We start from the raw sequence: 72,089 nt of genomic DNA on the forward strand, positions 1-72,089 counted from the left end.
TCTTCAAGAGTACAAGTGAGCTGTGTCTGTCCCTGCTGTCTAGTGACATGTTATACAATGTTGGCTTGAAGAGTAGAAGTGAGCACTGTCTGCCCCTGATGTCTAGTGACATGTTATACAATGTTGCCTTGGAGTGTACAAGTGAGCTGTGTCTGCCCCTGCTGTCTAGTGACATGTTATACAATCCTGTCTTGTCGAGTAGAAGTGAGATGTGTCTGCCCCTGCTATCTAGTGACATGTTATACAATGTTGGCTTGAAGAGTAGAAGTGAGCACTGTCTGCCCCTGATGTCCAGTGACATGTTATACAATGTTGTCTTCAAGAGTACAAGTGAGCTGTGTCTGTCCCTGCTGTCTAGTGACATGTTATACAATGTTGTCTTCAAGAGAACAAGTGAGCTGTGTCTGCCCCTGCTGTCTAGTAACATGTTATAAAATGTTGTCTTCAAGAGTACAAGTGAGCTGTGTCTGTCCCTGCTGTCTAGTGACATGTTATACAATGTTGTCTTCAAGAGTGCAAGTGAGCTGTGTCTGCCCCTGCTGTCTAGTGACATGTTATACAATGTTGTCTTCAAGAGTACAAGTGACCTGTGTCTGTCCCTGCTGTCTAGGGACATGTTATACAATGTTGTCTTGTAGAGTACAAGTGAGCTGTGTCTGCCCCTGCTGTCTAGGGACATGTTATACAATGTTATCTTGTAGAGTACAAGTGCGCTGTGTCTGCCCCTGCTGTCTAGGGACATGTTATACAACGTTTCTTGAAGAGTAGAAGTGAGCTGCTGTCTAGTGACATGTTATACAACGTTTCTTGAAGAGTAGAAGTGAGCCGCTATCTAGTGACATGTTAAACAATGTTGTCTTGTAGAGTAGAAGTGAGCTGTATCTAGCCCTGCTGCGTAGTAAAGTCATTTTGTCCTCAGTCATATCACACAGAGTGTTCATGTAATTGCAGCTTTGAGTTGCGGTAAACCCTTCCCCGTTGACAACGCCGACATGATCTACACAAATACCAACTTAGGGGCGATTGTCACATACATCTGCAACGATGGCTACCTCGGCTGCAGTGACTCCGACGGCAACGTCACAAGTCTCTGTCTAGAAACAGGGACGTGGTCGAAGGTCAATGGACATTGTGGTTTAAAGGTTTCCTTCTTGAAAAATGTGGTGAGCGATATACTGAGATATAACAACAAGCAGGACACGAGTTTGTTTAGGAAAACAATGGATTCTGATTACATGGTTTACATAATACCTGTATATTAAAAGTGTACTATTTTTTATTTGATCGTATGTTACAGTACTCTAAATGTGCTATAATGTTAAGTCACCGTACACGTATTCTGAGTCGGTTTTGTTGGTTTGTAGTGACAAGTCGTTTAATCATTTCATTTCAAGACAGTATAACGTCGATTGAAGGGGGAAAAGTGCTCCTTGATCTGCTGGATTGCAATTATATCATTCGTGAACGGAGACATTGTAATTTATACTATCTGTGAAGCACAGACACATGATAACATGTGCACTGACAGTTTAACAAAGTCTTCTTTGCTGGGACTGACAATACCTCGATCCTTGTCTCCCTTTAAGGCGGTAAATTATCAAACCTCGGTATCTAGAACCAATTGACTTGTTTGTCGTGTAAGACTATGTACATTCACGATCTTGCCCAAACCCTCGCACCATCGACTGATCTCGGCATTCTGGTTGTCTCGAACAATATGGACAACTCGAATGGCTTTCCCCACGGCTTCGAGATACTGACGTTTCACTGTATGTTTCATGCCCGGGCAGTATTGTGTCGCCTGATATCGGCTTTCTGCTTTTCTTCGACTTCAAAACATCTCGACATCAGGGTCTCCTGAACGAGGTTTCACTAAACTTACAATAACGACATAAAGTAAATGTCTTACTAAATTTACAATAACGACATAAAGTACATGTCTCACTAAATTTACAATAACGACATAAAGTACATGTCTCACTAAATTTACAATAACGACATAAAGTAAATGTCTCACTAAGTTAACCATAACAACATAAAGTAAATGTCTCACTAAATTTACAATAACGACATTAAGTAAATGTCTCACTAAATTTACAATAACGACATAAAGTAAATGTCTCACTAAATTTACAATAACGACATAAAGTAACTGTCTCACTAAACTTACAATAACGACATTAAGTAAATGTCTCACTAAAGGGGTACGGGTGGCCCAGTCGTCTAAGGCGCCGCGATTCGCTGTGCAGAGTTGCGTCCCTTTGGCACGCCAGAAACCTATGACTGTGGGTTCGAATTCCGGTTCGCCCCGATTATGTTTCTAGGTTTGTCAGCACCATACCCGTGCTCGTGGGTTTCACCGAAGTGGTAACCCAACTCACTCACTCACCTTATATCTATGACAGGGAAGACGTGCAACGTTCCAGTGTTCAAACAAAGAAAAGTGGAAGGTGAAGATGGCAGCAATTCCCACTGACAATACGTTGTGAGTTCAATTCCAAATAAATAAACATTTGCTACAGGAAGACATGCTTAAACTTTGGCGATCATCTGATGTCATGTAATTTGCCTCACTAATTTTTATTTTACACCCAGTGGAATCTATTTCGCAGATGCTCGAGACTAACTATACTCTGCTTCTGCATCTCCAGCGAGTGTTACGCCCGCCTTGTAGAAATAACTTTCTGAACTCATCTTAATTATCTGTGCTCACACATGTGCTTCTTATGATGTGCAATTACAAAGCGTTTGTCATATTCCGCATCTCCACCCACCTCCCATACACATCCACCAACCTCCCATGCACGTCCACCCACTTCCCATACACGTCCACCCACCTCCCTTACACGTCCTTCCACCTCCTAAACACATCCACCCACCTGCCTTACACGTCCTTCCACGTCCCATACACGTCCTTCCACCTCCCATACACGTCCACCCACCTTCCATACACGTCCACCCGCCTCCCATACACCTGCAGCCACCTCCCTTACACCTGCAGCCACCTCCCTTACACGTCCTTCCGCCTCCCAAACACATCCACCCACCTCCCTTACACGTCCTTCCACCTCCCATACACGTCCTTCCACCTCCCATACACGTCCACCCGCCTCCCATACACGTCCACCCGCCTCCCATACACCTGCACCCGCCTCCCATACACCTGCAGCCACCTCCCTTACACGTCCTTCCGCCTCCCATATACGTCCATCCATCTCCCAAACACATCCACCCACCTCCCTTACACGTCCTTCCACCTCCCATACACGTCCTTCCACCTCCCATACACATCCATACACCTCCCATACACGTCCTTCCACCTCCCATACACGACCATCCATCTCCCATACACGTCCATCTATCTCCCAAATACGTCCACCCACCTCCCTATACGACCATCCACCTCCCATCCACCTCCCATCCACCTCCATCCACCTCCCATCCACCTCCCATCCACCTCCATCCACCTCCCATACACGTCCACCCACCTCCCTATACGACCATCCACCTCCCATCCACCTCCATCCATCTCCCATACACGTCCATCTATCTCCCATACACGTCCACCCACCTCCCTATACGACCATCCACCTCCCATCCACCTCCATCCACCTCCCATACACGTTCATCCACCTCCCATTCACGTCCTTCCATCTCCCATACACGTCCATCCACCTCCCACACACGTTCATCCACCTCCCATACACGTCCATCTACCTCCTATACACGTTCATTCACCTCCCATACACGTCAATCCACCTCCCATACACGTCCACCCATCTCCCATCAACGTCCACTCACCTCCCATAAACGTCCATCCACCTCCATCCATCTCCAATAAAGTCCACTCACCTCCCATACACGTCCATCTACCTCCCATACACGTTCATTCACCTCCCATACACGTCAATCCACCTCCCATACACGTCCACCCATCTCCCATCAACGTCCACTCACCTCCCATACACGTCCATCCACCTCCATCCATCTCCCATAAACGTCCTTCCACCTCCCATACATGTCCATCCACTTCCCATACACGTCCATCCACCTCCTTATACTTCCATCCACCTCCCATACACGTCCATCCACCTCCATCCATCTCCCATATACGTCCTTCCACCTCCCATACACGACCATCCATCTCCCATACACGTCCATCTACCTCCCATATACGTCCACCCACCTCCCTATACGACCATCCACTTCCCATCCACCTCCATACCCCCCATACACGTTCATCCACCTCCCATACACGTCCTTCTATCTCCCATACACGTCCATCCACCTCCCATACACGTTCATCCACCTCCCATACACGTCCTTCCATCTCCCATACAAGTCCATCTACCTCCCATACACGTTCATTCACCTCCCACACACGTCAATCCACCTCCCATACACGTCCATCCACCTCCATCCATCTCCCATATACGTCCATCCACCTCCCCATACGACCATCCACCGACCATCCACCTCCATCCACCTCCCATACACGTCCATCCACCTCACACACACGTCCATCCATCTCTCATACACGTCCATCCACCTCCCACACACGTCCATCCACCTCACACACACGTCCATCCATCTCTCATACACGTCCATCCACCTCCCGCACACGTCAATCCATCTCCAATACACGTCCATCCACTTCCCATACAGGTCCACCCACCTCCCTATACGACCATCCACCTCCCATCCACCTCCATCCACCTCCCATACACGTTCATCCACCTCCCATACACGTCCATCTACCTCCCATACACGTTCATTCACCTCCCACACACGTCAATCCACCTCCCATACACGTCCATCCACCTCCATCCATCTCCCATATACGTCCACCCACCTCCCTATACGACCATCCACTGACCATCACCCTCCATCCATCTCCCATACACGTCCATCCACCTCCCACACACGTCCATCCATCTCCAATACACGTCCACCCACCTCCCTATACGACCATCCACTTCCCATCCACCTCCATCCACCTCCCATCCACCTCCATCCACCTCCCATACACGTCCACCCGCCTCCCATACACCTGCACCCGCCTCCCATACACCTGCACCCACCTCCCTTACACGTCCTTCCGCCTCCCATACACGTCCATCCACCTCCCATCCACCTCCATCCACCTCCCATACACGTCCACCCGCCTCCCATACACGTCCATCCATCTCCCAAACACATCCACCCACCTCCCTTACACGTCCTTCCACCTCCCATACACGTCCTTCCACCTCCCATACACATCCATACACCTCCCATACACGTCCTTCCACCTCCCATACACGACCATCCATCTCCCATACACGTCCATCTACCTCCCAAATACGTCCACCCACCTCCCTATACGACCATCCACCTCCCATCCACCTCCGATCCACCTCCATCCACCTCCCATACACGTTCATCCACCTCCCATACACGTCCTTCCATCTCCCATACACGTCCATCCACCTCCCATACACGTTCATTCACCTCCCATACACGTCAATCCACCTCCCATACACGTCCACCCGTCTCCCATAAACGTCCACTCACCTCCCATACATGTCCATCCACTTCCCATACACGTCCATCCACCTCCCTATACTTCCATCCACCTCCCATACACATCCATCCACCTCCTATACACTTCCACTCACCTCCCATACACGTCCATCCACCTCCCATACACGTCCTTCCACCTCAATCCATCTCCCATATACGTCCTTCCACCTCCCATACACGACCATCCATCTCCCATACACGTCCATCTACCTCCCATATACGTCCACCCACCTCCCTATACGACCATCCACCTCCCATCCACCCCCATCCACCTCCCATACACATTCATCCACCTCCCATACACGTCCTTCCATCTCCCATACACGTCCATCCACCTCTCATACACGTTCATCCACCTCCCATACACGTCCTTCCATCTCCCATACACGTCCATCTACCTCCCATACACGTTCATTCACCTCCCATACACGTCAATCCACCTCCCATACACGTCCACCCATCTCCCATAAACGTCCACTCACCTCCCATAAACGTCCATCCACCTCCCATACACGTCCATCCACCTCCATCCATCTCCCATAAACGTCCACTCACCTCCCATACATGTCCATCCACTTCCCATACACGTCCATCCACCTCCCTATACTTCCATCCACCTCCCATACACATCCATCCACCTCCTATACACTTCCACTCACCTCCCATACACGTCCATCCACCTCCCATACACGTCCTTCCACCTCAATCCATCTCCCATATACGTCCTTCCACCTCCCATACACGACCATCCATCTCCCATACACGTCCATCTACCTCCCATATACGTCCACCCACCTCCCTATACGACCATCCACCTCCCATCCACCTCCATCCACCTCCCATACACGTCAATCCACCTCCCATACACATCCATCCACCTCCTATACACTTCCACTCACCTCCCATACACGCCAATCCATCTCCCATACACGTTCATCCACCTCCCATACACGTCCATTCACCTCCCTATACTTCCATCCACCTCCCATACACATCCATCCACCTCCCACACACGTTCATCCACCTCCCATACACGTCCTTCCATCTCCCATACACGTCCATCTACCTCCCATACACGTTCATTCACCTCCCATACACGTCAATCCACCTCCCATACACGTCCACCCATCTCCCATAAACGTCCACTCACCTCCCATAAACGTCCATCCACCTCCCATACACGTCCATCCACCTCCATCCATCTCCCATAAACGTCCACTCACCTCCCATACACGCCAATCCACCTCCCATACACGTTCATCCATCTCCCATACACGTCCATTCACCTCCCTATACTTCCATCCACCTCCCATACACATCCATCCACCTCCTATACACTTCCACTCACCTCCCATACACGTCAACCCAACTCCCATCCACCTCCATCCACCTCCCACACACGTCAATTCACCTCCCATACACGTCCATCCACCTCCCATCCACCTCCATCCTGCTCCCACACACGTCCATCCACCTCCAATACACGTCCATTCACTTCCCATACACGTCCACCCACCTCCCTATACGACCATCCACCTCCCATCCACCTCCATCCACCTCCCATACACGTTCATCCACCTCCAATACACGTCCATTCACCTCCCTATACTTCCATCCACCTCCCATACACATCCATCCACCTCCTATACACTTCCACTCACCTCCCATACACGTCAATCCACCTCCCATACACGTCCATCCACCTCCCATACACGTCCATCCACTTCCCATACACGTCCACCCATCTCCCATACACGTCCATCCACCTCCCTATACTTCCATCCACCTCCCATACACATCCATCCACCTCCTATACACTTCCACTCACCTCCCATACACGTCAATCCACCTCCCATACACATCCATCCACCTCCCATACATGTTCATCCACTTCCCATACACGTCCAACCCACCTGCCTATGCGACCATCCACCTCCCATCCATCTCCATCCACCTCCCATACACGTTCATCCACCTCCCACACACGTCAATTCACCTCCCATACACGTTCATCCACCTCCCACACACCTCCATCCACCTCCCATACACGTCCATCCACCTCCTACACACGTCCATGAACCTCCCTATACGTCCATGCACCTCCCATACGTCCATCCACCTCCCATACACGTTCATCCACCTCCCTATACGTCCATCCATCTCCCAAACACGTCCATCCACCTCCCGCACACGTCAATCCACCCCCAATACACGTCCATCCACTTCCCATACACGTCCACCCACCTCCCTATACGACCATCCACCTCCCATCCACCTCCATCCACCTCCCATACACGTTCATCCACCTCCCATACACGTCCATCCACCTCCCATACACGTCCATCCACCTCCAATACACGTCCATCCACCTCCCATTCACGTCCATCCACCTCCCATGCACGACCATCCATCTCCCATCCACCTCCATCCACCTCCCATACACGTTCATCCACATCCCATACACGTCCATCCACCTCCCACACACGTCCATCCATTTCCCGAGACACGTTCAAATACAAGTTATATTAGCCTGTAAGATGGTGCCCTCACGATTTTACTTGTTTTTCACAGCTTCACCGTGAGCGTTATGCAAAGTCGTCCATTCGAACTCCTCGTGCGACTAGCCGTATATATTGACCACGACAGTTGCAAACAAACAATCGCCTTCGGGATCCGAAGGGGATGTGGATTTCCTTCAGATGTTTCCTTTTCGGCGGACAAGCGAATAGATCTTATTCTGCAGTTTGATCGCTCTGTGTATCAGGTAAGGGAGTAGTTTTAAAGTTCGATGTCGGCTCAACGTCTTACTTCCAGTTTAAGTTTAAGTTTAAGGCTTAAGTTTTCAAAACCAACGGACAATCCCGAAATGGAAATTAGAAAATAAATAAAAAGAACCGGTACATTACTACAATAATTTATAGCTGTTTGGATGAAGCCATTATCCTAAAAAAATGCTTTTAGAATATGTCCCCCGCAACCCATTGCTAGTCTAAAGAGCCGGCTAAATTGGGATTAGAAGGGGTCACAAGCAACTTATGCTGGTCGTAACATTGGTTTAATGAGTTGGTTGGTTAGACGCCGTGGAATAGCAATCATTGGATTGATTGATCTAGAGTCGATTATGTACAGGCCGCTTTCATATAGCTTGAATACTGTTTGTTAAACAACAAACCCTCCACACCACACCACACCACACCACACCACACCACACCACACAGCGTACGCACGCACACATACACACACACACGCCACCGCACACACTATAAAACAATGTCGCTCGGTCTGCATGCACGCACGTACGCACACACACACATTATACAACAGTGTCGCTGCAGCTGCATGCACGTACGCACTTCCGCGAAAACACGCGCAACTCACGCGCGCACACGAACACACACACAAAACATACACACACACACCAGCACACACACACACACACACACACACACACCAGCACACACACACACACAAGCACACACACCAGCACACACACACACACACCAGCACACACACACACACACACACACACACACACACACACACACACACACACACACACACACACACACACACACACACACACACACACACACACACCAGCACACCAGCACACACACACACACGCACATACACACACCAGCACACACACACACACCAGCACACACACACACCAGCACACGCACACACACACCAGCGCACGCACGCACACGCACACGCACACGCACGCACACACACACACACACACACACACACACACACACACACACACACACACACACACACCAGCACACACACACCAGCACACACCAGCACACACACACACCAGCACACACAAACATAGACAAAAACAGAGTAGCTCGAGTTCCTTGTACACATACACCTGAGCTTGGTTTAAGTGTTAAAGAATCTTCTCGAATATTTTATGTGCCTTCAATTACTTTTGTCATCCGTCTCATTAATAACTGGTTTTTTATTCTACTTTGATATCTTCAATGCGAAGTAGGATGAGGGTCACTGAAAATGTGAAATTTTATAATGGCAGACAACTCTGAAATAGCAGTATCATCATTTTCTCACATGTTTACATGGCTGACAATTAGTCATTTGGCTTCCTACACCTTTGGACTGACACGTACACAATCACGGCTAAAATTTGTTAAAATGACGGATTTTAAATGTTATTTTTCTTCTAACAATGTTTATGTACTGAATTTATTTACATCATATAACAAAATCAGAGAGGGTCAAAGACTAGCTCATGAATACAGTGTAACCTTGTGCATGAGTTTCGTTTAATATAAGTCCCAAACATGCAGTTGTTGAAATGAAGAAAGTCTTATTCTTCATATGAGTGAGTTAGTGAGTATGGGTTCACCCCGCTTTTAGCAATATTCCCGCAATATCACAGCGGTGGACATCAGAAATGGGCTTCACACATACCTACCTATACAAACATACCCATATGAGAAATCGATCCTGGGCTTTCGGCATGACGAGCCAACGCATTAACTAGGCTACCCCACCGCCCCTTCTTTATATGAACACATGTGATAACATTCATAATAATGTGTAAATCTTTTCCCCATTTGTTATTGCACTGGGATTTTGTCATACGTTTTCCATCATTCATTGCGTATACAATGTTTACAGCTGATGATCCAGGGGAGAGTACTCGCTACGTACAACGCGACGAATGGGATAAACGCAAGTCGCATCGTGCCCTTCGGAGACGTCAACGTAACGGAAATAACGATGGAATACTAGAGCAATGGAATCGTCGAGGAAGAATAGTTGTTTCAACTGCGGATACGTAGAGCGGAGTTGGAGTTATCTGAATAACATGCTCCCTTCAGGATATAAGGCAACGCGATTCACCGGGAACAAGAAGATTTTGGTCAATAATCGGGTGTCTAGATCTTCATTAGTGTTTAGACCCGTGAAGATTCCGTGATAGAATAGGTCTTCAGCAACCCATGCTTGCCGTAAAAGGCGACTATGCTTGTCGCGAAAGGCGACTAACGGGATCGGGTGGTCAGGCTCGCATGTCATCGATCCCAATTGCTTGGATCGATGCTCATGATATTAATCATTGGATTGTCTGGTCCAGACTCGATTATTTACAGACCGCCGTCATATAACTGTAATATTGCTGAGTGCGGCGTAAAAAAACAAACCAAACCAAACCATTAGTGTTTAAAGTGTTAATCGTGGTAACTGCTAAATTTAAAAATCATCAGTACGATGAAAGCAAATGTCCTAGCATTGCCACTTGCCCATTGGTAAAGCAATTTTAGCAATTTTACAGCAGTATCACGAGGAGTCCAGGAAAGGGCTTTACATAATGTACCTATGAGGGGAATCGAACAAGGTCTTTCGGCGTGACCTGCGAACGCTTTTAACTTCCAGGCCACCCTACCGCCCATTGATTTGTTTGTTTGTTTGTTTGTTGTTCAACGCCGCACTCAACAGTATTTCAGCTATATGAGGGCAGTCTGTAAATAATTGAGTCTGGATGATCCAGTGATTGACATCATGAGCAACAATCCACGTACATGTAATTGGGATACGATGACATGCATCAACAAGTCAGCGATTCCGTTAGTCGCCTCTTACGACAAGCATAGTCGCCATTTACGACAAGCATGGGTTGCTGCAGACCTTTTCTACTCCGGATCTTCACGGGTCCTGCCCATTGATTAAAAGTAATGTTTGCGTATACAGTTGAATGCTTGTCGTTAAGGCGACAAACTGGATGGGGTTGCTTTTGTGCGCACATCAACGTGGATAATCGCTCATAGTATCAACCACTGGTTTGTCTTGTCTCGATCGATATGTTTGAAGTGTTTCTATCTGCGACAAATAATAAGAAGGGCCTATCTTTTTTAGTCAAAAGGTTTTTTCGCTTCCAAAAGAATAGTATTTACAATTATTTACAGCAGTGAAGGCTAAATACGAGTAGGATATTGTTGTAACTGCGTTAGGGTGTCAAGTGGGGCCCTGCTACAGTTATCTAAATGTATTGTCGTTCCTTGTCTTCATGACTTCAGCATCGGGTCATCAAAGTCAAGGAGAAATTGGTCTATCGACGCATTCATACTCGCATAATAAAGTAACGCAACAACAGCTTTATACTCACATTAGTTTTACTAACTCTCAGTCCATCTATCAATACACGACATGGTCAGCCGGCCTGGCTCGTCACTGATTGGGAAACTTGGAACGATCGGGATTCGAACCGATCGACTTCATAAACCGTGCACTCTTCTCCCAATGTTGACGGTATCATTTTAATGTGTTCGGGTCTGGCCTGTCTTTGTCACATGTCCTCATGGATGAAAACAGTTTAGAACTATAAAGGGCAATGAACTCGTGTTCCGATTCTACTAACCGATGTCTGTTGATTACTTGGCGACAACACCGAAATATAACTATCTTCGCCCTAATGATTTCCCGCTTCTTTATCTCCCTCGTTTTAAAGCTATAACCGCTAATTTAAAAGTTGACTTCGTATTAATTGCGTATGCATTTTTTAAACTTATAACAATACAAACATGTCTGAGACGTTGTGTTATATTATAACAAGTTTGGGCAAACAATAATTGCATGTTTTCAATAGTTATTAAATGACAAAACCGAACCAGGTATGATTAATTAACATAAGTGGTGTCTGCATAATTAGCAGTTTCCACAAGGCTCAAACGTGTGTCGTCATTACCTTGACCATTCAATGAAATATTGACTTCATCCTTTATTGTGTTTTTTTCACATCTTAGGTATATGTGCTAATCAATATAATGCCTGGCCGAATTTAAACCTTGAAACAAGGCATTAGGCGTGGAGGGGGAGGGGGGAGGGGGGAGGGAATGGGCGTGGTGTGTTGTGCCGTGTGTGTGGTGCGTAGTGTGGTGCTTGTGGTGAATAGTGTGGTGCGTATTGGGCTTAGCATGGTGCGTAGTGTGGTGCCTGCCCATGGTGCATAGTGCGGTGCGTGTTGGACGAAGTGCGGTGCGTGGTGCGTAGTTTGGTGCTTGTGGTGAATAGTGTGGTGCGTCTGGGGCTTAGCGTGGTGCGTAGTGTGGTGCCCATGGTGCATAGTGCGGTGCGTGCTGGACGTAGTGCGGTGCGTGGTGCGTAGTTTGGTGCGTCTGGGGCTTAGCGTGGTGCGTAGTGTGGTGCCCATGGTGCATAGTGCGGTGCGTGCTGGACGTAGTGCGGTGCGTGGTGCGTAGTTTGGTGCGTCTGGTGCTAAGGGTGGTACGTAGTGTGGTGCGCGTGGTGCCCGTGGTGCGATGCGTTGGGTGCGTAGTATGGCGCGCGTGGTTTGCGTGGTGCGTAGTTTGGTGGGCGTGGAGCGTCCAGTGGTGCGCGTGATGCGTGTGATGCGTAGTGTGGTATGTGTCTGTGTGTGTGTGGACGGGGATGGTGGTGAGGGACTGTAGTGTGTTTTGGTGGTGTGTGTGGTTTGTAGGTGTGTGGTGGGGGGTCTGTGGGGGTCGGGGGGATGGGGGGGGGGGGGGGGGGGGTCAATGAGGATGGGAGTGTGTGGTTCGTTGTGCGGTACGTAGTGTGGTGCACGTGGTTCGTAGTTTGTCCTTGACGTCGATATGTGGTCAATTGTGCTTCTCCCTCATCTGAAATCAATTTGCTCCTAAATAATTATACTATTTAGCTTTGTCCTTGACGTCGATATGTGGTCAATTGTGCTCCTCCCTCATCTGAAATCAATTTGCTCCTAAGTGTTTATACTATTTAGTTTTGTCCTTGACGTTATATTTAACACATTGCAATATAGCCTGTATATGTTACAGTCAGTGTGTAAAATGACAGACATTTTCATTTTGGCAATTATTTTTTTGATAATCAATGTACATTTTAAATATTTTAGCTTCTAATGCCAGCATGATTAGTTTATTGTAATGATTTTTAGACCTTTTGGACTTCTCAATATCTTTCAGTCAATCTGACCAAAAAATAAGTGTAAAATTATTCAAATAATTTGGCGTTTTGCAAATTGTCGAAGTGAACATTTTAATCATTTTACACATTGGCTGCAACATATACCTACTACTCAAAAGGAGTTTAAAAACACCCGATTTTTTCCATATGACGATAAATAGTCTTCAGCAAATCCATGCTTGTCAAATGGGATCGGGTGGTCGGGCAAGCTGACTTAGCTGATGCATGCCATCATATCTCAATTGTGTAGATCGATGGTCATGATGTCAATCACTGGATTGTCTGATTCATACGCTATCATTTACCGGGCGTAGCTGGAATATTACAGAGTGTGGCGTTAAACAAACAAATATGAATATTCTTGACCACCGGCATTTAGGCGAGAACTAGGAATCCCAGTAGTCTCAGACTGTGCTCCCTTTCTTGCTCATCTGTTTCTTTGTGCATATGAATCGGAATATTCTCCTCGGACTGGCAAACTCAGAACGAGATGATTTGGCCAAAAGTAATGCCACGGTACGAGAGAGGCGCTATTTGTCCTGTCAAAATCGTCTTTTGAAAATAACACCCTTATTGTTACACTTGAAGAGCTTGAGAAGAAACAAACCCATAGAACTGTTTCTAAAATATTTATAGATAAATCACTACCGCCTGTAGAGTTACCATATTTAGCACTGTGGATTTCGCTGATCAATTGGACTACAGTAAAAGGTTTATGTAGGTTACATTCTTGCTGGTGGCTATGTTTGTTTTCAATTGGAGAAACAGTCTTGGATGCAGACAAGCTACGAGGAGATTGATTATTCAGTGGAGTTGTATGGTTTGTTTAAATTATCCATTTATCTTGGACGTCCGGTAGGGAGTTATTTCTATCGCAACAAATCTACGCCATTCATTACCTACGCCCAATTTCTCAGTGGCCTTCCGCGGTGAGTGAGTGAGTGAGTGAGTGAGTGAGTGAGTGAGTGAGTGAGTGAGTGAGTGAGTGAGTGAGTGAGTGAGTGAGTGAGTGAGTGAGTGAGTGAGTGAGTGAGTGAGTGAGTGAGTGAGTGGTTTGTTGGTTTGTGGTTAGTTGGTTGGTTGGTTGAGCGGAGGGGTTGGTTGAGTGGAGCGGTTGGTTGAGTGGAGTGGTTGAGTGGAGTGGAGCGGTTGAGTAGAGTGGTTGGTTGAGTGGAGTTGTTGAGTGGAGTGGTGGGGTGGAGTGGTTGGTTGAGTGGAGTGGTTGAGTGGAGTGGTTGGTTGAGTGGAGTGGTTGGTTGAGCGGAGTGGTTGGTTGAGTGGAGTGGTTGGTTGAGTGGAGTGGTTGGTTGAGTGGAGTGGTTGGTTGAGTGGAGTGGTTGGTTGAGTGGTTTAGTGGAGTGGTTGGTTGAGTGGAGTTGAGTGGAGTTGAGTGGAGTGGTTGGTTGAGTGGAGTGGTTGGTTGAGTGGAGTGGTTGAGTGGAGTGGTTGGTTGAGTGGAGTGGTTGGTTGAGTGGTTAAATGGAGTGGTTAGTTGAGTGGAGTGGTTGGTTGAGTGGAGTGGTTGAGTGGAGTGGTTGGTTGAGTAGAGTGGTTGGTTGAGTGGAGTGGTTGAGTGGAGTGGTTGAGTGGAGCGGTTGGTTGAGTAGTTGGTTGAGTGGAGTTGTTGAGTGGAGTAGTTGAGTGGAGTGGTTAGTTGAGTGGAGTGGTTGAGTGGAGTGGTTGGTTGAGTGGAGTGGTTGGTTGAGTAGAGTGGTTGGTTGAGTGGAGTGGTTGGTTGAGTGGTTGAGTGGAGTGGTTGGTTGAGTGGAGTTGTTGAGTGGAGTGGTTGAGTGGAGTGGTTGGTTGGGTGGAGTGGTTGGTTGAGTGCAGTGGTTGGTTGAGTAGAGTGGTTGGTTGAGTGGAGTGGTTGAGTGGAGTGGTTGAGTGGAGTGGTTGAGTGGAGCGGTTGGTTGAGTGGAGTTGAGTGGAGTGGTTGAGTGGAGTGGTTGGTTGAGTGGAGTGGTTGAGTGGAGTGGTTGGTTGAGTGGAGTGGTTGGTTGAGTGGAGTGGTTGAGTGGAGTGGTTGAGTGGAGTGGTTGGTTGAGTGGTTGAGTGGAGTGGTTGGTTGAGTGGAGTTGAGTGGAGTTGAGTGGAGTTGAGTGGAGTTGAGTGGAGTTGAGTGGAGTGGTTGGTTGAGTGGAGTGGTTGGTTGAGTGGAGTGGTTGAGTGGAGTGGTTGGTTGAGTGGTTGAGTGGATTGGTTAGTTGAGTGGAGTGGTTGAGTGGAGTGGTTGGTTGAGTGGAGTGGTTGGTTGAGTAGAGTGGTTGGTTGAGTGGAGTGGTTGGGTGGAGTGGTTGAGTGGAGCGGTTGGTTGAGTAGTTGGTTGAGTGGAGTTGTTGAGTGGAGTGGTTGGTTGAGTGGAGTGGTTAAGTGGAGTGGTTGAGTGGAGCGGTTGGTTGAGAAGTTGGTTGAGTGGAGTTGTTGAGTGGAGTGGTTGAGTGGAGTGGTTGGTTGAGTGGAGTGGTTGAGTGGAGTGGTTGGTTGGGTGGAGTGGTTGAGTGGAGTGGTTGGTTGAGTGGAGTGGTTGGTTGAGTAGAGTGGTTTGTTGAGTGGAGTGGTTGAGTGGAGTGGTTGAGTGGAGCAGTTGGTTGAGTAGTTGGTTGAGTGGAGTTGTTGAGTGGAGTGGTTAAGTGGAGTGGTTGGTTGAGTGGAGTGGTTGAGTGGAGTGGTTGGTTGAGTGGAGTGGTTGAGTGGAGTGGTTGGTTGAGTGGAGTGGTTTGTTGAGTGGTTGAGTGGAGTGGTTGGTTGAGTGGAGTTGTTGAGTGGAGTGGTTGAGTGGAGTGGTTGGTTGGGTGGAGTGGTTGAGTGGAGTGGTTGGTTGAGTGGAGTGGTTGGTTGAGCGGAGTGGTTGGTTGAGTGGAGTGGTTGAGTGGAATGGTTGGTTGAGTGGAGTGGTTAAGTGGAGTGGTTGGTTGAGTGAAATGGTTGGTTGAGTGGTTGAGTGGAGTGGTTTGTTGAGTGGAGTTGAGTGGAGTTGAGTGGAGTTGAGTGGAGTGGTTGGTTGAGTGGAGTGGTTGGTTGAGTGGAGTGGTTGAGTGGAGCGGTTGGTTGAGTAGCGCGGTTGGTTGAGTGGAGTGGTTGGTTGAGTGGAGTGGTTGGTTGAGTGGTTGAGTGGAGTGGTTTGTTGAGTGGAGTTGAGTGGAGTTGAGTGGTTGGTTGAGTGGAGTGGTTGGTTGAGTGGAGTGGTTGAGTGGAGTGGTTGGTTTAGTAGCGTGGTTGGTTGAGTGGAGTTGTTGGTTGAGTGGTTGAGTGGAGTGGTTAGTTGAGTGGAGTGGTTGGTTGAGTGGAGTGGTTGAGTGGAGTGGTTGGTTGAGTAGAGTGGTTGGTTGAGTGGAGTGGTTGAGTGGAGTGGTTGATTGGAGCGGTTGGTTGAGTGGAGTGGTTGGTTGAGTAGAGTGGTTGAGTGGAGCGGTTGACTGGAGTGGTTGGTTGAGTGGAGTGGTTGGTTGATTGGAGTGGTTGAGTGGAGTGGTTGAGTGGAGTGGTTGAGTAGAGTGGTTGAGTTTAACGCCGCTTCGACCAGAAATAATGAATGAGCGGCTTCACACATTTTCCTACTACGCTGGACACCTACTTCTCTGGTACGGGCGCTGTGCCGAGTTGCGTCCCTTGGGCTCGTCAGAAACCTGTGATTTAGGGTTCGAATCCCAGTTCGCCCTGATTATTATTCTAGGTTTTCAGGACCATACCCGTGCTCGTTGGTTTCACCAAAGTGGTAAACGTCTGAACGGGCTTTTCTCCCACTGTAAGCTGACACTACATTTTGGGGTTAGTGGCAAACTACTTTTGGGGGTAGTAGCAAATATAATTTAGGTGCATGCTAGTTCACTGGCCCTCCCCAATGACACGGTCCCCATGTTATCAAACAAACATTAACTCCTTGATCCCTTGATCCAGGAGGAGTCGGCCTCTCAGTGTGCTCCCATTTTTACACCCAAATTTTCCCTAACCTTTTAACCACCCGTTTCGTTTAACTAGTTATACAACATACAATGGGAAGAAAAATCGAACTAAAACATGAGAAAATGTGTTTATTAACAGCTGACTTGATGAACATGAGGTGATTGTACAAACTGTTCACTTTCCCACACACGACAGTTTAATATAATAATTATTGAACTAATTGCGTAGTTAATCATTTAGTATGACCACAGAACAGTAATACTACTTGTGTATGTTTGTCTGAACTCATGGGACAGACAGTTGACATGGATTTCATCTTCTGCGGGGAGGGAAGGACACGCTTAACCTTTCCGTGAACAATGATTTTTAGTCACCTGGGGACACGGGTGGCCAAGCCGTCTGAGGCGCCGCGATTCGCTGTGCAGAGTTGCGTCCCTTTGACACGCCAGAAATCTGTAATTGTGGGTTCGAATCCCGGTTAGCCCCAATTATCTTTCTAGGTTTGTCATCACCATACCCGTGCTCGTGGGTTTCATCGAAGTGGTAAACGTCTGAGACTTGCTTTCCTCCCACATTAAGCTGACACGCCGTGATAAAACTGGAATACTGTTAAAAGCGGCTTTAAACCCAACTCACTCAATTTAATCACCTATTCATATAATTCTCAACGCTGTTTTTCTTTTTGAGCACAATGGAATCTATTTCCATAGATACTCAAGTCGTGGCGTAGACATTTTATATTTATTCTTTAAAAGGGTGCAATTGCTAGAACCTACATCAAATCTTCATTCTTACTTCAACTTCTAAAATAAAGATATTACCCTATCCTTTCTTCGTTTTACCCTGGAACCACTTTCATTTCGTATGAGAACAATCTCGGACCACATTAAATCAAATCGAGGCACATACATCTTTCGATTAAAATTGAGGAAGCTATTAGTACATACCCCATGAATCTTTCGGGCTCCGGGTTCATTACATGATATACAGTAAACTACGGTTATAACGAACTCAAATGGACCACTAATTTTAGTTCGTTATAACCGTAGTTCGTTATAATCATATATACAACAACTATATAGCAAATGGCCGGGGCCAAAAATAAAGTTCGTTATATCCGTCTGTTCGTTATAAGCGTGTTCGTTATAAACGTATTTTACTGTATACTGGATATATTAGAGATCTGTTCTCGATTACACCATCGGGATCAGTTTACAGAAAAGTGGAAGTGATTAAGGGTTCTAGTAGAGAGAACAGTTTATGTTTCATATGCTCGTCTTTTCCCAAAGCACGAATAATGTTTGGGATTTGCAGTTTGAGCTAACACATGCCAACATATTGCCTCACGGATGATAGATGCAGGAAGCGAAATTGTGGATCAACATGCTCCAGCCGGACCTCGACATGGAGGCAAATACTGACTTTCTAGTTGTTCCCGTCTAAAATATACGTGCGAAAATACAACACTAGTCAACACTAAGATCTACGCTGACAACGACTCAAGAGACTCAGCCGGATGAGAAAAACTAAATTTCTTTTCACATTGGATCCCTGGATTCCAAATACTAAAATAATTAAGAAATAGGCTAATAAAGCGCTTGTATTAGAGGGGTAAACACCGCATGTATTCAGTTGTATCAGGGCGTATCAGATCCGTGTCGGGTGAAATCTTTAAGAACAAGTGTTTACTTCTTTGGGGAACCGCGGGACACCATTACTGACAGAACAAGGAACATTCTCGGGTTAATCTGGATTTTGATCCAATGTTCCACACAAAGATATGCCGAAGGCGCCTAAAATACGATAACTCTGGAACAGTGCGCACTCATATTGCAATCTTAACCAAATGGGGATCTTATAACCTGACCTTCCGGTGTGTCTTCTCATTACCATCCTATTCTACCGAGAACCTATTCACCACTGCGAGTACAGGGTCAACAATTCGAACAGAGCCTCTAGCCTAAGTTTTACCACCTGTTATTCGATGGCCAAAATAACCTGGCGGTATCACCAGTCATGTTGTCATGGCCGTCATTCCTTGTTTGAAGCTTGGTTAGAATAGGTCCACAACATGAAGAGGAGACTAAGCTGGATCGAGTTATCTGGCTGGCTGACTGTGCGCTAGCATTCCCCGATGGACCGTTGTTCATGTTTTCAGTCATTGGTTTGTTTTATCCAGAGTCGATGGAGAGTCGTTGTATGGCTGGAATATTGCTTAATGTGTCGTTAAATACGTTAACAGTATCAATCACGCCTTAGCAGGGAAACCTACTTGTGATCGTGAACAATACATTTCACCACTCCAGTCTGTCTCTCATTTCTAGTACAAGATTAAGAAACATTTGTGCCTTCATCAAATTTAGTCCAAACCCATAATGAGTGCCATCAGGAGTTGCTACTCCTTTCGTCATGTTAAAAGTATCGAACACAGTCACGCCATATCGTTCCATCCTGTCTCTCATCAACTGGTTAAAAATCCTTGTCTTGTACAGTTCTTCTTCGATGTCGACTTTGCTGACAATCACAGATCTTGAATGGACTGTAGACCAAATTACCTTTGGCCACACGCTTCCATTGTCTATTTGGTTTTGTAGGAATGGCCATAAGAATTTATGGAATACTTTTGTAAAATCGTAGTCCTCATGTAAACCAATACCTGCCACTAATAAGGATTTGTTTTCATTGTAAAGGCTTGTGCCTAAGTCAAGGAAGGTTTTGGAGAAGGGTGATCTAAAATATTCAAAAAACTTAAGCCTGACAGAATTGTTACAAACAGTTACATTCCGTTTAATCCAGAAAAGGCAAACCTTCTCGGTGAGTATCTTCCATCCTGCACATCGATTCTGGATATCTGTAGAAAGAAATGATTAAAAGGCGTTATTTCATAAACAGTACAGCGACATGAGTTTTGAGCGGAAAAAGTAACCGAACGTCACATAATAGGCGTATTTACCATGGTAAATCATTGGCATGGGTATGATGCTGACAAACAAGGAATAATACTTGTAAAGAATCTGGGATTCAAGCCCACGATAAAAGTGTCTTGGCGCAGCTATTGAGGGTATTTTTGTTTTTGTTGTTGTTTTCCGCAACAATCAGCATTATCTCAACTATATGATAGCCGCTTGTAAATTATGACTTCTGGGCTAGAGGTGAGGTGAAATGGGGTTAAACGGCGCGTCCAAAATTATTGCACTTATATTGCGACGTGCATGCATGTGTGTATGGCTGCTTGTACTAGTCTAGACTTATGCCGATTTTGTAGTGCTACCCCACTGAGATACCATGCAGCAGTTTAACATGAAGACTCAGACACAGTATACTGACTCCGAGTCGACCAGTCCTTGTCTTAGCCCCTTAATGCCGAGCGCCAGACAGAGTAACAAGTACCACTCTCCGATCAGACGCTCTACCAGCCGTCCAGGCTATTAACGTCCAACACAGGCATGGTACGAGGTTACGCACTGAAGCATGTGACATTAAGACGCCTCTTACGACCAACAACGGAATATAGGGAATCTATTGTTATCCGGGTTTAAATGGGTTAAGGCCAGAGTAGAATCAACATTGTTAAAAGGGCGTCCTCCAATCGTTACAATTTGTGACGCACAATCCTGATGCACGCCATTGTGATACTGTAGTAATATTGATGTGTTTGAACATCCTCGCTCTATCTTTGTAGTGTGGAAACAATGAGAGATGAAATACTTGCCCTAAATCATGACATATTGGTTTTCGTGGTTTTCAACTACAAATATCCTACTTCATTATTCATTTGTACACTTAACAGATATACCTTTCGGAGCGTTGCTGTCAATAGCTCCATCGTGGCCATTGTTTGTGAGCACAGTGAGTAGAACAGTGTAGAGATGGCGCATCAGAGAGTCTCCGACAAAAGCAACTGTCGCACCCTGTAGAAGGTCACATGCTTCCTTGGCTGTGAAGTTCTTCACCATACATCGGGAATCTTCAGGCTGCCAGGTTGAGTACTCGGCATGAATCAGATTCCGAAGATCTTGACAGCCCGGGCACTTGCAGTCTTTAAAGGTTTTGTTGACACAAATATTATCATTGCAACATGGCGTCGGCCCATCCGGATCACACAGCGCGCGAAACCATCCATTCCCGCCATCAGACGACACGCTGAAACACTTCCCATCACTCCTCTGGAGCGTCTCTGCCACACCATGTTCCCTTCTAGCTGAAAATATATAATCATCTACTTTTTGTTTTTCCAAGGACGTTAAGGGTCGAGTCCGCCATCTTCCCCGCATCATGCATTCTCCCACATCCGGGCATTTCCCAACTCCTGCGAGCCCCAAATGGGCAAAATTATTTGTATTGCAGACATCTGGCTCCACTGTTTGTATTATTTGGTATTCTTCCTGAGTCATCATATATAATACTGTAAAGATCCCAAATAGGAATGTAATGACTTTCATTGATCTGATTTTGACACATCTGCGCGATAACATATTGAAGATGGGTTTCATCTTTTTTCCAAGTTAATGCCACTCTGAAATTTAAACAAGAGATAAAATATTTGTTGTATTAATATTATGTATACATAAAACCAAAGGTTAATAGTGGGAATTTAAAATTCATAAATTAGATTACGATATATTTGAGAGAGTTGAGTTGAGTTTATAGTCACTTTTAACAGTGTCTCTGTTATATCATGACGGATCATCAGCTTAGTGTTAGAGAACGAGATGAAGGTACGGAGATGCGAGTCTCAGATATAATACGGATAGATGATATACCAATAACAATTTAAGTGTATATATGATATACAATATATTCAAAAGGAGTAACACCCGATTATTTTCATACGTCTTCAGCAAACCCATGCTTGTCTAATGGGATCGGGTGGTCAGGCAAGCTGACTTAGCTGATGCATGCCATCATATTAATCATCTTTATTTCGTAGATCGATGGTCATGATGTCAATCACTGGAATGCCTGGTTCATACGCTATCATTTACAGGGCGTAGCTGGAATATCACTGAGTGTGACGTGAAGCAAACAAATATAAGTATTCTTGAGCACCGACATTTAGGCGAGAACTAGGCATCCCAAAAGTCACAAACTGTTCTCCCTTTCTTGCCCATCTGTTTCTTTGTGCATATGAATCGGAATATTCTCCTCGGGTTGGCAAACTCAGAACGAGATAATTTGGCCAAGAAAATCAACTTAAGCTTCAGGTCTGTCGATGATCTGATATCGTTCAATAACCATCAAACTGCCAATTCCTTTCACACACCTAAACTAAAAATAAACGCCCAGCGAGGTCGCCTCGTGTGTCTCATATTTAGATCTGTGCATGAAGATTCAGAGTGACAAAACACTTTCCACAAGACAGTATGACAAGAGGGGTGACTGCAACTTTCCAACAGTCAACTTTCCCTTTATGTCGAGCAGTATTCTCGGCAGCTACAGCCTTGGTGTCCACATTTCACAACATTTGACGTACAATCGAGCATAATCTTTCAAACACAATTTCAAAGAGCGGCATACGACTCTTCCTTAAATGCTGTTTACAGACCTTTGTGTGTTTTCCAGTAACCCACGCATGAACCGTTCACTTGAATAAAAGGACCTCGTAACACATAGATATAATCACCAAGTCTGCTATTTCATGTATTACTAAAGCTTGAAAACTAGTAGGGGACAATCAGTGCATACCACTGACCCGAAGGAAGACACACATCAACGTTGCCATGGCACCTGATCAAGCAGTCCATTCCGAAGCGATGCTCTTAATCGTTGTAGGATTATCGAGTTTTGAATGATAACGTCGACTGGTCGTCTATAGAAATTAAATGGCGCAATGACCCGTGAAGATCCGCCTTGGAATTGATGTTCATTCAGTAACCCATGCTTGTCGTAAAAGGCGACTATGCTTTTGTCGTAAGGGGCGACTAACGGGATCGGGTTATCAGGCTCGCTGACTTTATTGTTGCATGTCATCGTATCCCAATTGTGTGGATCGATGCGCATGATGCCAAACACTGGATTGTCTGGTCCAGACCCGATTATTTTACAGACCGCCGTCATATAGCTGTAACATTGCTGAGTGCGGCGTTAAACAACAATTAAACAAACAAAAGGCGCAATGTCAAAACTTTAAAATATATTTGAAAAGTATATGTACTACTCAAAAGAAGTTAAAGAACATCCGATTCTCTCATATTTCTTATATTGGCATGTGAGATTAAATATAGTAATAAGGAATCTGGTGTTCTTTTACTTCACATATTTTGGCCTGGACATTAGCCTTATACAATGTTCAGCAGTAACACTATAATTATGTACCAGTAATTGTATATTGTATCCATCTGTATAAGTTTCTATTTAAAATGTAACGCGTGACGAATGAATAGTTTAAAACGTTAAATGATATCCAGCTATCGCGTTCAGTTCAAAATGAAACAAGTATCGATTAAAACCTCTACATTGAAAATGCATTCATGTTTATCTAATAATTATTTCTATTGATGTTTGCTTAGCCGCGTGTAAGGTTGATATGTTGATAGTATAAGATAATCAATAACTTTGCTGTCAGGTATTGCCACATAGTCAGCTATCTCAAGAGACCTGGACATTTGGCCCCCTGTGCTATACTCATAGACAAAAGTAAGTCTCTCTTGTGTATCATATTGTGACCCCATTCACATTGGAAGATTGAAGAGTACCGCTGTTAACTTGGTGCAAAGTTGCCCAATAGCCCACTATCTACTGATTTTTAAAATCACTAATTAAAAGTCGGTAGGTTAAAAAGGCATTGTACAGGATTGTTGTAATCAACTTAAAATTTGATTTCGATCGGTAGGTGGTAAAATATATATTGACCTGGTTTGGGTCCTTAAATATATTATGAATCATTTTTATTATCAAAGAGATCGATCTGTACCGTCTGCGGTATTTCTAATTTTAATTTTGTTTTCTGAATGTTGAATTCGACAGATCCGTAAGCCAATAAAACAATGTAAGACTAAAGTTTGAAGTTAGCTGCTGTTACCGTAACTGTGCTCTCTCTATAAACGAGACCCGTGAAGATCCGAAGAAGAATAGGTCTTCAGCAACCCATGCTTACCGTAAAAGGCGACTATGCTTGTCGAAAGAGGCGACTAACGGGATCGGGTGGTCAGGCTCGCTGACTTGGTTGATGCATGTCATCGATCCCATTTGCGTGGATCGATGCTCATGATATCAATCACTGGATTGTCTGTTCCAGACTTGATTATTGACAGACCGCCGTCATACAGGTGGAATATTGTTGTTAAACAACAAACCAACCAACCAACTCTATAAACGATTTTGATATTGCCTTGTCACTACACAGAGCTACAGACTGTCCAATAGTGTTTTAACAACAGTTTTTTCAGTTACATAAAACAAACTCGGTATACTTTCTTTTGCCACGCAGTTTATTAGGAAATTTGATTATGCTCATTTAACCATCACTCATTCCTCCAACAGTTTGTAAAAGTAATCTGTGTTGGGTAATCTCGTGTAAAAATAAACTGGTTCGATCAAGACTGGGAAGGAAATGAATTTGCATCCACATGACCCCCTGCCAAGTTTGAAATGTAAATATTTACCGAAAAGAGCGAATTTTCAAAGATAAGATGCCTTAGATACCGATCGGCAGTTGTGTATTATGTGAAATTATTTGTTTTATTGTTTTAAATCAAATTATATTTTTTTAAATTAAAAACATTTAGAAGTATTCTTTGAGTGCTGACTAAGCACCAGTACAGTTAAAGTTTTGAATATAATATGGCTAACTTAACGTATATTCAATTGAAAATCAAGCATATATTGAATCATCTGAGATTTATAATTTCTTTTCCCCTCAGTTTATTTCTAGATCCAATTCTGCTGCGCACTTTATAAGCTTCCGCAAAGTGTTTCCGTTGTAATCGAACGATAATCCCTTCATAAGACACTTGCCTTTAAATACGAGTTTAGATCAATCAACAGTATATTGACTTTTATTGACCCATCCCGAAACACCAAACACACACACACACACACAACAGTCGGACCCTGATCGGTTGTCGCTGTAGTCTTCTATACATATAACTTGCTTTGTATCCTGAACGATTCCTACACATTGTATAGCTTAGTCTGCAATTAGCCTCGTAGTCCGGGGTTACATGAGGGTCTGACACGAAACACTTTGCGTTTGTCGTTATCGCCAATGGAGACCCAGCCGTTTACTGGGCTATGTAATTGTAAGAGATGACCTCTTTTTCTACACTCAGATAGAGCTGTTTGGTTTAATACTAGAAGAAGGCGTTAATTCAAAGTGTACTTTTACCACGTTTTTTATTAATACTTCACATGTATACAAAATGTACACAAAGAAGGCATAATCATAAAACACATGTTTGCATCTAACTTGCATCCTTTTTTAGCATATTTAACCTGTAAACGTCAAAATGGCATAGAGTTTATATCACTTTATGATGTTTGTTTGTTTGTTTGTTGTTTAACGCCGCACTCAGCAATATTCCAGCCATATGACGGCTGTAAATAATCGAGTCTGGACCAGGCAATCCAGTAATTGACATCAGAAGCAATAATCAACGCAATTGGGATACGATGACATGTATTAATCAGCCTGACCACCCGATCCCGTTAGTCGCCTCTAACGGCAAGCATGGGTTACTGATGCATGAAGACCTATACTAACCCAGATCTTCACGGGTCTGATGATGTTGGTAAGTGAATCGATTCCATATAGCTTCTCGCGTCTATATTTACTCTAGATAAAAGCGACAAATGCATGTTTATAATAATAATTATAAGAAATCTCGGCCCAAATCACGCCCTTCAAGACGATAGCGGGCAGTTTCGATGGGCTTGTGTAATCATATAAAGGAGTTTGTTTATTTTTTATTTATTATTCAACACGACACCTTTTCAGGTGACACATTCCCACATAGCAGCAGCAGCAGTAGTAGTAGTAGTAGTAGTAGTAGTAGTAGCGGTAGTGGAAGTAAGCTGTTTATTAAGAAAGACATACACATTTAATGTACTATATAAAATAATAGCGTCCAGACAAAATTCACGTTGGGGATTCAAACTTAAAGATTTATAGTACGGCATTTCCATTACAAAAATATATATATGAAAATTAGAAATTTAATAAACAACGTTCTTGCAGCTCAGACATATGAAACGAGAGCTCAGTGTAAGTGTTCGCTCAACGCACGAGACGTAATCACCTGGCATACTATTCACAACCTCTACCCAACACCAGGCATAGTACGGCTTTGTTATCATGGAAACGCTTTGTTTAGTTTAATATTCCTGTCACAGTGCGCGGAAATGCCGAAAAGAACAACAGCGAATTGGATTAGTTTTTCCCATCCTACAACCCGAATGGAACTCTACTGTAAGTGATAGCCCGTTCAATATTGAACGAACAAAGAAAAGTTGTTAAACAATATCCATCATGCATGGTATAGAAAGGTTAAAGAGAAAACACATTTGCACTAACCTTAAAATCGTCATTTATCCAAAATTCGTATCCGTAGAAAGGTTTACGTTCGAGCATGTCTTTGCACACTCTAAAGAGACAGATCTTATCGCCAATCGCACACGGGTCAAGTACAACCAGTCAGGGCGTGAGCTAGTATGAGCAAGTCAAAGCTATTGATAACATAAGTTCACGGTAGGAGTAGCCAGGTGCAGCGGACAGCCCGCATGTCTTCCTGTGCGTGGGGGCGGCCGGGTACCTTTGTGGTAAAGCGTTCGCTCGTCACGCCGAATACCAAAGTGTGAAGCCCATTTCTGGTGTCCCCCGCCGTGATATTGTTGGAATATTGCTAAAAGCGGCGTAAAACCATACTCACTCACTCACTCATGTAAGGCATGCACCGATAAGGTCTCTGGAGATATGAAGCATAACGGGGTGGTTAGTTTGCTTTAAAACGGATAAAATACGGAAACAATATGTTACACAGAACAAAATAGAATCACATGGATTGTGTTTCCATACAGAAGTGTACTCGACCAGTATGCGAAAAAATAATGATAATGAACTCGTAGAATTTTTTGGGGGCACGGGTAGCCCAGTCGTCTAAGGCGCCGCGATTCGCTGTGCAGAGTTGCGTCCCTTGGGGACGTCAGAAACCTATGATTGTGGGTTCGAATCCCGGTTCGCCCCGATTATGTTTCTAGGTTTGTCAGCACCATACCAGTGCTCGTGGGTTTCACCGAAGTGGTAAACGTCTGAGACCTGCATCACTTCGGGCTTTCCTCCCACATTAAGCTGACACGCCGTGATATAACTGGAATACTGTTATAAGCGGCGTTAAACCCTACTCACTCACTCGTAGAATTTTCTATTAACAATATAAACAGTCAATATATTTAAAGATACACATACTGTATTTTCTATGTAGAGCAAGCTAGCCTACTGCGCGTTCGGTTCCAAATTCAGTGTAACGTAGCTCCACATTGAAAACACAGTATGCTTATCTCCATTCTACCATGACTAAAAAAAACGCGACCTCTTTTGTGTTAGCAAATATATTGAATGACGCGGCATGGGTTGAGTCCAGTGTTTAGAGTGGGTTGTCGATCTGATTTACGGAATCACTAACAACAGCCTTAAAACAAAACATGGCGTTACATTCTTTTTAAATCACTCAGATGCTATTGCATCCCAGCTAACACGAAAATGTTATAAAAATCATCCGAAAAACATTTTCCGAAACGTTATGGAAATGTTATAAAAATGTTTGTAAAATGGTAATCCATGTCGTGTCTTCAACACTCAGTCAACAAAGAATTCAAGACTTAGTTCTGTGGAGATTTTAATATTTTTAGAAAACTTTCTCTCGAAATTATTGATTGTCAGAATCTTCTTTCTTTGGTTTTGCCTTGATCCACTTTTCTGAAACATAAAAGAAATTCTGAAAAACTCTAAAGCAGGTATTTAATATATATATATACAATATAGATACATCCCACTGAAGAGACAATATTCCATTTGAGATAACGTTTTATCAGTATTCTAACAATAATAGATTTGTAGGTTTTTGGTGGAAAAGGCAAACTGCAGCGGTCCGCTATTGAACCTGATATATGATTTCATTTTGTTAGGATAACATTAAACAAAACAAAAACATTTGTCGATTACAATGTGGCAAATATTAGATCTAATATATTTTGGAATAATATAATAATTCTATTCGAACTCAAAATATTAACTTATTTCTAATTATGAAATGAAATAGATCAAGCACATTCACCGACTATTTTGGCTGCACATATACAGAGAAGAAGCATTTTGTCACAACATTTTAAAAATGTTTTCGAAACGTTTGTGTGATATCAGCTTTTACAAACGTTTTAAGAACATGTAAAAAACATTTATTTTTGTGATAAATTTTCAAAAACGTTTAAGACATTTTGATAACTATTCATGAAACATAATAAAATGTGAGAGAATGTGTCTTTTACCATAGATCTATATTTATTCACTTCTCAACGGTCTCTCTCACGCCCCCGCTATATGTAATTGCCTGTGACACTATCTGTGATCAGCAACAAACAAATCATGTGAAGTTTTGTCTTACTCATATCTGCTATATTTTCTCTAGACATTAAGTCTACAAATTAAACTGTAACTGTTGTGAAAATGTTTTATTATATACTTCAGTGTGAAAGACTGAGTTTTCTGAAGTTGAGAAAAGGGATATTTTCATTGCAGTGAACATAACACTTGATATTTCACTGCAGTGAACATAACACCTGATATTTCACTGCAGTGAACATAACACGTTGACGGAACTATGTTGGTCAACACGAGACAGCTCGTGCACAAACTGTTGATTTACGTCAGTTCAACGTTGACAAGTCATATAATGACAGATGGTCATTTATGTAGTTAATACCGATACTTACCGTTTGTTATTTTGTTGAAAATGATTTGTATTAAACTGTGAATTTCTCTTCTGATTTGTCAGTCGATACTTTACATTTGGCAAAGCGCCATTAAGTTACTCGAATTGCGTGTATTCTTTCGCTTCGAACAACCGTCTCATTATTTTGAAATTTATTTTTTGATGAAGTTGATTTTGTATATAATCATATCCAAATTTATACTAAAGAATTTTAGTGACATCAAATATTTTTGGTTACTTTTGTTTATATTTTTTAAGATTTAGCAAAGACGGAACTACATTTTTAGTCGTACTTACAGGGGGTGGAAAACCGTCCAGGTGTGTTATGTAGGGAGAATTTACGCTTGAAGGTTTTACATTTGTAATGAAATAATTTAATCTTCCTGCAGACAACTACACCAAAAGTATATAATAAATAGGATATTTCATGTGTTGAGTGAAATATCATGTTTCTCTCATCTCGTGACGGGGGGAAAGGAGATATTTTCACGAGTGGCGTCCTTTCCCCCCGTCACTCGGTGAGAGAAACATGATATTTCACTCGACACATGAAATATCCTCTATATATTACTGTATTACCAATCCACAAAATTATGAAAACGGAGTGTGCTAGCTGAACCAGAGATAAGTCTGAGGTAGGCTTTGTGTCTCTAGGAAATGTAAAGCAATTATTTTACTACTTTCACATCGCGTAAACTGGACTTCAGTTTACATTGGAATAGATTTGTTTCTGGAGTATATCCCTGATATCTCCATGCATTGCACAAGGAGGATTTGCACAAATAATAAGCTACAGAAGACTTTGCGCATGCATCAAACAAAGAAGTTGCCGATTACTGTTTGGGTACTTTTGACCAATTCGCTTCATCTTCAACCGATTTGAAGGGTGAGATTTAATATACTTCTGAAGAATACAATGCATTCCAATATGAGTGAGTGAGTGCGTGAGTTGGGTTTAACGCCGCTAATAACACTATTCCTGTTATATCGCGACGTGTCTGCTTAATGTGGGAGGAAAGCCCGAAGTGATGCAGGTCTCAGACGTTTACCACTTCGGTGAAACCTACGAGCATGGATATGGTGCTGACAAACCTGGAAACATAATCGGGGCCACCGGTATTCCAAAATGAAGGGACCGTTTGTATTTTATTACTGTGTCCACAACAATGTTTATCAACATGCTTATACTGATGCCTGGATGAGGCATCTCTATTTTCTTGTTACTTCCTGCGAAGATGTAAAATTGTACTCGTTTAACTCGTTTAACTTGGTTAAGTTCACAAATGCTTTTATTTATCATCCTATGGTGAAAGTGGGTATGACCAATACAACAATACAAGACGACAATGCTGTACTCGTAACACACGTGCTTTTTCTGAAATGATACTTTTTTCAAACACAGAACTAAAAGGGGTAGTTCGGTTGTCCCCGTCATATGAGAGTACGCAATAATCAGTGAAGAGTTGCGTCCCTTTTCCTTTTGTGTCAGCGGTGAGGTGAAATAGGTTAAATTGTGTATATGTACACGTGTATGTACATCATGAATACCCACTGAGACACAGTAAATATACTGGCTCCCAGCCGACCAGTCCTTTTTGTCTTTTGGTATGAGGCGGCCGGGGACCGAAATTTTGTGAAGGACATTCGTGAACTCTATTTGGAAAATTTGAGGCATGGCAGCAGACAAGGCATCCGGTCCTAAAGGTTTAATGGTTTAACTCCATAAAACCCCGGGCATGAAAGGAGAAGTGGTAAGTATTATTACAATGCAAAGAGCAGACTTTTGAGAAAAGCTTTTTAAGTTTAATAGAAATAAGTTATAAAATTTGTTATCGAGACATATTTATGTATAATTAAAGGTGAACGACAGCCACCAGATTGTCTTGTTTAATGCAATAGTCATGTGAACTAGTGAAACTAGTGGACCCAGTTCCAATAGGAATTTCTCCCGGTGCTAGCCTTGATTACAACAATTACACTTAATTCATTGATAATAATCGTGACTATATCTTCCATTACCTTAGCTTTTGATGCGGAAGAGAAAGATTGCATAAAACTCACTGTTTAACATGGAGAAACGTCTTTAATGTGTTCGCTCGTAACGCAGAAGACCCCGGTTTGATTCCCACATGGGTACAATGTGTGAAGCCCATTTCTGGTGTCCCTTGACGTGTTACTGCGGGAATATTGCTAAAAGCGGCGTAGCTCACGTATTGCAATAAGAATATTTTATGGAACTTCTCTAGACATGATTTGTACGTCCCGATATTGAAAGAGACAGTCATAAAATGTGTGTGTGATTCATATGTCAACAGCAATGGCGACTGAAGCCCGGCTGTTATACTTAAGCAACACTTTATATATGTTATGGAATACGCTCGTTTTTGCGAGGCCATTAAACTAGGTATAGTCTGGAAGTTAATTTAAGGTACCGACGTTTACTACAATATCTGAAAAACTATTGGACCTACTCCAGACAAAGTTTGTATGAGATTATTAAACAGTCATACATAACTGGACATTACATTTAAAGACAATCGGTGCATGACTAAAAAATCTGTCTATTTAACTATCACTATATTTCATCAACAACCAGACCTGTTCGTCACGGGTGGAACGAGCATTTATTGTAACAGCCATCTGCATAATGCTACCCCTGCGTCACAGGGCCATATGACACAGTTGAACTCAACTCAAAAGGTTGCACGGGAATCACGCACGCACGAATACGGTGTTAGCGTTGGGCGTCTCAAGCAGTTATTTAATAATATTTATCCAATTATTTTTGCATTCTTTTTCAGGTCAGTGTTATTGACTTGAATGCACCATTCCTTGCCACATTATTATATTTCATGCATCATGTTATTAGGTGTAATATATCAAACGTAGTTATTGATTTAGACAAATCATTGCTTTATGGTTTCGAAGAAAATATTTTAATATTTTCGTAGTTGATTCGAGACTTTCGGGGCTGTTTCGGGTGAAAGAGAATCAAATTCTGAGCCAAGAATTGCACAAAGTGGACAAGATCCGAATACTACATGTACTACAAAGCACGAACCTGAAATTCGTAGACGATTCCAAGAAATTCTTTGATAAACAAATCTTTTTCTCGCGAATCCCACGAACTACAAGAATGTTTGGGAATCTTAAGAAATATGTACGAATATGTAAGAATTCATATCCGTGGTAATTATGTTACTCGAATTGCGTGTATTCTTTCGCTTCGAACAACCGTCTCATTATTTTGAAATTTATTTCTTGATGAAGTTGATTTTGTATATAATCATATCCAAATTTATACTAAAGAATTTTAGTGACATCAAATATTTTTGGTTACTTTTGTTTATATTTTTTAAGATTTAGCAAAGACGGAACTACATTTTTAGTCGTACTTACAGGGGGTGGAAAACCGTCCACATAATACAATGCATTCCAATATGAGTGAGTGAGTGCGTGAGTTGGGTTTAACGCCGCATATAACACTATTCCTGTTATATCGCGACGTGTCTGCTTAATGTGGGAGGAAAGCCCGAAGTGATGCAGGTCTCAGACGTTTACCACTTAGGTGAAACCCACGAGCACGGGTATGGTGCTGACAAACCTGGAAACATAATCGGGGCCACCGGTATTCCAAAACGAAGGGACCGTTTGTATTTTATTACTGTGTCCACAACAATGTTTATCAACATGCTTATACTGATGCCTGGATGAGGCATCTCTATTTTCTTGTTACTTCCTGCGAAGATGTAAAATTGTACTCGTTTAACTCGTTTAACTTGGTTAAGTTCACAATGCTTTTATTTATCATCCTATGGTGAAAGTGGGTATGACCAATACAACAATACAAGACGACAATGCTGTACTCGTAACACACGTGCTTTTTCTGAAATGATACTTTTTTCAAACACAGAACTAAAAGGGGTAGTTCGGTTGTCCCCGTCATATGAGAGTACGCAATAATCAGTGAAGAGTTGCGTCCCTTTTCCTTTTGTGTCAGCGGTGAGGTGAAATAGGTTAAATTGTGTATATGTACACGTGTATGTACATCATGAATACCCACTGAGACATAGTAAATATACTGGCTCCCAGCCGACCAGTCCTTTTTGTCTTTTGGTATGAGGCGGCCGGGGATCGAAATTTTGAGAAGGACATTCGTGAACTCTATTTGGAAAATTTGAGGCATGGCAGCAGACAAGGCATCCGGTCCTAAAGGTTTAATGTTTTAACTCCATAAAACCCCGGGCATGAAAGGAGAAGTGGTAAGTATTATTACAATGCAAAGAGCAGACTTTTGAGAAAAGCTTTTTAAGGTTGATAGAAATAAGTTATAAAATATGTTATCGAGACATATTTATGTATAATTAAAGGTGAACGACAGCCACCAGATTGTCTTGTTTAATGCAATAGTCATGTGAACTAGTGAAACTAGTGGACCCAGTTCCAATAGGAATTTCTCCCGGTGCTAGCCTTGATTACAACAATTACACTTTATTCATTGATAATAATCGTGACTATATCTTCCATTACCTTAACTTTTGATGCGGAAGAGAAAGATTGTATAAAACACGCTGTTTAACATGGAGAAACGTCTTTAATGTGTTCGCTCGTAACGCAGAAGACCCCGGTTCGATTCCCACATGGGTACAATGTGTGAAGCCCATTTCTGGTGTCCCTTGACGTATTACTCCGGGAATATTGCTAAAAGCGGCGTAGCTCACGTATTGCAATAAGAATATTTTATGGAACTTCTCTAGACATGATTTGTACGTCCCGATATTGAAAGAGACAGTCATAAAATGTGTGTGTGATTCATATGTCACATGTGAATCCCGGCTGTTATACTTAACCAACACTTTATACATGTTGTGGAATACCCTCGTTTTTGCGAGGCCATTAAGATAGGTATAGTCTGGAAGTTAATTTAAGGTACCGATGTTTACTACAATATCTGAAAAAACTATTGGACTTACTCCAGTCAAAGTTTGTAAGATTATTAAACAATCATACATACCTAGATATTACATTTAAAGACAATCGGTGCATGAATTAAAATAATCTGTCTATTTAGCTATCACTATATTTCATCAACTGACTGACTGACTGAGTATGGTTTTACGCCGTTTTTAGCAATATTCCAGCAATATCACGGCGGGGGACACCAGAAATGGGCTTCACACATTGTACCCATATCGGGAATCGAACCCGGGTCTTCGGCGTGACGGGCGAACGCTTTAACCACTAGGCTACCCGACCGCCCCCTATATTTCATCAACAACCAGACCTGTTCGTCACGGGTGGAACGAGCATTTATTGTAACAGCCATCTGCATAATGCTACCCATGCGTCACAGGGCCATATGACACAGTTGAACCAATCGATCTATCAACTCAACTCGAAAGGGTGCACGGGAATCACGCACGCACGAATACGGTGTTAGCGTTGGGCGTCTCAAGCAGTTATTTAATAATATTTATCCAATTATTTTTGCATTCTTTTTCAGGTCAGTGTTATTGACTTGAATGTATCATTCCTTGCCACATTATTTTATTTCATGCATCATGTTATTAGGTGTAATATATAATACGTAATTATTGATTTAGACAAATCATTGCTTTATGGTTTCGATGAAAATATTTTAATATTTTCGTAGTTGATTCGAGACTTTCGGGGCTGTTTCGGGTGAAAGAGAATCAAATTCTGAGCCAAGAATTGCACAAAGTGGACAAGATCCGAATACTACATGTACTACAAAGCACGAAGCTGAAATTCGTAGACGATTCCTAGAATCTTTTCTCACGAATCCCACGAACTACAAGAATGTTTGGGAATCAAATAAAATATATTTAAGATTCTTAAGAAATGATTAAGAATATGTACGAATATGTAAGAATTCTTATCCATGGTAATTCGGGCTATTAAATGTCGTAGTGAAACAGGGGTATATTGCACTATTCTTGGTCCCACGAAATGCCCTCGTCGTCAGGTCGGAGTCTGTGCTGTCATCTAAAAGAACAACAACAGGCTGGACAGTATCTGGTCGGATACAGTCTTGTTTCCAATACTCTTCCTCAACTTTGATAACATGTTGGACACAGTTTGCCCAACGTACATCTGTAATTTCTCCCATCCCTTTCAAGACAATCTGCTTGACGTCGGCAAACTTGAAGGTCTTATTTTGCCGTGCGACCATGTTTTCAGGCGGGATTTAGGAAACAATTTCAAACTGCTGATAGCATATTTTCGTTATCCATTGGTTGATGCATATTTTGAAACTATAAAAAAAAAAACTTCATTGTGCGTGCATAGATTTTACAAAAGCATTTGATACTGTCTGGAGAGTAGGTTTGTGGTCTAAAATGCAAAACAGTGGAATCGAAGGCCTATTTCTAACTTTAGCTAAAAATATGTACAGTAATATTAAGTCAATGGTACAATCAAATAATGCAGAATCGGAGTACTTCCCTTGTCAGTCAGGTGTTAGACAGGGCGAAAATCTATCACCACTACTGTTTTTATTATTTTTAAATGATCTTGAATCGTATCTTACAAAACAGGGATGCCAAGGGATCTAATTGACTGTATATCAGGAAATGACATCACAGTATGGTTACATATTTTAGAATTACTCTACGCAGACGATTCAGTCATATTTAGCGATACCCAATCTGGATTACAAAAAATCATTAGATTCCTTTAATCAATATTGCTTACAATGGAAGCTAAACGTAAATATCTCAAAAACAAAAATAATAATCTTTGGAGGGGTGAAACCCACGAGCACGGGTATGGTGCTGACAAACCTAGAAACATAATTGGGGCGAACCGGGATTCGAACCCACAATCACAGGTTTCTGGCGTGCCCAAGGGACGCAACTCTGCACAGCGAATCGCGGCGCCTTAGACGACTTGGCCACCCGTGCACCCGATTGTTCAAAGGTCCCAGTCACCTCGTGCGCTTGTTCATTAAAAGGGGCAGAACCTATTCAATCGTCACAAAAGTCGAGTGTACGATTCCGACTGTATCATGAACACGAGTTTATGAATAACTACCAAATAGTGATCATACCAGGTGTTCACAAAAAGGAGGGGGCACGGGTGGCCCAGTCGTCTAAGGCGCCGCGATTTGCTGTGCAGAGTTGCGTCCCTTGGGCACGCCAGAAACCTATGATCGTGGGTCCGAATCCCGGTTCGCCCCGATTATGTTTCTAGGTTTGTCAGCACCATACCCGTGCTCGTGGGTTTCACCGAAGTGGTAAACGTCTGAGACCTGCATCACTTCGGGCTTTCCTGCCACATTAAGCTGACACGCCGCGATATAACTGGAATACTGTTAAAAGCGGCGTTAAACCCAACTCACTCACTCACTCACTCACAAAAAGGTGAGCGTATCAAACGTCACAAACACATGCAAGGGCAAGTCAGTTGTTCACCTGAAAAAAAACACGGGAACATATGGTACAAGTCAAATTTTTGATTGCATCAGACATCATTTTTGTCACCGATGCATCGGATTTGAAAATGTCATCTATAAGTTTACCATGAAATGTTTTGAAAGCTTCAATAGAGCCTTGAATGATGTAACCCTGATCAAACAACCTTGGAGCAAGAGTCTTGTGACGCTCTTTGAAATCTTCATGGAAAGAGCATGGTCGATTGTAACTAACAAGTTGTGAAATATAGACGCAAAAGTCTGGAACTGCTGGAATATTTCTCGACATAAAGAGAAACTTGACTATTGGAAAGCTGAAGTCATCCCTCTTGTCAGACAGTATTGTGGAGAGTTGTTAGTCACTCTGAATCTGTCTGCATAGGTCTGAATATATACAGAAGACGGGTACCCATGAGCGTATTGGCGATCATTGACGTTCTGTGAACGTTTTATTGAGCTCAACGCAGAGACAACGATGGGCATTGATGGTGCGGAGCAGTTCATAAACGTAGTCTGTCCCACCCATCAAGAGAAAGGCTTAAAATGCAACTGCATACATTATGTAGCACACCTGTGGTGATTCCGTGTGAGAATATATTTTTCCAGCAGGATTTGCTTGTTCTAAGAGGTGAATAAATGGATCAGCTGCCAGGCCCGTCGATGAAAAACACTTTCTTGTGATCTCTTTTTAGCATCTTTATTACATCATGTTTCCACGTTTTTACAACTCTGTACAATACCTCGTGGACAGGCGCCTCAGAGAATATGGTTTCCATGGTAAAAGTAAAACACTACATAAACAATACAAATGAGCATCACGATGCGACTATTGTCACTTTAAAATGTTAATGACATGTAAGGGCTCGTGGACTAAAGGCCTAAAACAATGAGCGTAGTCTCTTATCTCCTGAACGTTTTTCGTATTTTTGACATCATCATTTAATGTACACTTGAAGATGCTCATCAGTTAGGAAAGCCACAGACTCAATTCACCATGAAGTGTTTTTCAGTTACCAACACATAAGAGTAACATTTACGACGGCTGACACTTGTTGAAGCGTTTTCAAATAATTGTCCTGTGGTATAGCATAATATCATTTGCCTGCATTCTCTGGTTATCAATTTATCTTTTCTTTGCCTCATGCTAAAAACACATCTTGAGGCGATTCAGTCAGTATCGCCTGCGTTAATTCATACTGAAGCGTTTTGCTGACACCACCAATTGTGTTTAATACAATGTCACAACCCACACTAACACTAACTTACCTATGGAACAAAGCAAAGCATGAAATACTTGTGTTTTTCGTTTGTTATCAATTTATGAAACGTTTTTGTTCTCGGCCTTTCATGTACGGCGACACTGATAAGTTCCTCAACATCATATACACTTGCATAAATATGATTTCTTCCATACACATTGTTCAGGATAATTGATTTAAATGAAACTACCCTTGTAATATGACTAGTCGCCAAGGATAATCGAAGGATGCTATCGTTTACACCAATATACAGTGTTTCACCTGACCCATCCATGTCGAATCCCTGTATATATGATCCCTGATATATCTCTGTCATGGTCTTCAGTTCAAAGTTTGCTTTAATTATCTTCTTACAAAGACACATGTAAAGAGAGTCGCCTTTTGGGTCCACAGACATTGCAGATGGATAATTATGTTTATGCATTGAAGGTTGGCTTATGTTGAACAACAACTTGAATGTTTCGCCATCTGGTGTCATTGCGTAAATGGCAGGTATAAGCATGCCGTGTCCTACAGCTAATATAAGATTGTGTCGTTTAACATCTTCAGCCATTGCAGTACATACGATTTTCGACTTCATTGTCTTAACAGTGTTACCGTCAAGAGAGAAGTAGGAAAGCCTGGGTGGCCATGTCTGGGAGAGCATAATGCTATTTATAGCGGCAAAATATTTTACTGCTTTGACCGAGTTTACTGTTAGATTCGAATACAGGGTCATAGTTTGGTTGTGTAGGTGGAACTGATGGACAGGCCGTTCTCCAGCAGACATGTGTTCTATCAATAGAAGTCGCGACCTAAAGTCTTGTGTCTGTCGAACTTTGTTTTCTGAAACTGAAAAGAAGCATAAGAAAGTATAAGCAAATTGTGAGGGCTATCTGTGTTAATGAGTGTGATTTTCCAATATTCCAGTCAGGTCGCAGATGAAAACAAATAACGATTTTTACAAATGGCACCAATGTGTTTATTTTGTTGTGAGAGAGCTCACACAACCCAATCGAAAGAAATGTGTTGTCAGATTACCGACCCGCGCACCCTGTTATAAATCAACAGGTGGAGACAACGGGGCTCACCTGTACTCAAATTGTATTATTTATATGTGTGTGTTTCATTCTGAAAAATAAACCCAACCTACTCAGTCAGTGTCGATGTAATCATTTTACACAGATGTAGGGGTATTTCAACAATTCTTGGTTTGTCTTTGTCACGACCCTAACTTGCAAAGGGGTCTCTGGATTACAAAATAGTTAATTTTGCTTCATTTAGTCAGTTTGATCATTCTTTGTTCTTGCCTTTATGAACATTGTTAGCACTCGAAATTGTCCCCTGATTGAAGACAATCCTTGAGTATTTTCCACGTTATGTTCGCGGTCACATATTTCAATAATCATCGATTGCTAGTTCAGTATTTCCCACGACCTTAACTCAAAATTAACTTTGAAAAAGGTCATACTGAATGAAATAGTAACATAGGTTGATTTTTTATTTGATTGTAAATATGGGTTGGAAAATATTTTGTTCTTACCTGTATGAAAATTAATAGCACATGAAAGTTTCCCTGCTCTGTTGAAGAAGATCTTTGAGTATTTTCCACATGTTAGGTTCAAGGCTGCCAAAATCTTGGTGTAATGCTGCAGAATAGAATATATTCTTGTATATTGAGGTACCGAAATGTAACCACCAGAAACAGTTGAAAGGATATGTAATTGAAGTGTCAAGTACTTTGAAACATTTAAATACAACTAATTGGAATGGTTAAACACACACAAAAAACACTTCCTAGCCCTAATGAAAAATGTGCAAAGCACATCTGAAACAAGAATTTACCTCTGTGTTGTTGACATGGACAGTCCAGCCATTAGAGAAACCAGCTTGATTCTCTGGAAGAACTTGGCAGGTAAGATGGGAACTTGAATACATATAAACCGAGCATCCCAAAATTCTGTGGCAAAGTTGTTTACACATTTTCGGGCCTGAAAATCCTCTTGCCTCGATTTTGCTGTATAGGATACTCAGTAACAGAGTGGCCACAATGGGGTCAGACATCAGAAACATGCTGTTAATTTCTTCTGTGAAAGTCTGAAAATATATTTAAAAGATGCCTTTTGATTACTTTGTGTGGCAAAGTCACTTGAAAACCTTTTTAGGACATCCTGATATGCTGTGGCATATATGATTGTGTGGCATATAGCAAAGGTGTCCGAGAATAATTGGGGTTCCTGTCCAGAAGGCTAAACATGGGCAATAACTCGCTCAACATATGTATCCCTTAAAAACGTCATCCTTGTATCCATAGCGGTTTCCGAGCAAAAGTTCACCGTGTCCTAAGAAAACATTAAGGTTATACAATAAAGTAGTTTGTGTGTTTGTACACATGGTAATTGACTTCATTTCAGTTTGGGGTTCCTGACGAAAGAATTTCGTGTGGGTGCTTCTGATGTCTCTTTTTCGTGACTGGCTTTTAATCCTTGTAAAGGATTTTCTCAATACAATAATGCTATCAGGAAACAGGGTTTTTATTTGTTCACTAAAAATGTTGATCAAATGGGATGTCTTCAGACAAACAAACTTTATAAAATGTCGAAAAGGTTTACCTTGCAGAAGATGCCCGCAGTAGTAGCGTGTATTGATTTGGAACACTGTTTGGTTCCCCCTTCCAAAGGGGTCTAGGTGTTGTAAATAGTGCTAATTGTGATTTATGTAATTAGAATATGTAACTATCATTGCATTTGAGTGTGTATTGTTTGCATTTGGAAGGGATCGATTCAAACTTGCTAAGGCTGACCACAGTCTCTAGTTTAGCCTAAGGTACAAAGGACAAAGCATACCTACTTGCTTAAAGGACATTCACTAAACTAACGATGATATGAAATGGAATGATTAGTATCCAACTATACTGACAACATTTCAATGTTGCTTCAGTTTGACGTTTGCACTTTTGGATTGAGCTGCATTGGTAATAAGCACATGGACAGCCATGCCAACATCACGTCACTTATTTTAATGAGAAAATGAGTGCATTTTTTATTCTACCATTGCATTGAAGAATGCAATGGCTCTGATTTTTCAAAAACGGGAATGAAATGAAGCCTTTAAAATAAAAAAACCGACCCGTGAAGATCCGAATGCAATGGTTTTGATTTCTCAAAACGGGACTAAAATGAAGCCTTTTAAAACAAAAAACCGACCCGTTAATATCCGGTTACGAATTTGTCTTCAGCACCCCAGGCTTTTCGTAAGAAGTGACAAACGGGATCGGGTGGTCAGGCTCGCTGACTTGATTGATGCATGTATCCCAATTGTGTAGATTTATGCCCATAATGTCAAACACTGGATTGTCTAGTCCAGACTCGATAATTTACAGATGGCAATCATAAAGCTTAAATATTGCCGACTCGGCGTTAGACAACACAAAAAGCAATACAAAACAAACAAATACCATGCGATAGCCTTACATATCGATCCATAAAACAATGGCTGCCGATAACCTATCAGAGTGTATAACTTCGCTAACATCACAATTTCGGATGTTTTGGTGACGATTTTGACGTTCTAGACTCATAATGAGATGCCAACACTCATCGTTTTGCAATCTTCCCGAGTAAAGCGTGTCCACTAACCTATATCAAAGCCTATTTTCTACCCTTGCCACATCACGGCCACTTTTCATGGCTCGACCCTGTTGATCTTATCCCGTATAGCTTTACGACCCGTGAAGATTCCGAGGTAGAATAGGTCTTCAGCAACCCATGCTTGCCGTAAAAGGCGACTATGCTTGTCGTAAAAGGCGACTAACGGGATCGGGTGGTCAGGCTCGCTGACTTGGTTGATGCAGGTCATCGATCCCAATTGCGTGGATCGATGCTCATGATATCAATCACTGGATTGTCTGGTCCTGACTCGATTATTTACAGACCGCCGTCATATAGCTGGAATACTGCTGAGTGCGGCGTTTAACAACAAACCAACCAACCAACCAACCGTATAGCTTTACAAAGATGGCTACTGCTCAAGGAGTGGGAGACATTCAAAGACAGGCAGCAGTAAATCACTTTCATACATTCTATCGATATGTGCGATAGTCCAATCATATTTAGCACAGGGAAGTTGGCTTAATGTGGCAAGGGTGGAAACGAGACTTTGATAGTGAGGCTTGTGGACGCTCTTGCCCCGGGAAGATGATCGCTTGCATACAAGTGATTACGTTTATACATCTTTTGGGGATATGTTACATAATTTTCGAATTGATACAAACTATAATAAAAGTATTAAAAAAACATAAGAAAAATGTGAAAAAACTTTATTGATGACAATATATTGTTAACAACCTTTTTGTCACTCTTATTAATCGCCATCGCCGTTGACACTATTCAAAAAGACCAAATATATTACAACTCCAGTAATTGTTTAACAGCCATAAGATCTCTGTCCAAAAGAAACTTTGTAAATTTGTTAACATTATAATGCAAATTCTAGAAAACTTCCGGTTAACCTCTGTCCACTGTAATGGATACTGTTTGTACCTCATATGCCGCTGCACTTCGTCTAAGCGAGAGAAAGTGCTGTTCTGTTAAGATAAAAGGGCCACAGCATTCACACTTCGTCACACGCTAGCGCCGAATGTGGTGAAATCATGTTGTTGGTTTGTTGTTTAACGCCGCACTCAGCAATATTCCATCTATATGACGGCGGTCTGTAAATAATCGAATCTGGACCAGACAATCCAGTGATTAATATCATGAGCATCGATGCACGCAATTGGGATTGATGAGATGCATCAACCAAGTCAGCGAGCCTGACCACCCGATCCCATTAGCCGCCTTTTACGACAAGCATGATCGCCTTTTATGGCAAGCATGGGTTGCTAAAGATCTATTCTAACCCGGATTTTCACGGGTAGACTACCGCTTGTAAAACATTCTTGTCGTCATGGGAGAATGGCGAAAACCCTACTTGTTTTGATGTCAATTTGTCGAATCTACAACTCAAATTCAAAATAAATAAATTCAAGATCAAAATTTCACACTAGGAACGTACCTGTAGGCGCTATAGTGGCTCGATTGTTGAAAGCGTTTTCGAGCTAGATACTGTCGAACATCTATGCTTCGTGACATATTAACAGGACTTTAACGATGAATATTTGAGGTAGATTGTCTGAACAATATAATCATATACCTCTTTGAAAGCAATATGGTTAGAATTATCTACTTTGAATAAGTATAGTAAAATGTGATGTGATTAACGTCACAAGGGTCTATATATTAAGGTTAAATGTGTAATTATTAAACCATTACTGTATTTGGAACGATGAAAGGAGATTTATTACAAGAGTTTAACCTATTTCTTAAAAAAACACAAAGATATTATTGTATTTGATAGCACTGTTGGGATAAGCAGATATAGTTTAGTTCCTCGTTATTTTCATCAGTATCCATCAAGACAGAAGTTATCCTCCATGATGTCCCAAAATGATGTCAATGTTATAAGAAGTTTTGCTCTTTATTTAAAAAGAAATTCGTCAGTTTCTCGTTGAGCAGAAATATTAGCCTGTATTGAAGATATAGATTTTATTTATGGATATATATTTCGCATTTAGAAATGACGTAATACATCCACATACAACTATCGTATTTGTTATAGGCAATGAAAGTGTACTCCTTTACAAAATTACTCTAATGGCCGACTGCATGAACATACAAGTTGGCCGTTTAATATTACATCTTATTTATGTATAACGAAGCTTGTTGAGTTAATGCTTAATATTACTCGAACATGCATACCATTTGATATGACCACACGACTACACATTCGTCATATTGCAAGGCTGTCTACATTCAAAGTGTCGACATTCCGCTTCTTGGGTCACTGACAATTAGAGTAAACTCCCAAAATGTAGCGTTCGTAAAATCTGTGAACAGCAAAACACATTCATACATTGCAGGCTGAATTTGGCCGCTACGTTGATAAACCAAGCATGTCATCCACAAGTAATACCAACTTGAGCAATTAGTGAGTGAATGATTGAGCTGCGTTTAACGCCACTTTGAACAGCACTTCAATCGTATCAGGGAATGACATCTTGTTGTGGTAGGAGAGCCGAGCGTGATGCAGATCGTAGATGTTTACTTCTTTAATGTAACTCTTGCGTCGCAAGATATAAAAATGATGTCTGATAAATTCCTATTTTGTACCATATGTTCCCGGCTTTTATTTCAGGTAAACAACTGACTTGCCTTTGCATGTGTTTTTGACGGGCAGGATACGCTCATCTTTTCGTGAACATCTGTTATTATCCATATGATAGTGATTCATAAACACATGCTCATGATATAGTTAGAATCTTCCATCATTTGAGAAGAGGTGGGTTCATAAGACATGCATCAACCAAGTCAGCGAGTCTGAGCACCCAATCCCGACAAGCATAATCGCCTCTTAAAACAAGCATGGTTTGCTGAAGTCCTTCGCGGGTTGTCAAAATTGTGTGTAGTGATGAAACGTGATACGTACAAGAAACCGTATTCAACTATCCATTTGAGTATACTAGCGTCGATGTCTATTGTATTTACGCCCCGAAACAGTACTATGAAACACATATTAAGTCATATACATGCATGGTACCATGAACTTAGTCACTACTATATCCTTCAGTGGTGGGAATTTGCTGGGATCAGAGCAGATATTGTGACGCTGAAGTTAACAGAGTAAGTTCCATTTACACGCCCTGTTCTGGCACTTATGCAAGATCATACCAGTTGGTGACAGCTGATGATGATGTCCATCAGATGACAAGCAGGCGACGCATTAATGATTCCACAAAAAGAGGAAAAGACAAACATTAACACAAACAACTCCATCATCTTTTAATTATAAGAGTTTCAAGACAACAAACTGCGCTCCAGCTTATCATTTATGTATTTAAACCTGCACGTCCTTGTTTCAAGCTATTATTTTGGTGTTTATTTCCCACCATATCTACAATGTATTTTTAAGCAGTCATCCGAATTATTCTAGCATGTTTTTGCAGCTCTGTATGGTTAGGCCTACTTTCACCTACAGGGAAGTTCGCCAACAGTCATATAATTACACCCTTTTGTTGGTAATGGATCAGTCCCAACAGCAGCCTGGTATAATGGTCACGGTGTATACAGTGCTAGTAATGTGTATTGTGGTAGAAACTATAAAGAATGAAACATTTTGTCACTTAACGTTGATTAGAGGATAGGTTATTGATATGATATTAATGAATGCAACTGATCTGAAACAATAAATAGTTATTGGAGATTTACAAAAGGTGTATAGGGGTGGTCGTACATGAATAAATGTTACATTAAATGGGTGTCAGTTTGTAAGGTTGAAAGTGAATTACATCCGATAGTGAAATGCGTCATTAATTACACGTGGATTTGTTTATTACTGGTTTTAGAATATAACAAAGGCTTAGTAAGAAATCAGAAAGAAGTAAACATTTCTCCAAGTCTGGAGAGTGGTTAATAAACCGGCGCCCAAACTGATTTCTGTAGGTGATTTAGAAACGGACAATGTCCGCCCATCACTTTTCAGGTACTTACCCACTATTTCTTCATTAACCTTTATGAACATAGTATTTTGATCCCAAACTTACAATGTGATATACCTAACCGACACATGAGGAACCAGTAAGTGTTATATCATGGTAATATCGTCTGAGACTCATCTGATGTCAGCTGTATCGACCCCACCATTGCCAACACCCCACCAACCCAAGCCTCCAGAACGCGAGTTACCCTGATGCACAGACCTGTAATTCTGGTGTTTGGTCCGTATATACTCAACAACAAAAGTTCCTGTGACACCAATATTTTAGTGTATTTTTCACAGTAGAGTTTGGTTTTCAATAGTGTAGTACATGTATGGAATCAAGTCACAAAAACGCAACTGCTACAGGAAAGCATGCATTCCATGCAAAAGTTGACTTTTAAGCAAGCCCCATGCATTTCACTACCCAAGAATGGGTATAACAACAAGTGCGTTAACGGGATTCCATATGCATTGTTTAGCATCGTGCTGACAACAATTACGCAATTATTCAACATTACGAAATGCCACGCCTGTCCGAAAATGAGCGTCTGCGAGCCATTGGTATGCTTGATGTTGCAAGACGTCGCCGCCTCAGATGTGCAGGGATTGTCGCCAGAAGACCCGCCAGACGTCCCATTTTGACAGGAAACCGCCGTCAAGCACGATTGGCAGACAGCGTCTACGCTAGACGGCCATGCAGTGGGGATAAGTTCTATTCACTGACGAGTCTCGTTTTCACCTCAGCCACAGCGATGGACGGATTCGAGTGTACCGACGTCGAGGTGAACGTTGCGTCAATCATTGTGTCATGGAAGAAGATCGGTTCGGGAGCGGCAGCGTTATGGTATGGGGTGGGATTAAAGCAAGACAGAGGACCCGTTTGATAGTGGTAGAGGGAAATCTCAATGGACATCGCTACCGCGACGAGATCATCGGCCCTGTTGTTCTACCGCTTTTGCGTCGTCATGGCCCAGGCATTACCTTTCAACATGACAACGCCCGGCCTCAAATTGCTCGACCTGTTCAGGCTTCTCTTCAACAAAACAACGTGAATGTCATCCCCTGGCCGGCTCGCTCCCCTGATCTCTCACCAATCGAGCACATGTGGGATGAGATGGAACGACGCCTACGACGTCAACCACGTGTTCCACAGACACACCAGGGACTTCGAAACATGCTCCAGCAGATATGGACAGATATCCCACAGGACTTTGTGCGACGCCTGGTCCATTCCATGAGACGAAGATGTGTTGCTTGCATCGCAACCAGAGGTGGACACACACGCTATTGATTTGTAAATTGATATCATTATGGCATATTTACCCATTTGAGCACTTAGAGGAGTCTTTTATCTGTTGCAAACCGAAATTGTTTCAGATTTGGTAAAAAACATAACTTTGCATTAAATCTTATTCAATGTCACAGGAACTTTTGTTGTTCAGTATATATATTGACATAATGAATCGTTGTTGGGTAATCATTCCGCCCTTTGAATTGATACTTGTGCGGTTTCGGTGAGGTGAAATGGGGTTTAACGTTGCGTTGGTGATTATTGCACTTATATGCACGTGTGTGTGTGGCTGCTTGTACTTGTCCAGACTGATGCCGATTTATAGTGGTAGCACACTGAGATACCATGCCGCAGTTTAACAAGAATACCCCACTCAGACACAGTATACTGACTCCAGACCTTGTTTAAGCCCCGCCAGACAGGGTAGCAACAAGTTGCATCTTTTAATGTCTTTTGGTATGACGCGGCCGGGGAGCGAACCCTGGACCTTCCGCTCTCCGGGCGGACGCTCTACCACTACACCTGACCTGTGCGGTTTTGATAATTTAGTGAGCCGCTAAATTAGTGAGTGAACGAATATGGTACAGTAAACTACGTTTATAACGAACAAGCTTATAACGAACTGACCGATATAACGAACTTATTTTTAATCCCGGCCATTTGTTGTATATATGCCTATAACGAACTACGGTTATTGTGATCTAAAATTAGTGGTCCCTTTGAGTTCGATTTATCCGTAGTTTACTGTAGTTACACTTAGCAATCCTTGAGCAATATTACATAATATATCATATGTTTCGGCAGATATTCGAGGTTGTTTATGCTCTGGCGATGACGTTCTAACATATGTGAAAACATACCTTTGTAAGGATCTTATATAAATGTAGTTGTCCTTTGCGATAAACTCCTAAAATGTAACCAAAGAAAGATTGGTTCATTTAATACAAATGAACATATGCCGCAACGTGGAGTTCAGGCCACCTGAGGAAGAAGTCATCAGGTCACTTGAGCAATCTTGCACAGCTTACAACATGACATCAGGCCACCTGAGGAGGAAGTCATCAGGTCACTTGAGCAATCTTGCACAGCTTACAACATGACATCAGGCCACCCGAGGAGGAAGTCATCAGGTCACTTGAGCAATCTTGCACAGCTTACAACATGACATCAGGCCACCCGATGAGGAAGTCATCAGGTCACTTGAGCAATCTTGCACAGCTTACAACATGACATCAGGCCACCTGAGGAGGAAGTCATCAGGTCACTTGAGCAATCTTGCACAGCTTACAACATGACATCAGGCCACCTGAGGAGGAAGTCATCAGGTCACTTGAGCAATCTTGCACAGCTTACAACATGACATCAGGCCACCCGAGGAGGAAGTCATCAGGTCACTTGAGCAATCTTGCACAGCTTACAACATGACATCAGGCCACCCGATGAGGAAGTCATCAGGTCACTTGAGCAATCTTGCACAGCTTACAACATGACATCAGGCCACCCGAGGAGGAAGTCATCAGGTCACTTGAGCAATCTTGCACAGCTTACAACATGACATCAGGCCACCCGATGAGGAAGTCATCAGGTCACTTGAGCAATCTTGCACAGCTTACAACATGACATCAGGCCACCCGAGGAGGAAGTCATCAGGTCACTTGAGCAATCTTGCACAGCTTACAACATGACATCAGGCCACCTGAGGAGGAAGTCATCAGGTCACTTGAGCAATCTTGCACAGCTTACAACATGACATCAGGCCACCTGAGGAGGAAGTCATCAGGTCACTTGAGCAATCTTGCACAGCTTACAACATGACATCAGGCCACCCGATGAGGAAGTCATCAGGTCACTTGAGCAATCTTGCACAGCTTACAACATGACATCAGGCCACCCGAGGAGGAAGTCATCAGGTCACTTGAGCAATCTTGCACAGCTTACAACATGACATCAGGCCACCTGAGGAGGAAGTCATCAGGTCACTTGAGCAATCTTGCACAGCTTACAACATGACATCAGGCCACCTGAGGAGGAAGTCATCAGGTCACTTGAGCAATCTTGCACAGCTTACAACATGACATCAGGCCACCCGATGAGGAAGTCATCAGGTCACTTGAGCAATCTTGCACAGCTTACAACATGACATCAGGCCATTGAAGAGGCGACATGGATTACAACATACCATCAGATCTCACCGGAAGGTAGTCACAGCTTACAAGATAACATCAGGCCCTTGTTAGCAGTCAGAGCTTATTACATAAAATCAGGTCACTAAATATTAAACATCAAAGGTCCTTGTTAGCACATCGGGTCCATTCACCAGCAGCCCAGTCATTTATCATAACATCGAATCACTGCAACAGACAGTCACAGAATGCAACATAATATCAGATCACTGGAACAGACAGTCAAAGGTTACAAGAAATCACTCCAGAAAGCATTTAAGTCGTGGTATCTACAGCCAAACGTTAGATGATTGGACGGATCTTGTGATAAGATCAGGTGAGAGGAGACGATGTCGTGGCAGCATCTGCATCATAAGATCAGGTGAGAGTAGACGATGTCGAGGCATATCTTCATGCTTAGAACAGGTGAGAGGAGACGATGTCGTGGTAGTAACTACATCATAAGATCAGGTGAGAGGAGACGATGTCGTGGCAGTAACTACATCCTAAGATCGGGTGAGAGGAGACGATGTCGTGGCAGTAACTACATCCTAAGATCGGGTGAGAGGAGAGGATGTCGTGGCAATAACTACATCCTAAGATCAGGTGAGAGGAAACGATGTCGTGACTGTAACTACATCATAAGATCAGGTGAGAGGAGACGATGTCGTGGCAGTAACTACATCATAAGATCAGGTGAGAGGAAACGATGTCGTGACTGTAACTACATCATAAGATCAGGTGAGAGGAGACGATGTCGTGGCAGTATCTACATCCTGAGATCAGGTGAGAGGAGACGATGTCGTGTCAGTTGCTACATCCTAACATCAGGTTAGAGGAGACGATGTCGTGACTGTAACTACATCATAAGATAAGGTGAGAGGAAACGATGTCGTGACTGTAACTACATCATAAGATCAGGTGAGAGGAGACGATGTCGTGGCAGTATCTACATCCTAAGATCAGGTGAGAGGAGACGATGTCGTGGCAGTATCTACATCCTAAGGTCGACGATTGGAGACGATGTCGTGGCAACATCTACATCAAGTTTTGTGGGGCGTCCACCAGCTGACACAGAAGTAGTCGGCGACAGATGGTTACCATTGTTGCTGAAAATAAATTACCGATTATTGATTGAAGAATAGTTAGCATACATGTGGATAAAGATAATTTCCCTGACGAAGCATAAGCCATCACCATTTGTCCAGTTGACGCTGACGTTTAACATAAAGTCAAACTTGAGGTTCAACCGACGAAAATTACATCTGAATTATTTGACCATTGATCAAAACAAACACACGAACAAACTCTAGGAACAAATTGCCCATCCTTTTCCTATCCCTATGTGATGCCGAGTGGACTCTTGGGCCCAATTTTAAATAAATATATTTTTCCTATGTGAACACATGAAACATTCAAAGGAAAATATGCACAACAATTAACGTTTAATATTTAATCTGTAAAATATTTACCTTCTAATTGACCAGTGATACAGACGTAATTTCTATGTTAATTAGGAGATAAACCGACTGTGTTTTCTTGGAGAGCTAGGTTATTCGTGCTAATTAAATTGAATTTGGAACTGAACGCAGAGCATACAAAAAAAACTACTATAGGAATACAGCCCAAAATCAGCTACTTTGCCAGGCAACATGAAGTGGGCCAACTGAAGATAATGAAGCACGCCTAGCAAGGCTTAGTTCTACACCGCACGTCACTGTTATACTCATTGGGACGCATAACATATGACGTCAGAGTTCATATAGAAAACCGCACACTTTCAAGCTTCACATTGTCCCTTAAACTCTATTTTTACTGTCTTAGTCGATTTCTATCATGTTTTCTGCTCAAATGTATACATACTTTGAATATTGTAGTAACCGCAACTCTGCATTCAATAACCTAATTGTACACATTATTAGTTAAAAATGCTCAAATCGGATTGTTCAGTCAGAAGTGATTTGATACCTCTGATTGAAGAATCAGAATCGAGTAATTTTCAAATTCATGGGAGAATATTTGCATATCGCCGTGGAGGAAGTTCCACAAATAGTTGTTATTAAAGAAGAATATTGTATATTTGGGTATATCAGTTGACATTTTGTCGTTTATTTTCATAGTTTACAGGCAATACGATAATGAGTGAGTGAGTGAGTGAGTGAGTATGGTTTTACGCCGCTTTTAGCAATATTCCAGCAATATCACGGCGGGGGACACCAGAATTATACGATAATGAAGAAACTTATTTGTATATAGATTCTGAAAATGTTTAGCCTGTGTCTTTAGCCAGCTGTATCAGATGGATGGATGGTTTGTTGTTTTACGCCGCACTCAGCAATATTCCAACTATATGACGGCGGTCTGTAAATAATCGAGTCTGGACCAGACAATCCAATGATTGATATCATGAGCATCGATCCACGCAATTGTAATCGATGACATGCATCAACCAAGTCAGCGAGCCTGACCACCCGGTCCCGTCAGTCGCCTTTTACGACAAGCATAGTCGCCTTTTACGGCAAGCGTGGGTTGCTGAAGACCTATTCTACCCCGGATCGTCACGGGTCAGCTGTATCAGAAGCGACATATCATTATCTATGATGTGAATGATGAGTTTACCATTGAATGAGTTGTAGGGGCCTTTTCGCCACCAGTCTGAGACAGATGTGAGATACGCAGGGACAGCCAGAAACACTATAGCCAGGGGCACGAGGAACTTGACCGGTTGGTAGGCTATGGCGGTCACTGACAACGCCAAGAAGAACACGACGAAGATGATTGGGAACACCAGGGGAACCTGAAACAGTCCATGTCTCCTACACAGTGGATTCAGTGGACGTGGCCTGTTTATAGAAACGTTTCAGCGGATCCCGGGTGTGTGGTTGAAACAGAAGCATATGTTTGGTTTGTTTGGTATGCAGCCACCGACAACACTCTGATTGGCACCAATGACATCCCTTTACGTTCAAATGTTAAGTCGATATGTGGATTGACTGGTATCGAGATTCATTGGAAGGTATATGTCCGATTAGAGTTATATGAACCTCCCGCCTCCTCCAATACTGCATAAATATGTGCGTCAACACACTCCTAACACTTCATACACCTCTGCGTGATCATCCCTCTAACACTTCATACACCTGTGCGTCATCATTCCTCTGACACTTCATACAACACTGCGTCATCATTCCTCTAACACTTCATACACCCGTGCGTCATCACACCTCGAACACTTCATACACCTGTGCGTCATCACACCTCTAACACTTCATACACCTGTGCGTCATTATTCCTCTAACACTCCATACACCCGTGCGTCATCACACCTCTAACACTTCATACACCTGTGCGTCATCACACCTCTAACACTTCATACACCTGTGCGTCATCACACCTCTAACACTTCATACACCCGTGCGTCATCACACCTCTAACACTTCATACACCTGTGCATCACCACGCCTCTAGCACTTCATACACCTGTGCGTCATCATTCCTCTAACACTTCATACACCTGTGCGTCATTACACCTCTAGCACTTCATACACCTGTGCGTCATCATTCCTCTAGCACTTCATACACCTGTGCGTCATCAGTCTTCTAGCACTTCATATACCTGTGCATCACCACACCTCTAGCACTTCATACACCTGTGCGTCATCATTCCTCTAACACTTCATACACCTTTGCGTCATCATCCCGCAAACACTTCATACACCTGTGCGTCATCACACCCCTTACACTTCATACACCTGTGCGTCATCACACCCTTACACTTCATACACCTGTGCGTCATCACACCCCTTACAATTCATACACCCGTGCGTCATCACACCCCTTACACTTCATACACCTGTGCGTCATCACACCCCTTACAATTCATACACCCATGCGTCATCACACCCCTTACAATTTATACACCTGTGCGTCATCACACCCCTTACAATTCATACACATGTGCGTCATCACACCCCTTACAATTCATACACCTGTGCGTCATCACACCCCTTACAATTCATACACCTGTGCGTCATCATTCCTCTTGCACTCCATACACCTGTGCGTCACCACTCCTCTGACAACGTATTAACCTATGCGCCATCACTCCTCTTACACAGCTTCTACATGGACGTCATCACCCATCTAAATTCGTTGACAAATGGCTATAAGACTAATTAAATATTCAACTGGCATAACCATTTCCCACATACATATAACTCACCTTGTACACGTCATGAGTGTCTGGGAACTTTCTCCTCAGACGCAATATGCCCATTATAGCCACAGCTTCCGGCAGAGCCCGAACAAAGGAGTAAGTCCCGATGATGCTCTTCACATCACCCAGACATACAACGACCAGCGAAAAGGCGAACTTAAAAGGATAAAAAGTATGGTGAACGTTAAAACATTTGGACACTTTGTCTAGAAAAAAGTTCCACTCAAATTTCTTATCTCATACAGATCTGCGAGACTGAATAATAAATAATACGAATAATAAAGCAGTCTACAGTGACAGCAACGGTGACACCATCGCCTGTAACAATAACTGTGACATCATCGCCAGTAACAGCAACTGTGACACCATCGCCTGTAACAATAACTGTGACATCATCGCCAGTAACAGCAACTGTGACACCATCGCCTGTAACAATAACTGTGACACCATCGCCTGTATCAATAACTGTGACATCATCGCCAGTAACAGCAACTGTGACATCATCGTCTACAACAGTAACGGTGACAACATCGTCTGTAACAGCAACGGGGACAACATCGTATGTAACAGCAACTGAGACACCATTGGAAATGGCCATGAGAAGCATTAATTATTAATTATTATATCAAAAATTGATGCCCTTGAAGTCTGCCTCCTTACCACGAGTAGCACTGTCGGCATCGGCGTCCTGCTTTTAGCATTCACCATTCCCAGGAATCGAGGGAAGACATTGTCCCTGCCGCCAACGAAGTTTAACCTTATAAAAAGAACGTTAAGTCTTTTCAATCGCGCAAATGCAGACGCACGCAAAAGGTCCAAACTTAGACCAAAGAAATCAACACATTACCTTTCACTGTGCCTACTAAAGGCAATTATGTATTGGGGACAGGAAACCATTGACACCGTCTTTTCAGTAATCATGTTTACCCATCGGATAAGATGAAGTGCAAATGTTGACAAACTGTCTTGAAGGAAATATCATCATTGTATTGAACCTTTGTAAACCTGTGAACAAGCCTGCGTTAACAGTCATATGATGACGAAGCAAAAGAAGAGTGTTGGATTTAAAAGAAGAAAAATTCCTTGCGAACGGTTTATGCCTTGATATTAACGGAGTTTACTTTGACGAATATGAAAGGCAATGGATATTGTCAATTATAACAGGTAATGAATATGTACACATATGCATAAGAGCCATTGCTGCTGTGGTTGATGACTATGACGCACCTGCTGGAGGTGAAAATGATGGCGTTGGCGACGCCGGCTGCAGACATCCCGATGCAGGGCACCATCGCCCACTTGAGAGGGCCTAGCATTCGCTCACCAAACACCTAATTGCATTGATATGTATGAAGTTGGTTACGATTGCAAAAAGGCGTCAAAAGGATGCAATTGGGGTTTTTAGAAGTTAAATAAGGTTTCTGACGACGCGAGTATGGTTAAGGAAGCATTCTCTCAACGATGAATTTGTAGGAATTGAAGCGGTCGGTGTTAGTTGTTTTTGTAAAACATAAAGAAGTCCACTATACATGAGGTTTATCTCCTATTTCAATCTCTGGTAATGTGACTATCCCTATCCACCTTGCTTGTAAACAGCATGAAGAAAGACATTTTACAACTGCAATAACATCATTTAATTTGTGCAGTCGTCAGGAAGTTACTATATTTAGATGCTAGTGCGGTGTGTAAACAAAAGTAATAAGATAACAAAGGGGGAAAGTTAACAAGTGAAGCCAACAGTTAATTGGCGCTAATAGGCGATTAGCAATGAAGTATATAATCCGAAACTTTTTTTACATTTGTTATCTTATTACTTTTTTTATTCTTACAGGTACATTTATATGGTTTGTGCTTCATAGCATTAATTCGCCTGATGAAGCAGTAAGTTTATACACCGAAATGTTGTGTTCCTCATAATAAAGAAGTTGACATCCATAAATTCTCTTCACTGTGTGTATCACTTCTAAATGCCATTCAAAGACCTGATAGTTATACAGGTAATCTTTTTCACAAGAATTGAAGAACATTTACAAAATAGTTTCTATTAAGGCACGGGCAAACACTTCCACGTGTGTAAATATGATTACATGAATTTAAATTAATTTAAAATAATTGAGAAAACGGTGGTCGACTGGCCATACATAATTCGTCAATTTAGAGGTTTCAGTTGTCATTTCTTCCGACGTAAAATCTCTCATCAACGTACATTGAGAAGCAGATAGGTATGCAACATCAAACGCGTTATTGATGACTTTGTTTACAGATCTGACGATCCGAAACTTTACAAATGCGGATTAAAATTATTTTTTTGTACATTCTTTTCTTTTGGCCCCAAAGTATATTCACACAATTCATGAATAGTCGTTTAAAGGGAAATGTAGACAACCCGTTTATTTCCGGATCATTCATTCTTTGCACACCTGATCGACAGTATTTTTATATATCACACCGCATCTGGTGGACGAAGGGTCTGCCCGGATAGAGGAACGTCGGTGGTTCGATCCCTTGGCGGTCTCATACCAAGAGATCTTCAAACATAGTACTACTGGTCGGCCTAGAGTCAAAATGATATGTCTGAGTGGAGTAGCCAACTATATCTCAGAGGACTATTGCTAGCACTATAACACCGGCGTAGGTCCGGACGAGTGAAAACAGCTGCACACATTCACACGTGCATACACGTCGCTACATAGGTGAAGTAATCCGCGTGCGCAACGTCAAACCCCATTTTACCTCGCCGAATAATAAATCACTATTTCAGATAAAGAACCATCTTTTGAATCTGTTCATCTTTAAAACATAAAGAAGTCCACTATACATGAGGTTTATCTCCTATTTCAATCTCTGGCAATGTGACTATCCCTATCCACCTTGCTTGCAAACAACATGAAGAAAGACATTTTACAACTGCAACTGCAACTCCTGACAGAATCTCCTGATTAGTCATGACTGCGTGGTAGGCGATGTTGGCCGTGATGTAGCAGATGGTGGGGATGGCAAGGCCTCCGAGAATAGCTATTGGCATCGTCCTTAAACACAAAGAAAGTCAATCCTGTTTCTTTTTGTTCTATTTTTGTTTTCAAAATACTTGAACCTTCCAAGATAAGTTTTCAAATTATTTCCCTGCACATTGACTTCATTAGGTGAAGCATTCCATACTGCTTGTTTCATCCACAAGAACAAAACCTACATGTACATTAGGCAACATGACTTGAATGAGTGACCAAGAAGCTCTCAGTAGAAATTCACTCATTTCATATATTTCAGTATATAATTGCATGCTTGCTTAGTGTCGGCACACTCTACACAGCTCATACACGTTTAATTCATTTTAACAGAATCCCATACACATTGGTGTTAACATATTATGGATCAAAATCATGAGACTCTCGGATTTAAACCCACGACAAACGGATCCTGACATGACTAAAGGGAGTTTCGGATCGCTGGACCAACCGTGTGTCACCGTGCCCCAATTGAAGTGATGGGGCCTCAAATAATTTTAAAGAGCAGTTAAATTCTCTGTACGTACCTCTGTGGTTGGATGATTTCCTCCACTGCGTTGTTGATGTGATCCCTGCAGGATGAAAAATACAGTTAACACATACAATGTGATCCCTGCAGAGTGAAAAATACAGTTAGCACATACAATGTAATCCCTGCAGGATGAAAAATACAGTTAACACATACAATGTGATCCCTGCAGGATGAAAAATACAGTTAACACATACAATGTGATCCCTGCAGGATGAAAAATACAGTTAACACATACAATGTGATCCCTGCAGGATGAAAATACAGTTAGCACATACAATGTGATCCCTGCGGGATGAAAATACAGTAAGCACATACAATGTCATCCTTGTAGGATGACACAAATAGAGTCAGAACATAAAATGTGTTCCTGCAGGATGAAAAATACAGTTAACACATACAATGTGATCCCTGCAGAGTGAAAAATACAGTTAACACATACAATGTGATCCCTGCAGGGTAAAAAATACAGTTAGCACATACAATGTGATCCCTGCAGGATGAAAAATACAGTTAACACATACAATTTTGATCCCTGCAGGATGAAAACTACAGTTAACACATAAAATGTGATCCCTGCAGGATGAAAATACAGTTAGCACATAAAATGTGATCCTTGCAGGATGAAAAATACAGTTAACACATACAATGTGATCCCTGCAGGATGGAAAATACAGTTAGAACATACAATGTGATCCTTGCAGGATGAAAAATACAGTTAGCACATACAATGTGATCCCTGCAGGATGACACACATATAGTCAGCACATACAATGTGTCCCTGCAGGATGTAAAATACAGTTAGCACATACAATGTGATCCTTGCAGGATGTAAAATACAATTAGCACATACAATGTGATCCCTGCAGGATGCAAAATACAGTTAGAACATACAATGTGATCCTTGCAGGATGAAAAATACAGTTAGAACATATAATGTGATCCTTGCAGGATGAAACATACAGTTAGAGCATACAATGTGATCCTTGCAGGATGAAAAATACAGTTAGAGCATACAATGTGATCCTTGCAGGATGACACACAGACAGTGAGAACATAAACTGTGATCCCTGCAGGATGACACACAGACAGTGAAAACATAAACTGTGATGCCTGCATGATCATACACAGATAGTGAGAACATAAACTGTTATCCCTGCAGGATGACACACAGATAGTGAGAACATAAAATGCGATCCCTGCAGAATGACACACAAACAGTGAGAACATAAACTGTGATGCCTGCAGGATGACACACAGACAGTGAAAACATAAACTGTGATTGCCTGCAGAACAAACAAGGGGATCTCTACAGGATGACACACAGACAGTGAGAACATAAACTTTGATGCCTGCATGATCATACACAGACCGTGAGAACATCAACGGTGGTGCTTGCAGGATGGCACACAGACAGTGAGAACATAATCTGTGATGCCTGCAGGATGACACAAAGACAGTGAGAACATACACTGTGATCCCTGCAGGATGACACACAGACAATGAGAAAATAAACTGTGATGCCTGCAGGATGACACACAGACAGTGAGAACATAAACTGTGATCCCTCCAGGATGACACACAGACAGTGAGAACATAAACTGTGATACCTGCAATATGACACACAGACACTTAGCAGATACAATGTGATCCCTGCAGGATGGCATACAAACTGTTAGCTCATGCATGACCGCTGCAGAATGACACACACTTAGCACATACATAACCCCTGTCACGGGGCACACAAACAATGAGACCATACAAGGTGGTCCCTGCAGGATGACGCATATCTGCAGAACAAGGCGGAGACAAACTTACCATCCTACATAAGCATACAACCCTGCATACAAGGCCAAGGTAAAGTCACCAGGGTTGAGATTGCTGATGACGAACGGGTCTCTGAAGTTTTCATTGTGACCTATAAAATTAATTTTAAGCGTAATTATTTTAGAAATTTGATATACGACAAGTATATAAGAATTTAATATCACTTAAGGATAATTTTACAGCCATAGAAATATAAAGGAAATGCATAATGATATTTTCTCTTTCATATTTCCCCTCAAATTATTAAGTTGCACTGTCCACAAATCATTGTCAGATTTGAGGATGCTACGCCAGCTCCTATAATGACGGTGAGGGAGCTGACCTTGCAAACAGTGGACCTACTAATTATTAGGTGATACCCACCAGCCGCTATAATGACGATAAGGGAGCTGACCTTGAAGTGGACCTACCTTTTATTAGGTGATACACACCAGCCGCTATTATGACGATGATGGAGCTGACCTTGCAGACAGTGGACCTACTAATTATTAGGTGATACAAACCAGCCGCTATAATGACGATGATGGACCTGACCTTGCAGACAGTGGACCTACTAATTATTAGGTGATACACACCAGCCGCTATAATGACGATGATGGAGCTGACCTTGCAGACAGTGGACCCACCTTTTATTAGGTGATACACACCAGCTGCGTAACGATGAGGGAAGTGAACTTGCAGACAGCGTACCTACCTTGTATTAGGTGATACACACCAACTCCTATAATGACGAGAGCGAGATGACCTTGCAGGCAGTGGACGTACCTTGAATCAGGTTATACACACCAGCTGCTATAATGACGAGAGCGAACAGACCTTGCAGACAGTGGACGTACCTTGTATCAGGTGATACACACCAGCTGCTATAATGGCGACAAGGGCGCTGACCTTACAGACAGCGGACACTGTCTGTATTCCGGCACCAACGCGGACGCTATAACAGTTACAGGCAACGATGAACGCTGTGAAAACAAATGGAGTCGAACGTTTATGACATAGGTATTATTTAACAGATATGTTATTTAAGATTATGCTTTACGTATGCCTCGATCTGTCCGATATCTTTATAAAATGTAACTACGCTTTGAGCTGTCCGATGTAATTCTCGCCAGACAATACCAAAGAAATATTTTACCTTATTCCTCGAGCTGCCCCCTGTTATTCTCGACAATATACCACGGACATATTTACATATTCTTCGAGATTCCTGATGTAATGTCAGCCATCTTATACCAAGAACATATTATGTCGATGCTTCGAGCTGGGATTCCATTCTTCGGACATCGGTTTCTGTCATAACTAAGGGATACAACTCTATTGACTGATTGCTTGTGATGATTCACCCTCTGAGATTGCATCATCAAGAATTGACGTTTAATAAATATTTATCAAAATGGTAATTCGGTTTTATTTCTGAGTGTACTCGATTGTTGTAACATGACGAAATGGTCTAGATTTTCTTGAGCTTTGATAACATTCAAAGTTCTAAGAAGACATACAATATGATTTTAACTGACTCCTACATTCCACACCTCATTTCTGAAATAGTATGGCGTACGGGTGTTATTAAATTTTATAACGAAAATCGGGAAACTGTAGGGAAACAAATTAAGCAGTCTTAGTCTATAAAGTTGCACGTTAGCCTGATATTTAACACTGACCAAGTATAGTCGTGGCCAGCAGAACTTTGGCTGATTTTGGAGCCAAGTCGGGACACTCCAGGTAGAAAGGCCTCATGATGTATTCAGCAGTGACCAGGCTTCCCAATACGGCCGCTAGGGGGCGCACGACAAACAGCTGAGCCCACAATACTGTAAATCCGGCCATGTCTCCAAACGCTGCTCTTACGTACGTGTAACTTCCGCCAGATTTCTTAATACGGGTACCTGAAACAGCAGACACAACGAACACACACAATTGGAAGGCTGTGCGTTGCAATAGCCACCAACCCTGACAGACTAACTATTGTCATACCAAACAGTCGGGTAGTCTTTAACTTCTTTTGGGTAGTGTACATTACTAGGGCCACTAAAAATTCTCAAAAATAATTACCTTTCCAAATTGGACAGCATGAAATTCAGTCAGTCAATGGGGTGTTCAATCCAACAAAAGACGTCCATGGGAGACATCGACAAATAGATCTAGTCTGTTTTCAACGCAGAAGCCACGAACGTAGATTCCATACTTGTAAATTTTGTAATCTAAAGATTTGAATTTGAAAAAAGTTTAGATATTGAATCGAAGTTCGAAACTTCTACACTGAAAACATACTAGGTTATTTCCATTCTACCATGAAACAACTCTTTTGTTATAGTGGACATGAATAGTGATGTGGCATTGGTAGATCCTAATATTTTCCGTAGGTTGAAAGCTTGAATGCAGGCATTAGTGAAGATCGGTTTTAATCTGCATAGATGTTACCTTTATGTATCTTTGAACCACTTCAATGAGACACAATAAAATCATTTAGGCAGATATGTTCTACAAGGGCGGTGAAGTAGCCTAGTTGCTCAAGCGTTCGCTCGTCACGCCGAAGACCCGGGTACAATGTATGAAGCCTATTTCTGGTGTCCACCGCCGTGATATTGCTGGAATATTGCGTAAAACGATACTCCCTCACTCACTATGTTCTACAAATGGAGTCATGATGTCATAGTATGTAATCTGTTAGGGGACTTACCTATCCCCTAAAGACTTCGGCACTATATTATCGCATACAGCTCCTCACTGAACTATCGTCTACCTATTTCCTTACTTAACTATCGCAGTTCGTCACCAAACTATTCCTTACCTCGCTTGGCACTAAACTACCACCTACCTAATTCGGCACTAACTACCACCTACCTAATTCGGCACTAACTACCACCTACCTAATTCGGCGTATGATAACGCTCCACAGTAGCTGATGAAGCCACAGAACCCCCAAACACAGAGGGAGAGCCCAACAGACGCTCCAGCACCAGACAGCACCGCACTTGGGCTGACGAAGATGCCGCCACCAATGATGCCGCCAGTGACGTAGCTGATGGCGCTGATGATGCCGAGCTGCCGCTTGAGTCCTACTGCCATGTTGCTGATACTACCAAAGTAAATGATTAGTGAAAGTGGGTGAGTTTGACGCGATTTTTAATAGTATTTAAGTCGGGGCGGGGCCAAAGGTATCCAGTATTATTTGACTTGTACCATATATTCGCGTTTGTTTCAGGTGAACAGTAGACTTGCCTTTGCATTTGTTTTTGACGGGTGCCACCCGCTCACTTTTCACCTGGTGTTATCACTATTTGATTGTGATTCATAAACACATGCTCATGATGTAGTCGGATTCGTAGAATCAACTCTGCTTTTAAAAGAATTTATGAATATGGAAAGAGTTATGTCGATTTTATTTACATTTTTTTTGCCCTGCGTAATACTTAATTCCACTCAAATGCGTTGAACATATAATTGGACCCCATTAAATTCGAATATGCCGTTTAAAGGCAGCATGTATGGTGTGCCTGGTTCATATATTTACAGCTTACCCATCTGATATATCGGCATGAGTGAGATCAAATGCTTCATCGTTTTTCAAATGGTAACAGTGCAGGGTCGAATCGGGGTACAACCATGTTCTGGAACACTGGAACTCGACGTTCTTCCAGATCGGAACTAATTTACGTTTGCAGTTATTACATCTCTCGTTACAATTTATCGCAACTGATATGTAAGTCTTGAAGAAAGCACATGTGGACAAGTCGGTGTCTATTCTATGTTTATATTAGGATAGCGAGGTCTGCAGTTTTTTTGTGAAATTTTGTGACAACCCATTTGTAGTAAAGGATACATGTGACATGCCATAGAAGGCACGTTGATCACCCTTGTTACACGATTGATGGTGTCTTGCCGCCAATGACGTAGGCAAGACATTACTCAGTGATCCTATTACGACTGTATTCGTAAGAAAAATATCAAATAATTCTTTCAGTATTATATCACAGGGACCGCCTCCGTGGTCTAGTGGTAGAGCGTCCGCCCGGAGAGCGGTAGGTCCGGGGTTCTATCCCTGGCTGCGTCATACCAAATGACGTTAAACGATTGTATTTGTTGTAACCCTGTCTGGCTTTCGGCATTAAGGGCTTAAACAAGGACCGGTCGGCTCGGAGTCAATATACTGTGTCTGAGTGGGTTATGCATGTTAAACTGCGGCATGGTATCTCAGTGTGCCAGCACTATAAATCGGCATCAGTCCGGACTAGTACAAGCAGCCACAAACACACACACACACATGCACGTCGCTATATAAGTGCAATAATCTTGGACGCGACGTTAAACCCCATTTTACCTCACGTTACCATTTCATTTGGGCGGTTTCGGTAGCCGAGTGCTTAAAGTGTCGTCTTGGCTGTTTGAAGCAAAGGTAAGTGATACGAGAGGTGGAATCTGATTGGTCCATAGGAGAGTCATAGAAGGGACATAACTTGCTATAGACACTGGTGGCGCTACGATCGAGCCCAGGATTTCCAGCCTAGTTCGGCATGGGTGGAAACTGGACTTTTAAAGTCAGTTAACTCTCTTGCCTCGGTAAGATATTGTTAGAAAGATAACCACTAAACCTGTGTACTATCTGATTATTTATACTTTTTAAACAAAACGATCGGCACTTCATATATATGAAACATATTTCCATAATCGCAGATGCTGATACATATCACATTACTTATCACATATCTCTCGCATATTGTATCACACAAATTACTCCACATGAGATACTGCCTCTACATTCTGTGTCTACACAAGACAAGATATGAGCCATATCTCCCCTGCAGACTATTCTGTCTGGTATGTCTCGAGTTCATGGTCAAGTTTGTGTCCATACCTGTGTATAGTTAGATGACAGTGAACACAGCAATCATGAAATCATGTTATCATACTCCCATGTCAGAATGATGAGATCTGTTTGGTTCACGTGATCTTGATAAAATAATGTATCCCGTCTTTGCAGGAAATATATTTCTCAGCCGGGGAGTCCCCCGCCGTGATATTGCTGGAATATTGCTAAAAGCGGAGTAAAACCATACTCACTCACTCACTCAGCCGGGGAATAAATTCCTCATAAATCCCGCGCCTCCGGCTCTTGTAGCCCTCGTCATGCTGCTACAACAATATACTCCAAATTGAAAACAAACTCAAGATGAAACACTGGATCTCTGCGCATGCGTCAAAGTGGTGAGACGTGTTTGAAAGAGCTCTGACACTTGATGGTTAAAATCTTTTATATTAGATCATACTGTGTCTACATGAGTTTTATCACAATAATCTGTTATTGCTAACATAGGCGAAGACGCCGAGAGGATGATTTATGCTGATGACGAAATTCAAACAATGGAAAACTTTGAATCAGAAGATGCATCATTCGTGAAAAGTGTAATGGCCGACGTTCATTCACCGGTGAGTGACAATTCTCATCATTCGTGACCAACTCGTGTTATTCCGGGACCAGCCGAAGAGCGACTCGTGCCCCTCTCGTGGCAATTTTTGCGACCGGGTTCCGTCTGAGCGCAAACGGGCATACCTTGTCAACTCGTTGTGCAATGGTTCACATACATTTCCCCTATATATCATTTATATTTCAGATGCAATTAAAAGCACATCAGGACATGCGAAATTATACAGTATGATTGAACACATTTAACTCTGTCTTGGGTATATTTTTAGATGCAAGACATATGTAAAAACAGAAATTATTTTTGAGGGATTCTTTGATGAAGAACTTGAAATCATACGCGCATTCTGATTGGTTTGTCGTATTTTCGCACATAACATTCATCGATAGGGGGACGAGTCTTCTTGCAGGTTACGGAAAGGGGCGAGTGGCGACGAATGAATTCTCATAACAAGCGATCACGTTCTTCAAGCCCTTATGCAATAAACTGTTCACAAAGTACGAAAAAACAGAAATCTGACCTTCCTACGTTTGATGAAGTAATAGACAATTGTAACTTACAACATGTGGACACACAGACAACTTTAATTCTTAAGGTCATTAAGCCCTGAGTAATAGTACTGACACAAGACTACAAGATATAGAGGCAAAGATCCAGAAATGTGAAAAAGGAAATTCACAAGGAACTGATTGAAGTGACAACAGAAATGAAAACCGAGTTGGGTTATCTTTTCGAGCGTGTGAAACAACTAGAAGACGTCCAAGTGCAACAATACGCAAGTCAGACTGGTCAAAAGCGTAATCTGACTATGGTGTTCAAAAATGTCCAAGAGGCTGTTAATGAAGATGTAGCTATGAAGGTAAATGGTATCATTCGAGACGGTCTAAAATTGCGAAATATCAGCATCGTTCGTGCGGAAAGAGAAACTTCATCCGGCTCACGCTACCCGGGATCATTGTTGCAACATGTAAACATGTAAACAACCAGTAGATAACCAGTCAATCCTAAAAGAAGAGTCAAGACCTCGTCAAGAAAGAAATTTATATATCAAACGACAAGTCGACGGAAAAAACGTCGAACTGAAGCAAACCTACGGACAATAGTGCAGACAGATGGGACCGATCGACTTTGTATAGTCGGATCAAGAGTGGAGAGAATCCAGTGATATCATATCATGAGCATCGATCCACGCAATTGGGATCGATGACATGCATCAACCAAGTCAGCGAGCCTGACCACCCGATCCCGTTCGTCGCCTTTTACGACAAGCATGATCGCCTTTTACGGCAAGCGTGGGTTGCTGAAGACCTGGTCTACCCCGGATCTTCACGGCAAGCGTGGGGTGCTGAAGACCTGGTCTACCCCGGATCTTCACGGCAAGCGTGGGTTGCTGAAGACCTGGTCTACCCCGGATCTTCACGGCAAGCGTGGGGTGCTGAAGACCTGGTCTACCCCGGATCTTCACGGCAAGCGTGGGTTGCTGAAGACCTATTCTACCCCGGATCTTCACGGCAAGCGTGGGTTGCTGAAGGCCTATTCTCCCCCGGGTCTTCACGGCAAGCTTGGGTTGCTGAAGACCTATTCTACCCCGGATCTTCACGGCAAGCGTGGGTTGCTGAAGACCTGGTCTACCCCGGATCTTCACGGGTCTGCTGCAAGGACAACAATGAGTCACGTCGTGACTTCAGATCTGCATGGAGCAGGCGTGAAAAAAGTGAGACATCACGCGCTGAAAGAAACAACCCGCGTCCTGCTGCACGTGCCATTGACACCGATTAGGAGTAGGAGGAGGACCAATATAGAGGTACATCTTTAATGCTTGATTTAACATTTTTGCAGTAAACGTATTGTTAAAATTCAATTAAAGGAAAATAAGAAAATAAAACAATCCCAATTTGGAACAAATAATTATTTTTCCCAATTTGCCATGGAGATCACTTCGTTTGAAATCCCCGGAAATGGAACAGTATGTTTCTATTCAGAACAATCCTTAGCCATAAATGAAAATACTAAGATAATAATATCTTGTTTCTTGTTGAACTCAAGTTTTGGCAATACCGTGAACCCCGTGATGTCACTGACTTCTCCAAAAGTTTACAGTATTCCACTGCTCCTTCTGATTGGATGGTGAGGTCAGTCAGGGGCCATGGACGAACATCAACACCTTGCTCAAGGGCATATAACTCCAGATATACTCAGTGAGTAATACTAACCATAAAAATTGAATTCGTGTTTGCCCTGACAAAATTGTGTCTCTGTTTTATGAAAGAAGTGACCGGTTGACAGTCGGGTTCAATGTGCTTGAAAATTGGATAATTTACAGAAATTTTGTCAGTCATAACATGATACCTTTGAAACAACATATGTCACCCACTTATTCATTGATTTTTATGACACACTTTGACAAAGCTTACCAAAGTGATATCAAGAATATTTTTTGTTACAGAATTGATGGACATTCCGTGCAGAATATTTATTGTCAAGGGATGAAACAGCTGTCAAAACGGTATCTATTCACAACGGTATCAAAATCGCGTAACAAAATCGACATCCGGTTTGTAAACTGCTGTGCAGATTACGGTCGATTACAGGATCTGCAAAGCATGTGTACCGTCAACTTAGCTTTATGCCTTTAATCAAGGTGCTCATGCACATGATTTGATGCCCTTCGCAAAGTAGGACCCGTTTTATTGCAATACAGATCTTGAATATCGATCAGATCGTCTTGACTGGGGATGATATCAGAGGTGGAACTTGATTGGTCAATAGAAGGGTCATAGAAGTGACATAACTTGTAATAGCCACTGATGGCGCTACGATCGAGTCCAGGAATTCCAGCCTAATTCGGCAAGGGTGGAAAGTGGGCTTTTAAAGTCAGTTACCTTTCATGACTCGGGAAGATGTCATTTGTCATGAAACCAGATCTTAGCTCTCTCTACCTTTTAACAAAGATCTGAGGACATCTCATTACGGGATTCATTTGGGCTAAGGTCAGTTAGGTATTTTTTTTTCTTCTCCTGACTCATACCTGTTGCATATCTCTACTCATTTCCGAAGGTAGTGAAAAGTTCCTGGTCAGAGAACAGAGTAAATAACTCACCCGAATGCACCCCTGTCTGTCTGCCTGTCTGTCTGTCTGTCTGGCTGGCTGGCTGGCTATCAAGAAATATTCTGAACCTTTGAACGGGGAATAGAGGGATATGCACCCCTTGAAAACATAAGACTGCAAATGGTGCAATTTTGAGCAAGAACTAAAGACCCTTTTCAAATATATTTTTTGTTGCATATTAAGCTGCATAAATGAATAGATCTTGTAAAATCAACAAGATGAACAAAGACAGAACAAGGTTAAAATGTGTAAGCAAACTTATTGCTAAGACGTTGTAACTGATCCTTCAATTTAATCATCTTAGACAATCGATCCAGCTTACTTTCTCACATCGTAAACACATCATAATTTTCATAGTCATCGGCAATAGGTCTACGGTTCATTTCGTACACTGTGTTTACATTCATACTGTTAGTCAGCTTGGTGTTCCAAATGCTTGTGTACTGACTACTGCGAGCAGGATGTGCCTTTCGTTGGATATGCACATGGATGTCTTAGCTGGAAAGTGCGCTCATCGTTGTGTTCGTGTTGTCAGAGCGGTATTCCGCTCATTGTGGATTCGTCCTTGTTTGTTTATATACGTTGTCTACAAAACGTTCTGGGAAAGTGATGCCGATGCTGTCCTTGAATCACCCACGAGCTAATCCCCCTGTCGACATTCACGTTAGCACCATGTATGAATATACCAAATGCATTGACGATCTGCAGGGTTTTATCTTGACTTATCTTGACTAATTTTAATGGTCCTTGCAGGCAATATGAGGGTCCTGTAAAGGGATAAAAAGTGTGATGTGTACTGTACGTTTTGATAATTACTTTAGAGCATGGAATGAATCAATGATCATGTGGCCAGTGGTCATGGTTGATGCAGGAGTAGATTTAACAATAAACTTGTTTGTAGCTAGCAGGGCTTGCTCCTTTTAAAAGTTACTGGCCTACACCTAAATGGTGCAGGCCGTGAAGTGGCCGAACATGAGGTCGTATAGCCACCTAGCAGGACTCTGAAATTTTTAGAAATCCTCACCAATAAAACGTTATTTCCTGCACTCTGAGATTACATCTTGGCTTTCATTTGCCTCATTTCATGGTGATTTATGCACAAATAAAGAAGTTGTTGTAAACATAATTACAAAATGGCGTCTGGTTGTCATTCTACCGAGATGATCCAATAAAAAAAAAAAAGAAACATGGAGAAGGGGTTATCTTTTGACTAGCCAGACGGGCCATCTACATAACGTTTCAGCAAGTCCTTTGTAATTCTAACTGGCCATGGGCCAATGGGCCAGCAGTTAAAACGACCCCCTTTGATTGATGAAATAACAGACACCTGTTACATCTCTTGATGTGCTGTTCCAACAATATCTGTTTGAGTGGCATTCTATAAGTTGGTGAGTAAATAAAAAGTTCAACTTTTTGGATAACAACTTCTGGTTTATTGCGTATAGCAACGTTTCGATGTAGATTTTTACACCGTTATCAATCTAGAGTGTGAAGAAGATTGATTATTAACTGTGATAGCAATAAGGCTAAGATCTTATGAAACCAATTTGATCCCACATTTTTGTAATACAAAATATCTGCAGCCAGGGATCCTATCTTAAATGGCTGCACCATGCAAGCACATACCATTGGTAAATGCGTAAAGTCACATATTCAGATTTAGACTGATAGCGATTCAATGCAGTGCATCAATGAAGCCTGGGTTAACAAATACAAAGGAAACTTTTATGTTCTCTGGTAGTTATTGCACGGTCTGTGCACAACAAAGCGTATATGAACTCACCATGTGTTACTAATTACCTCATACGTCACTGAAGTGGCTGCTACACACTACAAACGGGTTCATACTGGTAAATTATTACATTTCAATTGAAATATATGCTAATCTTTGACCATATGGTAATTTTCCATTCAGATCTATACCTACGACGTATCAGTTAGGAGTGTATGAAACATAAAATAAACTGTGCTGTCAAGTCATTCTAGATTTCAAGGGTACTGAAATCGGTGTCATATATATGCACAGAAATTATTATTATTGCAAATGCTAGAAAAGTAATGAACTATGACTATGAAGTATGACTATATTTACACACCTCTGTAATTAAGCAATAGAAATTGGCATTAGTCCTATAGTCCTACATTTTACAAGTTTTGGCCACTTTGGATATATAAAAAGCAAAACTAGCCTAGCACTAGACAAGCGGGATCAGTTTCCATATCTGCCCCTGTAGACTTCTGCGGCTTGGAACCTTTTCGTCAAATTAAAAAAGTTTGATTTGGCCGAAATATACTAGCCACATAAAGAAACTGTGCACGGAGAAAATATATTCTGGATTGAAATACAACACAGCAAGAACAAAATGATGCAGACGCTGTAGCAGCTGAATGATCGGACCATAAGAAAATGTCAACGGGACCTGAACAACATCTGTTACGATGACGTCAGAAGATCAAAATGGAGTAGGGGGTCAAACGACAAAGTCACAAAGTCAATAACGGGTATGACCACCCTGTGCGTGAATCACATCAGTGCATCGGCGACGCATGGAGTCCACCAAATGGGCATTGGAGGCCTGGGGAATGGCCTGCCATATCCTCCTCAAATCCTGTGCCAAGTCACGGACGTTATCTGGAGGATGTGGAAGACGACGCAGACGGCGCTCCATTTAATCCCACACATGCTCTATTGGGGAGAGATCTGGAGAAATTGCAGGCCATGGCAGTAACATGACATTGTTATGGTGAAGGAAATCCATTGCGACCCTAGCCGTGTGAGGACGAGCGTTGTCCTGTTGAAATGTCAATCCCGGGCCATGACGTTGCAGGAAAGGAATGACCACAGGCCTCAGAATCTGATCTCTGTAGCCAACACCGGTGAGATTGCCCTGAACAACCACCAAAGGGGTTCGGTGCCGTGCTGTTATCCCACCCAAAATCTTCACAGAGCCACCTCCAAAACGATTCCTCTCCACAATACAGTTGCGTGCATAACGTTCTCCCAAACGCCGGTAGACACGTTGGCGCCCGTCACTGTGGGAAATGTTGAACCTCGATTCATCTGTAAAGACAACATTTCTCCACCATATTCGAGGTTGGCGAACATGATTTCGACACCATCTTAGACGGTTGACTCGATAACGGTGTGTCAGGATGGGACGTATGGCAGGGGGTCGTGGTCGAATCCCGTACTGACGTAAACGATTCCTGACAGTGTTGGGATGGATATGGCGCAGTCCAGGAATTGTCTGGGACGTCGTTACTGCCGTTTGGAACCTGTGTCGGAGATGTGTAACTCGAATCCATCTGTCCTGTCTTGGCGTCGTTACTCGGGGACGTCCTGGACGTGGGTGGTCGGCAACGTCATTTGTGTTCTGATAACGCCTCACCAATGCCGATATCGTGTTACGATGACATTTGAAATGTGTTGCCACCTGTTGTTGCCTCATTCCCGCTCGGATCATTCCAATGGCTTCATGACGCTGTGCAGCCGTCAATCTTGGCATGATTTGCTTGTGATATGCTTGTGTCTGCGCCTGAGAAGTTTTGAATTTTTGAATGACCACAGATCATGCTTTCCAAAGTGACAGCGAATTTTGAGTTGCACATCAATGAGGCCCCCATCAATGACGTCATATCGCATGGCACGTGCATGAGCGTTTGAATGTCTCCAATAATTGCTGTGTTCAAACCTATCTTTCATATATGGACGGTGTGCCCTTATATCTATATTTTCTCCGTGCACAGTTTCTTTATGTGGCTAGTATATATTCAAATTGTTACATTGTTTCGTTTTTTTGCTGTGTGTACATCTGACTGCACTTCGTAACGTTATGATAGGACGGGCCGACTGTCAACAACGTCTGACTGTGGCCTAGACGTTTCACAGTCTAGGGTTAGAGTAGCTTCCCTTTGACAAAGGGCAGTTACTCTATCGCACAGATCAATGGATTGCCGCGAAAGGCAATTTAAACAATTTGTGTAGGCAATTGTTGTTTTGCATATATGTAGTTACGCCACTGTATAAGAAACAGGTTTCTGTTGGAACTATATTTGCTTTGTCACTGTCCGACTGACACATCACTTACCCTCTGACGTTAATATAATTTAATGCACACATTCCAGGAAAAATTGCAATGTTTAGGTAATGTTTGTTAGAGATGGAAAGCGATTTTCGAGCACAGAATTAAATAATGACATTATATGTTAAAGAGATTATCATGCTTGTGTGTTTGGGGATGGGAAATATCCTGTATAAGGATTAAACACTATGTATTTAGCTCGCCAAGGCTCGCCAAATACAATGTTTATTCCTAATACAGGATATTTACCATCCCCTAACACACTCGCGTGATAACCTCTATTTATTTGAAGACCCACGTAATATACATGTGCCAACACTTACCGGCTGACAGATGACAGAACAGCATCGCCCATTTCAACACTGGTATCATAAATCTCACAACCTTGTAGTAGCCGATAGGGTTCAATCCCAATGTACCTACATCCCTATTTGCCAACAGATATTTCTGGGAACTCATAAATATTGGGAACTCATTTCATTTCTATGTAGGTTTATGGACTGTATCACTATTGTTTGTCATAAGATAAGCATAGGCACACTGTGAAGACACCGCTGACAGAGAAATGCCGGTTATATAACGAAGCTAGGGCCTATATGATATTATGTACCCCTGCCTTCGTACTTTATCGACTCATATTTTGTATAAGCAATCATAGGATTATTTTCAAAATGATTTAACGTTTTTCGCACATGAGTTTGATAAGAAGGTAAAAGTGTTTGACGCTTACCTACCAGAAGGGTGGCGAACAGGAAGTGAAGTGCCGCTGAAATCGACGACACCGCTATTGAATGACAGGACAAATGTCAACACACTTGCCACGCCCTCATCGCCGGCTCCAACTGTAAACCACAA

The 72,089-nt window shown here is 42.4% G+C and overlaps 4 protein-coding genes and 1 pseudogene across 4 annotated transcripts; all 5 read right to left on the reverse strand.

The window, feature by feature from the left end:
• Nucleotides 1–3,734: 3,734 nt before the first annotated feature.
• LOC125374864 lies at nucleotides 3,735–5,312 on the reverse strand (annotated as a pseudogene).
• Nucleotides 5,313–7,554: 2,242 nt separating this feature from the next.
• Nucleotides 7,555–8,017, reverse strand: LOC124138208. The gene is made up of 2 exons (XM_048386547.1): nucleotides 7,827–8,017; nucleotides 7,555–7,624 (listed from the first exon to the last, which is right to left on the reverse strand). The coding sequence occupies exons 1-2, from the start codon at nucleotides 8,015–8,017 to the stop codon at nucleotides 7,555–7,557; spliced, it is 261 nt and encodes an 86-aa protein (XP_048242504.1).
• Nucleotides 8,018–17,990: 9,973 nt separating this feature from the next.
• LOC124138154 lies at nucleotides 17,991–21,920 on the reverse strand. The gene is made up of 2 exons (XM_046504681.2): nucleotides 21,218–21,920; nucleotides 17,991–20,272 (listed from the first exon to the last, which is right to left on the reverse strand). The coding sequence occupies exons 1-2, from the start codon at nucleotides 21,912–21,914 to the stop codon at nucleotides 19,716–19,718; spliced, it is 1,254 nt and encodes a 417-aa protein (XP_046360637.2). The 5' UTR covers nucleotides 21,915–21,920; the 3' UTR covers nucleotides 17,991–19,715.
• A 27,729-nt stretch (nucleotides 21,921–49,649) lies between these two features.
• Nucleotides 49,650–54,584, reverse strand: LOC125374766 (asc-type amino acid transporter 1-like). The gene is made up of 5 exons (XM_048386254.1): nucleotides 54,487–54,584; nucleotides 53,920–54,016; nucleotides 53,266–53,415; nucleotides 51,663–51,840; nucleotides 49,650–50,152 (listed from the first exon to the last, which is right to left on the reverse strand). The coding sequence occupies exons 1-5, from the start codon at nucleotides 54,573–54,575 to the stop codon at nucleotides 50,082–50,084; spliced, it is 585 nt and encodes a 194-aa protein (XP_048242211.1). The 5' UTR covers nucleotides 54,576–54,584; the 3' UTR covers nucleotides 49,650–50,081.
• A 1,387-nt stretch (nucleotides 54,585–55,971) lies between these two features.
• On the reverse strand, nucleotides 55,972–60,753 carry LOC125374909 (Y+L amino acid transporter 2-like). Its single transcript, XM_048386676.1, has 5 exons — nucleotides 60,282–60,753; nucleotides 59,457–59,582; nucleotides 58,612–58,711; nucleotides 56,792–56,836; nucleotides 55,972–56,288 (listed from the first exon to the last, which is right to left on the reverse strand). Exons 1-5 carry the CDS (start codon nucleotides 60,445–60,447, stop codon nucleotides 56,072–56,074), a joined length of 654 nt encoding a protein of 217 aa, XP_048242633.1. The 5' UTR covers nucleotides 60,448–60,753; the 3' UTR covers nucleotides 55,972–56,071.
• Nucleotides 60,754–72,089: the final 11,336 nt, after the last annotated feature.

Source organism: Haliotis rufescens, unplaced genomic scaffold, assembly GCF_023055435.1.
Source record: "Haliotis rufescens isolate VD_foot unplaced genomic scaffold, xgHalRufe1.0.p SCAF_6, whole genome shotgun sequence".
NCBI lineage: Eukaryota > Metazoa > Mollusca > Gastropoda > Lepetellida > Haliotidae > Haliotis > Haliotis rufescens.

Excerpts from the sequence above, each read along its gene's own strand:
- LOC125374766 (XM_048386254.1), bottom strand. The coding sequence starts at position 54,575 with ATGCTAGGCCCTCTCAAGTGGGCGATGGTGCCCTGCATCGGGATGTCT. Across the intron at positions 53,416-53,919 it reads TGCCGACAGTGCTACTCGTG|TTCGCCTTTTCGCTGGTCGT; the intron begins GTAAGGAGGCAG and ends TATCCTTTTAAG. Across the intron at positions 50,153-51,662 it reads CCCCTACAACTCATTCAATG|CAACAATGGTAACCATCTGT; the intron begins GTAAACTCATCA and ends ATTTATTTTCAG.
- LOC124138208 (XM_048386547.1), bottom strand. The coding sequence starts at position 8,017 with ATGTGGATGAACGTGTATGGGAGGTGGATGGAGGTGGATGGGAGATGG. Across the intron at positions 7,625-7,826 it reads TGGATGGAGGTGGATGGGAG|GAGGTGGATGGACGTGTATG; the intron begins GTGGATGGTCGT and ends GGACGTGTGTAG.
- LOC125374909 (XM_048386676.1), bottom strand. The coding sequence starts at position 60,447 with ATGGCCGGATTTACAGTATTGTGGGCTCAGCTGTTTGTCGTGCGCCCC. Across the intron at positions 58,712-59,456 it reads TGTGTATCACCTGATACAAG|GTCACAATGAAAACTTCAGA; the intron begins GTACGTCCACTG and ends TTAATTTTATAG. Across the intron at positions 56,837-58,611 it reads TTGTATGCTTATGTAGGATG|GGATCACATCAACAACGCAG; the intron begins GTAAGTTTGTCT and ends TTCATCCTGCAG.
- LOC124138154 (XM_046504681.2), bottom strand. The coding sequence starts at position 21,914 with ATGAAACCCATCTTCAATATGTTATCGCGCAGATGTGTCAAAATCAGA. Across the intron at positions 20,273-21,217 it reads TGACAGCAACGCTCCGAAAG|ATATCCAGAATCGATGTGCA; the intron begins GTATATCTGTTA and ends TTCTTTCTACAG.